A 72,089-nucleotide genomic window follows, 5' to 3' on the forward strand; every position below is an offset into this window, starting at 1 on the left:
GCTGGCACATACCCAGTAGGGAGTGTGCAGGAGGCAGCTGATCTGTTTCTCTCTCATCAATGTTTCTTACTCTCTATCCCTCTCCCTTCCTCTCTGTAAAAAATCAAAATATATTTTTAAAAAAGTTCAACTCAAAATCGATTAAGGACTTGAACATAAGACCTGAAACTGCAAAACACTAAAAGAAAACATGGGAATTGAAATGGGCCTAGACCAGGGGTGGGCAAACTTTTTGACTCGAGGGCCACAATGGGTTCTTAAACTGGACTGGAGGGCCGGAACAAAAGCATGGATGGAGTGTTTGTGTGAACTAATATAAATTCAAAGTAAACATCATTACATAAAAGGGTACAGTCTTTTTTTTTTTTTTTTTAGTTTTATTCATTTCAAACGGGCTGGATCCGGCCCGAGGGCCATAGTTTGCCCACGGCTGGCCTAGACAATGACTTTTTGGGTTGACACCAAAAGCAAAAACAAAGTGGGACTACATCAAACTAAAAAGCTTCTGCACAGCAAAGGAAACCTTAACAAAATATAAGGACATCTGAGAAAATGTGTGCAAACCATATATCCAATTAGAAGTTAATATCCAAAATACATAAGGAACTAATACAACTCAACAGTAAAAACAAAACAAAAACAAATAACCCGATTTAAATGCAGGCAAAGGACGTGAACAAACATTTTCCCAAAAGGGATGTATAAATGGGTATGTGAAAGATGTTCAACATCACTAGTCATCAGGGAAATGCAAATTGAAACCACAATGAATTTTCCCCTCACACCTATTAGGATGACTATTACTGAAAAGACAGAAGATAAACGCTAATGGCGTGGCTCCGTGGTTGTCAACCTATGAACCAGGAAGTCGAGGTTCCACTCCCAGTCAGGGCACAGGCCTGGGTTTTGGGCTCAATCCCCAGTGTGGGGCATGCAGGAGGCAGCCGATCAGTGATTCTCTCTCATCATTAATGTTTCTCTCTCCCTCTCCCTTCCTCTCTGAAATCAATAAAAATATATATATTTTTTAAAGATAAAAGCTCGTGAGTATGTGTAGAGAAGACTTTTGGTGGGAATGTAAACTGATATAGCCACTATGAAAAACAGTAAGGAGGTTTCTCAAGAAATTAAACATACTGTATAATTATCATATAAATCAGCAATGTCACTTCTGGATATATATCTAGAGAAATAAAGTCACTACTTCAAAGAGATATCTGTACTCCCATGTTCATTGCAACATTATTTGCAATAGCCAATGTATGAAAGCAACTTAAATGTCTGTTGATGTATGAATGAAGATGTGTGTGTGTGTGTGTGTGTGTGTGTGTGTGTTATTCAGACTTAAAAAGGCAATCCTGCCATTTGTGACATAGATGGACCTAAAGAGCATTATGCTAAGTGAAATAAACCAGACAGAAGAAAGACAATTACTGTATGCTATCACTTATGTGTGGGAAATAAAAATAAAGTCAAACTCATAGAAATAGAGAATTAAGGGCTGGGAACTGGGGGAAATAAGTAGAAGTTGGTAAGAGGTACACACTTTCATTTATAAAATGAATAAGTTCTAAGGATCTAAAGTATAGCATGGTGAGTATAGTTGATAATACTTTATTGTATAATTGAAATTTGATGTGAGTAGATCTTAAAAGTTCTCACACACAAAAAGGGTTAGTGTGTGAGATGATCATCATGTTAATTCATTTGATGGTGAGAATCCTTTCACAATGAATACAAATATCAAAGCACCATATTGTACAATTTAAATGTTACAATTTATTTCTTCAATTATACCTCAATAGAGCTGAAAAATAAAAATACATATTTGTTAATTCTTATTTCTTGCTAATAACTGGTTTATGGCCTTAGGAAGGAAAATTTGGGTCAACAATCTAGTGGCTAATTGGTATGAAAATCTGGTAACCTCCATGAAGAACCCTAGCATTCCACTTCAGGGGGAAAACAAATACCAGGTAAGACTCAGCATCCTGAGCAAGAGCCCCCAGCCTGCTGGCCAGAAATCTTCCTTTAAGCACGCATATGGGTCTAGTGCAAAGAACAAGCGATTGGAGTCCAGAATGGGTGAAATTTGTCAGGCCGAGCTGTCAGGAACAGGTATACTAGGGTGGTCAGATGGTCATATAACTTATTTAAACTATGACAGTTTTGAGTGAAAGGTGGCACTATTAATAATTATACTAGGAAGCAGATGTAAACTGGGACTGTCCTTAACAAACTGGGACACATGGTCACCCTAATTCTGTCACTAGATAGTCTGTAGAGATGCTTCCAGTGATAAAACAGTGATCCTATAATTTGTGAACTGGTTTACACTTTTTTCTCTAAAGGTGAGGGATGATGTAAGATTAAGTGACTTTTCTAAGTAATTAGGTAGATGAAGTTCTAAATAGAGTGAAGTTTTGAGAACACTAATTCCTTAAGGTTTTATTTTCTATCTTTCATGAGTCATTTAAGAAATTGCTTCCTCTTTCCCAACACTTCCATGACTGTAGTATCCTGAATGCTTTAGCTCTTTTCCTGTCAGGCACTACACATTCTTTTCATGTTCTATTTTCATGTTTGATTTTTAAAAAGCAATACTGTTGCTCACATTTCCCACCAGCCCTGTTTGGGGGAGAGAAGGAACAAGGAAAGGAGGGAGTGGGAAGTAGATGAGGGATGTGAATGAGAAATGAAGTCCAGGGCAGGCATTTCCTCCAAATCCTCTTTCTGGAGTGGACTTGAGACAAAGCCAATCTTGCTTCCAGAGTATTTCTTGTTCTGTCATCTTCACCTGCTGATTCTGTTCCTTAAGGATATGCGTCCTCTACACAACCTGGCCTCCCAGTGCAAGCCAGCTCCTCAGTGCCTGGGCCCGGTCTGGGCCTGTGGACTCTGGCTCCCTGACACCTACAGGCCACACTTCCCAAGCTCCTGGGGCCTCTGGCTTCCAGTCAGGTGCTGCCAACCGGAGTCAATGACAGAAGGAAGAGAAGCCAGAGTACTGCTCTGCCATCAGCTGCATCACCTCTAAGACCCTGCTCTTCTCTGCTACAGTTCGGCTTCCTTTGCGTGACCCTGGCCTTGAGCTTTGCCCCACTTCCTTCCTTTGTCCAATTAGCCCCAGGATAGCACTGGCTTCCTGCTGTTACTAATTTCTGAGTGACCTCAGTCTTTTGCCTGTCCTCTCAGCTCTTTTAACGCTGAGCAATCAATTGTTTTAAATTCCCTGTTTAAAATCCTTAAGTAGTTTTTCTTTTCTTGGTAGAACCCTGACTGCTACAATACTCAGTAAAAGAGTGAGCTATTCCAACTTAGAGGAAAACTCATTGGAGTGGCCTTATCACAAAATGGAATATGGATCTCCTCCAGGAAACCTTCCCAAGAATACATTATTCCAGAACTTCACCTTTTACGTTGGCTTTAGACTTTAACATGTGGAAGATGCAACTCACTGAGCATGTTTGGTCTCTCAAAACTGACCATGTTGTTCACAGGAAGATCTAACTTATCAGGTACCTGACATACATCTTAGACATCGAGGCATGAAAGAATGAGTGGAAATGTTTTAATAAAGGAAACTAGAAATCAAATACTGGCTTGTTCAAAGATGGATCTTGGCTTGTGTATTTTTACTGAGATTAGGAAATACTATAATAGAATATGCAAATGATTTTACACAAACAATGCATTAAAGTAAATCATGCATATTTTACATTAGGTTCTTCATAGTATAAATTTCCCAGATTACATAGTATATGAATAAGCAATTGTCTCCAAAAAATGGGAGTTTTGACCCCAAATTATAACAGAATTAGTAACATTCGCAGAAATTAAAATCAATTTCATGTTTAAATTTTAAATACTCCAGGGTCTGAAATATTTTTTTATTAAACAGATGGAGGAATAAAATTTCAGGTTTAGTAACAAACGAGGTTAAAATCTGCATTAAATTATCCACACCAAGGAGACTATATCTAAGACTGTTTCCTTAATTTATCATAAATATTTCATCTTTCCCTTACCTCTGGCCTTCTGGGTCTGGTACTGGAGCTTTTATATAAAATGATTTCTATACTATTCCTTTCTTGAGAGTGTTTGCACACAGGGTTGATTACTCAACGTAGACCCATCAGATAAAGTTTCAATGCTGCAACTTGGTCAGAATGATGCCCTCTCATTTTATGTAAACACTAGCGGCCTGGTACATGAATTCGTGCAGATGGGGTCCCTTGGCCTGGCCAGCGATGGGGGCCGACTGGGGCCAGTCAGCTGTGAGGGAGGGACTGTGGGAGGTTGGCTGGCTGCCCCGATTGGGAAGTTGGCCAGCCACAGGAGGTTGGCTGTGGGAGTGCACTGACCACCAGGAGGCAGCTCCTGCATTAAGTGTCTTCCCCCTGGTGGTCAGTGCACATCATAGCTACCGGCTGGTTGTCTGGTCACTTAGGCTTTTATATATACAGATACAAAACACAGTATGCTGAGATTAAGAATATACTATAAAATGTTAATATAGGAAATATCTCAGTACACAAACTATGAAACACTGTATTATAAATTTTGGTACAGATGCATGAGGCTAATACCATAAAAAGGAAATGTGGGTCTAACTATTGTAACTCTAAAAAGGTACCTCAGTTATCTAAATGGAAGTTTGGATACTTAACAAACATTACAGGAGAACTTCAAATTCTGTAAACTGAAATGCTCATATATGTCATGTCATTGTTAAAAAACCAGCACACAATATGTTAGCTATATAAGTTAAATCTGCAGATATCACAGATAATATTCATCTGTTATTTCTGTGACTTTTTCCTAAAATAGTATTTAGTGATAAAGAATATCTCAAAAGCAGAGAGAAATGAAGCAGGATTACAATTGGGAGTACTTAAAATAACATTTTATTTATTTGCTGGTATGATTATGAAAAAAAAAAACATTTCTAATTAATTCCTAGTTTGTCTTTAAATTGTGTTTCTTCAACCAGCACACAGAGAATTTGTGCTAGACCTGACCACAGTGCATTATGAAAAACCTTGGCTTCCACTGAAGTCATATTCCGCAACCCCAAATTGGGCTCTGCATGACTGATTGCAAAGGGAGCATTAACATTCTTCCTGAAACAAGCCTCACACCTTTGAGAATATCCACATTTAACCCATGAGCTCACATCTATAGCAACAATGAACTTTATTCATCAGCTTTCAGAGGGGAAATTGGTTTACTCTATAATTAAGTCAGGCTGATCGAAGCCAATATTTCAATTTTTTTAAAAAATCAAAATTTACTTAAAGAATAAAAATGAGTGCATTACATACATCTAAATAGCCTTTCTAAGCTCCAAAAAGCATTCATCTAAGAAATTCCAAGGCTGCCTTTTCTTTCAGTTTTGTTTTAGTAGAGATTCTAATGTTCAGTAACAGAAAGTCTTTGAGAAAACAGCGAACTTCCTTCAGTCAAGGGCATAATTCGAAGCATTATATAATAATGAGATTTAAATTATGTATGGGAAGAAAAGAAGACTGCAACGAGGTATTAGAATCTCTCTTTGTATCTTTAGATTCAGAAAACCATAAACATGAGCCAACACTGCTCAAAGAGGATGCGAGCGCCCCAGCATTCCCAGAGGCCTGCCAGGTGGCTGCTATGAGCCTAGGGCTGGATGCCGACGTTTCTGGGGAATCACAGAGTGCAAGTACTCCATCACAACTTTACCTCGAGAAGATGAACCCTTAACTACAGAGGTGCAGGAAGTCGTCCTCAGTTGCTGCTCACTCTAGGTACAGTAACCAAATACAAAATCAGTCAGATAAATAAAACATGAGAGGAAAAACAATAGGTGGGCAAGCAAACAGCAGTAATTCTTACTTCAGTTAAGCAATTTAATGGTGCTTCCTTCTACAGTTGTTCTTCGATAATAAAACAGCTGAGCAGCTGCCTACAAGAAGTCCTCCTCAAGATCTATCCAGCACGTTACAAAAGGCTTAATACTCCCGAATCCTGAGTGAGAACACGCGATCTGTAAGATGTGAGCATAGGCCACATGAAGAACCAAAAATTCTAAGTTCAACCTCTTCTCCTACTTAAATAAATTGAAATTTAAATGTTACTTCCAGTTTCAACTACTCACCCTCTAAACTGCTGAAGGTATTGGTGAACTGTCAAACAGCAAAAACAGAAAGCAGAGGTGGCTAGATAATAAACTTCAACCAAAATTAGTCTTTGAGTGATTGAAATGTTACTTCATTAAGTTCTTTTTAGGAGAAAATTCCTTAGAAGTCCGCACTCTTTACATGCCTTAACCTTGTGTCAAGCTAACAAAATCAGTATTACTTTTAGATTAACAAGAATTATTGGTGGTACCAAATAGGAAAGCAGTCATCTGTTTTTAAAATGTGATATCATACACAATCTTAAATTAATGAGTTCTCAGAACAGGCAGAAAAAGGTTAAACTCCACTATAGACTCATGGTAACACTAAAGCACTTTTAAGAACAGAGTGGATCCAGAGACATGGAAGCATGGAACAGATTGAGAAATCTCAGAGGGAAGGTGTGGGAAGGTGGGTGGGTGGGAGTGATCAACCAAAGAACTTGTACACATATATGCATAACCCATGGATACAGATAATAGGGTGGTGAAGGCCAGGGGATGGAGGGGGGGGGGGCATGGAGCAGGGCAAGCTAAAGGGGTCAATTGGGAAAAAGGGGACATATGTAGTATGTTCAACAATAAAGATTTTTTAAAAAGAATGTGAATAACACAAACTGAAGCTAAACATAGCAAAGGGAATTTTTTAAATATTGATAAGAAATTTTGCAGAGTAATGAACTTGAAAAGCCTGGATGAATCCTGAGACATACTTTCATTCCCAATGTCTACAATGACGAGAATCCAGGAACAGTTGCACAATATGGATATATAAGACCTAAGTATAGGAGTTAAAATTAGGAGTATTTTATAATTAACTTAAACTTGGTAGATTCATTTTAAATGTAATTTAATATGAATTTCTTGCCTTCCTTCTTTGGTATTTTATCCATTAAAAATTATTTTTTTTAAAACCTAGAATTATATAAAGAAGAGGCATCCAGTTCCATAGTAATGTGGCACATTTTTATGTGAAAAAAAAATCAGAAACCAACTGATAGATCTATAATACACACATATATATAAACACTTTATTTTCATAATACTCTTTTATCACTTCAATTTAAGTCATTCCATTATGAAAATGTCTTAATTGAAGAAAGAATATTTCTTCAAAACTCTAAATTAAGCAGAGCTTTATCAATTAAATTTACAGCAATACAGGCTTTAGAAATACATGATTCTTCATTTTACAATATTTCCCCTTTAAAAATTTGTCATGGTTTGTCACAGATTTAAAATACAAGGCACCTAATGCTATGAAAGGATAACACAGTATATGTAGTGTAAGTGAACCAGATCTTATCTCAAATATTCTTTCTGAAGTCTAACCAAATTTGTGTACATATACTTGTCACATAAATTAAACATTTTTTTGTTAATTTGCAATATTCTACAAAACTCAGAAATATAATCTGTACCTATTATAGGCAGCTTAATTTAGCATTTTACCTATACAAACATTGATCTACATACTAAACAATTTCTTTAAAACATTTTCATAACACAGTCCAGCATTTAACAAATAATAGGTGAAGATAAAATCTCCAGACATTAGGATTTTATCCCTTGATTAGTTCAGATTATTTCATCAGCTGAATTCCTTGAGATGTGTAAGGCAGGTGGTCCTTTAGACAGACTGTGGACTGAAACTTCCTATAACTGTAGTGACATGTACACAGCTATATAGCAAAGAACTTCATTATGAAAATGAAGAACACCAATATGAGGAAAATATATTTTAGAGTTCCAAAGAACTGAAAATGTTATTTTTCAGAGTAGGCACTGAAACATTTTTCTCCAAAACCTTGCCAGAGATTGTCTCTTCGCTATATAATGTTCCATTGTCAAGCTGAAAATAAAAGCAAACACAAAATCATTAGATAACAGCTATCATAGCTTTAATTTTCTATAGTTTATATTTTAAAAAGCAAATTATCTTAACATTGAAATATACATCAAACACAATCTATGTAGTATATATAATTGGATATATGAACTTGAGGTGAGTCCTGAGAACACATGTAATTGAGTTCTATAGCAGTGTCAAAGGCTGACACCCAACACTACTTAAAGATCATGAATAAGTTTAATCACGGTGTATTCCACCATTACCCGCACTGAGACCAACTCCTGCCCAACCTGTCCTACTTTATTGCTTTATTGTAGCCCATTTTCTTTTGTCGTCACCATTTCCCCTTATCCAGCTCTCACTTCCATAAATATTGAAACTTAAGTATGAGTACAGGGATAATGCACAGCATACTAGGGAGGGAAAATGTATGTCATAGCAATAAAAAGCTTTCAAGAATAACTACGTGTATTTTTTTAATTTAAAGTTGGCAAATAAACACATATTAGTTCCACTCTGTCCCTAAAAATCTCAGTAAAAAGACAATAAAGAGACTTTTTAAAAGGAATAAACCATGTGGACAAAGAGCAGAGCAGAGCAGAGACAAGAAAATAGTGGCTAACTCTTAGCTAGCAGTAGAGAAATTGACCAGTTATATCTCTCAAATGAAGACACGACTAAAAACAAGCAGACTGGTGCAAATTTTATAGAAAAAGCAGTTAGAAAACCAGATGCCCTCCTTTTATTTTTCACAGTTGGTGCCTCCCAAAAGAGGCTTATTCCTAAAAGAAAAAGTAGTAACAGAGGGTCTCTGGATTGGGGAAATGCCAAGCACAATCCTATATGGCTCAGATAAAAGCAACATTTGTATAGTCATAACAATGTAAAAGTTGACAATAGATCTACACAAAATTATGTAATCATGATACTGGGTTGATAAGAAGGAAGGAGTGATATTGAGTTGGCAAATAGGCAAGTGGGGTGAGAACAGAGGAGGGAGGCACTTGAAAGTAACCCATCCTCATTTACCACAGTGGGAAAATCAACTGAATATCCTAAAACCAAGAAAGCAAGAAACAGAAGTATAGGCATGGTACTTTAGAGCGCCAGGGAGGAAAATACCAAAGACTCCACTAAGAGTTTAAAGTGATTCCTGCGAATGGGAAAAGAGTGAACACAGGATAGATAGTGCAGAGCAGGGAGAACTCCTTCGTATAAGATGTCATGTGGAACTCGAACCCTTCTGAACTACGGGCATGTATAACCATCATAACAAAAGGAAAATGACCAATCACAGAAAAACACAAAACCAAGACAATTAGTTTGTATATGAATTTACCATGAGGAATTTACTTAAGTTTCAAGGTCCGTGTGATTACAAGGAATTGACAGGAGTTGCTCGATGTTCTATGTGAGGAGGGGAACCCCCAGTTGCAATTAGGACACATTTCAATCTCAGCTGCCTAAAGTTATCTCAGAAAAAAAAGAGCCTGCATGCCCAGAATTTCGGTAACTTATTATGATCTCTCATTCTAAATAAATAATCACTTTTGTACCTGACAAAGACATATGTCAGATCTATTTTAAACATGCATTCAGCAAAATATAAAATGTAATGTACTTTTTCATTCATATAAGAAATATAAAATATTTCTTAAAATTTTTAAAAACTGGGGAAATGTTCTTCAAACATCGTTAAATGAAAAAGCAGTCAGAGAATCAGGATATATACTGGGCCAGCTATAGTAACACATGCATAACGAAAAGACTGAATACATATCCAAGTATTGCATTTTTTTCTGAATGTTATGCTTAGAGAAAAAACATGTTTCTAAAGTATATCATAAGTAAAATGATGATGGTGGACACGAATAAAAGTAACAGTTAAAACTTGGAATCACTTAGTTGAGTCAGGCACTAATACTGTATGTACTTTAAACTGATGAAGTTTAAACTTATGGTTAATACTCCCTTAATAATGAGGGAATTTCTATTATAACTCCGTTTCCACGAATAAGAAAACTGAGGCAGAGAGGTTAGGAGCCCTGTTTTAAGGTCACAGAGCTAGTACGTGGTGAAGCTGGAAATGAAACCCAGGCAGTTTAGCTCCTTTAGCCTCCTGGCTGTATAGCCTCTCAAACAACTAATTACGGAAATCAATTTTGTGTACAAGCGATACAAGAGTCAGAATTAGTCAACACTAACGCCAGCTACATACAAACCTGGATGACTGCCAACAGCTAGCTAGCTCCGCCCTCCTGAGCAGCACTGTGCAGAGGAATAAGACTCTCACACTGCTCGCTGTCTTCTGAAACCCTTTAAAAACAGGCAACAGTTAAGGAAAGCGTTAGAGCTAAAAGGAACCCTTAAAAGTGACCCACACAGATGGCTGAAGCTGTGTGGTCAGAACCAAGACTAGGGCAAAATTTCTCAGCAACTTGTCTCAAGTTCTTTCTACAATAGAATATGAAAGCTTTCTCTCTGTTTAAAAAAATTGAAAAAAATTTTGAGGCAATGTTATCATATTTTATTATGAATTTTATTAAAACCAATAAGAGTTCTCTACATTTAAATGTGCTATAGCAAAACAGTAAGAACTTCAGTTTTACCTGTAAATCAAAACATTTTTTAAAAGTAGTTGTGAAGAAACTATCTTATAACCTAAGGATCTGAACAAATTATTTTAATTTTGCCTGGCATAGTACATATATAATTATCATCTTTCAATAATTCACAAAATCTCTAAAATTTACGCCAGCATGATATGATTCCCATTTTATTTAGCAAATATTATTTGTTTAAAAATTATATTGTAGCTAAATCTACCTCTGAATTCGATGTTTTCTGCATATAAAGGCAAAAATTCTTCTGATTCCCACCATCACAGGATCCCAATTATTATAATGGCATAGGAGAGTTACAATAAAAAATGAAAAAAATACAGGGATAGCGCCTGCAAAAAATAACCAAGAAAACTGCACCTAAAAATGAAAGGTAGAAAAAAAACACAATCATTATTATGAAGACGATTTTCCCCTTTAATGTAAGTTTCCCATTTATGAAAAGTTACAGGAATAAGTTAACAAGCCAAGAAAATACTAGTAATACTAAGTACTGACAATACATTCGTAAGTATATTATTATTAAAAAGGATTCAGGACTTCAACATCTTAACCACTTGCTTAAATTACCAACAAAAATATTTCTCACTTGGGAAACAGCCTAAAGGAAAGCCAGAAAGGCATGCTTTTCACTTATTAGGCACAGTATGGCTGAGAACAGAATTATGAAACTCTAAGCTTTTGTCTTACGGATCACGTTGCCCATTTCCCCTTCACTGATTACTATTTATCTCAAGTTGGTCCTGCCCTTTAGTTTCTGAAGTCATCTTAAAAACTCAAATTTTAAAAAAAGTATGTTATGGTCTAGTTGTGATATGTTGTGTTGTTACAGTTCTTAAGATAGTATTAAAAACAGATTAAACTCTTAACTTCAACTTCTATAAACCTTTTATTAACAATTGGCAACAAATTTTAATCCTACACTTAAAATGAGCTTGATTATCTAGTAACAAAAAAATTTCAAAAGTAAAATAAAGACTACAAATAGGAATGTGAGAAATGTGAGCCAGAGAAGACAAGCAGCGAGCTACGCCTCAGTGGTGCAGAGCCCTCAGCCATCAAGTCAGGCCCTCCAACCCATCATTTTATGAGGGTTGTCAAGAAATTTAAAAATAATGAGATGCCATAAAGTTACAAAAAAAAATCATTCTTCTCTTTCAGTTTACCTTTACCACCTAGATTCAACTAAGAACTCCCTCTGGTGGGAAACATATACTATTTCACTTCATACCACCATTAGAGCAAAGGGGTTTTGTGAGAATGATGTTTTTTATGAGGGACTCACAATGTATAACACATGAACAATAACTGACAATTTAACATGCACATCCTGAGTGCATGGCACAACCCACAGGCTGAGTCAGCCTAAGAATGCCAGGAAAGATCAGTCAGTAAGAGAAAATAAAAAGCCTTCATGCTGTTATCAAATTATTGGTATAACAAAATCTTAGAACATTTTCTCATCTAGAAAAGCCACAATGCACTTAAATGACTCAAGACCAGAAAAACTTATGAATACTGCTAAAATGTAGATCTAGTTGATAGAATGATTTCATGAATATTCAACTAAAAACCCTGTAACTGAATTAAAGCAAACTTTATAAAGGTAGATTGAAACCCTAGATGACTTTTAAAGGAAAGTTCACTTTTAACAATGCAGGTGCATGTTGCCACATACTATAAAACTTACTATTGGATTTCCAAGAAGCTAAGAAGATAATTTTTAAAAATGAAGACACCTATTAACAAAGAAAATTGCCTATATAAAAAATATATAATTCCTAAATATATCTGAAATCTAAGTATACTAGTAATCAGATATAGTTCCTATTATACAACATGTCAATTATAAATAAGTTCAAATAATATTTTTAAGCACAAATATTGTTAATAAATGCTAAAATTTCAGAAAGTATATATAAACATGATTGGCTAATAGAATCAAAAATTCCCATGCAAGTACATTTCTCCCATCATGCTTTTCTAGTATAGCTCTGGGGCCTACCCTGTGACTTTTTCCAGAAGGCATCTCCCAACCTTCAATTCCACCAAAGACTCAGCCTATTCATTTAAATGGTTGCCTAATAATATATGTGAAGACAATCCAGAAAAGACCACTTGGATATGTTTTTCTAATCAATGACATATCTGTATAATAAAAGCCTAAGTGACCATTAAAGCCAAACGACCAGAATCACCAGTTGCTATGATACACAATGACCACCAGGGGACAGACACTCAATGCGGGAGCTGTCCCCTGGTGGTCAGTGCACTCCCACAGGGGGAGCGCTGCTCAGCTAGAAGCTGGACTCACAGCTGGCGAGCGCAGAGGTTGTGGCGGGAGCCTCTCCCACCTCCGCTGCAGGGGTCGGTAAGGAGTGAGGGGTCCTGGACTGCGAGAGGGATGTCTGGCTGTCAGCTCAAATTTTAAAAAAGTATGTTATGGTCTAGTTGTGATATGTTATTACAGTTCTGTCGGGGGGGGAGGGGGTGTTGGACCTAAGCCGGCAGGTGAATATCTCCCGAGGAGTCTCAGACTGTGAGAGGGCGGCAGGCCGGGCTGAGGGACACCCCCCTCCCCAGTGCATGAATTTCATGCACCAGGCCTCTAGTACAGTGATTCTCAACCTTCCTAATACCGCGACCCTTTAATATAGTTCATGTTGTGGTGACCCCCAACCATAAAATTATTTTCGTTGCTACTTCATCACTGTAATTTTGCTACTGTTATGAATCGTAATATAAATATCTGATATGCAGGATGTATATAGGCGACCCCTGTGAAAGGGTCGTTTGACCCCCAAAGGGGTCGTGACCCACAGGTTGAGAAACGCTGCTCTAGTATATATATGTACACACACAGACACACACACACACACATACACACGCACACACACTTTCTCTTGTTTTACCTTCATCTTAAAGTATTTGGTTAAACAAATTATAAAATCATTTAATAAAATGAGATCCCCCGTGACATTTCCTTTTTTTACATTCCCTAAAATTAACCTTCAATTTTATTTTTCAAATGTACAAAAGCTAATGTTTTCAAAATATCGGAACATTAAAGTTCAATTGCATAGTGGTCTACCAAAATCCTTACTTCCCCAATTTCACTATAACAATTTTGGTTCATATTCAAGATTATGACCCTGAGATGTAAAGGACCTGGATATTATTTAAATCTATAAAGAGAATCTAATATGTGTAACTTTAGTATTATATATATTTTATAATTTTGACATTCTTTGAAAATGCATGCTATGTAAGGTAATTAATTCTCAATTAAGGAGATTTCCATTTTTAACCATGATAAATAAGAATTTACTAAACCACAAAACCATGTTAAATATCAGTATAGTTTTTTTTAAAAAAATAAAGAAGATAGATATCATTAAGAGTATTTTGACTTTATCCTAAAAAGTGCAAAAAGATCTAAAGAAAATTAGCTTTCAAAATCTGATTATAGGTTCTTCACATTATGCCTTTGGGCTTTCAAGTATTTCCTCTTCCAATTACATTAAACCAACACCCTCCCCTCCAACCCCCCCCCCCCCCCACCACACACACACACACACCCACGCACACACACCATTTTGTTACTTAAAAGCTTACAAATACTGAACTGAGTGGTCCACGCTACATTACATCTTTTAGCATTAGCCAATGGCACATCTCTTTTCTCCTTGTTAACCCTTAGGAGCACTAAAGAAACTCCTCCCTTCAGGCTGTTGGGAGAGACTCAGATTCTCTTGTCTGCAGTACTGCCAATATTTATCACAAGATTCCCGTATCCAGACCAGAGGACTTCATAGAAGAGGGAGGAGACCCCTGCTCTGCTCAGTTCAGAAAGAAATGAACATTTGCTGAGAAGCAACACTGCTCATATACCTCACAGATTTATAGTAGTATTAGCAGGGTTAAGGATTTTATCTTAGAAATCAAAACACTACTACTTAAATGATAAAATATATCCCTACTCTATACCACTGACTTAACAAAGAGCATATGGAATATATCTACTCTAAGATGGAAAACTACATATAAAGATACTACTCTTAAGATAAAATATTGAAAAGCTAAAAATTCAAGATATTATCCATTTCTTTCGGCATTTTTTTTTTTTAATTCTCACCTGAGGATATTTTTACATTGATTTTTTTTTTTTTTTAAAGAGAGTGGAAGAGAGAGGGAAAGACACTGAGAAACATCGATGTGAGAGAAAAACAGTGATTGGTTGCCTTCTACTGGAGCCCCAATCAGGGCCCCGGTGGGGAGGAGCCTGCAGCTGAAGTACATGCCCTTCACTGGAATCAAACCCAGGAGGTCAACTCTCTATCCTATCCACTGAGCCAAACCGGCTTGGCCTCTTTGGGTACTTTTTACATCTCTATGTAGTAAAGCACCTTGGGAGAGAAGGCATCAAGTATTTTTCATGGTTGTATCCCTTATAATTCAGTCACATCCCTAAACCTTCATTAGCTCTGTGTTTAATAATATACATAAAATATCTAATAAATAGCTTATCTTACCTTTTGCATACACATGTCAGCTATTATAGACAGAGGTATTGTAAGGCTTAGTGCAAGTGTGCCTATCAATGATGAGGTAAGAAAGCAGCCCCTAAAAAGGAAAAAACAAAACATACATTTCCATATTAAAAAAGTAAAAGGACCAAAGAAAAACAATGATCAATGTCTACCTACCCTAAAATATAGATGTGAGAAATCAAAAGCAAAAATGAAAGCTCAGGATGGACTGAGACATAATAAATAATAGAGTTATTAAGATAATTCCTAAGGTTTATCTTCAAATATTAAAAATCCAAATATGTAAGTATAAATATTTTGAGGTATTTTATGCTATTTTCAAGATCTGCTTACAGACATTGTTCAACTTTAAATGCATAACTTAAATTTCCTTAACATTTTTTACAAAACTGTCAAGAGTTGTGATAGCCCGACTGGTGTGGCTCAGTGGTTGAGCACTGACCTATGGTCACAGTTCAATTCCTGGTCAGGGCACATGCCTGGGTTGTGGGCTCAATCCCCAGTGGGGGATATGCAGGAGGCAGATAATCAATGATTCTCTTTTATCATTGATGTTTCTATCCCTCTCTCCCTCTCCCTTCCTCTCTGAAATCAATAAAAATACATTTTTTTAAAAAAGAGTTGTGATAATGATACTTAGCTAACAAAGCAGGCAGCTTTATTAAAACTGTAATACCTCACAACACAGACTTTAAGAAAGTGTTAAGCCAACATGTGCGTCTGTCATCAAACAAAAAATATCTCACCCTCATGAGAACTAAGTCTTTAGATGTATACTGCTCTTCTGGTTTGGTTCAGCATTAAAAAGAAAAAAAACTGAATATTTTTAAAGGATTATTTCCTTGTTGTTTCCCACTTGTCTAGCAATTGTCCTAACCAAAGCCTGTATTATTTTCACCTTGAACTATCAATTAGTTTATTTTTATCTTAAACTATCAATATTGGTATCAAATTTTAAAATATCAGTTTGCATATAATTTTGTTTAGTTGAAGAAAAAAAGAAACCATTATACCAAATAGGCGAGCCATTTATAACAACTAAAAATTTGGGTATATAAGAAGATAATGAATTATAGGCCAAGATAAAACCATAATGTATATCATTAGGACTATAGACCCACGGAAATTACAGGCAAGCAAGTTCTAGCTCAGGATAGGTTAGAATTTATAATGTTGTCTTGTTATAAAAGAGGCTATCTCTTGAAAGTGTCATTTGAAATATTCAACAGAGGCTGGACAATTCGTTCTTATTGCTGCAATAAAGAGAACTCAAGTACTAGTGGTTTCCACTACTCATAAGCTGCTCTATGAAATGAGGGTTCAGGGATTAAATGTATATATTTTTAATGTAGCATATGTTCTTAGAGATTTATAATGCTAAGTACAATCATAAAAAGTCTGATAGGCTTGTTATGGTTATTTTGAGTTACCAACACCTAGAATTTAGGGATATGTTTGTTTCATTACTTACTCACTTTACTGCTACTGAGTTTTTACTCTAAGTACTCATAAACACTTGAATATAGAGGTGTATCTGAAAAATAAACCTTGAGATCCTGAAAAATCCATCCTAGGTAAGGATAAATATAGCTTTAATCATAATATATGAATTTCAGTGTCCAGTTTAACTATTCAATAATAAACACTCACAAATACACAGTAGAGGATAGAAATTGTGTTCCCTCTATGAAGAATGATTTTGCAATTCTGTATCAAAATTTAAAGTCTATATGTTTGACTCAGTCTTTTCCATTTAGAGGCATTTATCCTATAGAATGCTAACATATATATGCAAAGATACATATAAGAATATTCAATGCTGTATTATTCACAAAGCAAAAGACTGCAAACTGAAAATGTCTCTCCATGAGGAACTGGTAAAACATGTTCTATCCATTACATAACAAAATGGATTGGAATAAAGTATTTTAAAATACAGCCTTTAAAAAAATGAACCTAAGTGCTATTATGTGAAGCTTGAAAGACAATTTGTGAAAAAAAAGTAAAGTATAGAACAATATCCACAGTATGCTCCTATTTGTGTGTTGAAAATAAAACAAATTGAGGGGAAAATTAAGAGAATGAAACATAATTTTGTATGTATAGAAAATATTATAGAAGGTTTAGATGTTAATAGTGGTTGCCTTTGAGAAAAAGGAATAGGTATTTGGGGTAGAAGGGACATTTCCTTTTGATTGTGAACCCATTTGTACACTCTTTTAATTTTTAAAAGTTAAATAAAAAAGAATATTGTAAAACATGCTATTTATTATTTCTTTAAATATAAAATTTTCCAAGGAGCAAACTATAAAATCTCACATAATGGAAAGATTACACATCACAACTCATATTTTATTGTCCCCAAAGCCTACATTAAATTCTGCTAAACATAATGAAAATCTTTTGCATATGTTTATTATTAAAAATAAAGTGTTCAATAATGAATGAGCATTTTAATATCGATAGGTGGCACAGTCCATGTTTACTATGAGTCTCAATGTAATAATCAAGTAATAAGGACCAAACTAAACCTTTATTTAGTCTAATATCCAAAGAAAAACTTAATTATTTCTTTCAGATATGTAAAAATGCTCTGCTTTGGAATTTCCCAATTTCAACTAAACTTACGAAACCAGAAAATATGAACTTGTATTAAAATACAATGAATACATAATTATTTAAAGCATATGGTTCATTGGGTTGAACCATATGAAACTGCAGTCAAAAATGGCTGAAGATCAACAATTCTTTATGATCCTACTAAGTTAAATCAAAACACAACCAGTAAATAATTTTATCTGCTCAGAACCAAGAGTGAAGAGAGACAAGAGAAATGATAGAACAAAAGAAGTGATAACAAGAGGGATATGATATATATTAATGTATAAGATAAAGTATGTAACTATTTTAGGTTAAAAAAAGCATATAAATGCATGTAAAAAAATGGAAAAATAAATGAGTAAATGGATTCTGAGATAAGAGTTTTAGATTAACAAAGGAATTTAAGATGGGTACATAAATTACTATAATACAAAGCAAATCTTTAAGTACTACAACAAAGAGAGTGAGTGGTGAGGATATCAAGAAAGTAAGAGCTATTCCCTTATTAGGGAAGAGGAAGAAGTATAGGCAGAGCATAAAGAAAGATTTCTTACTAAAGGCTATTTTTGCCGCAGCCTTTTGCAAGGGAAACTAGTCAGCAATCTTAAATGCCATACAATAAAAATTCATTTAGTAGTTTAAGTACAATTTGTGTTTCTTTTTCAGTTCTTATTAGGTGGAAGTAGGACTAAGTATCAAGCTCTATATTTGAAAGGTTTCTTAAACTCCATACATGATATTGTCTTCCAACTATTTTAGGATTATTATTAAATATCAACATATTTGATATTATAACATTTCAAAGTATGTTAACATGTCTAATCAGAGTTTAGGGCTTACATATGTGACTCACCCACATGATAATTCCTGAGAATAAACAAAACAAAAGAGACAAAGTCTCTAAAATAAGCAAAGGCTCTTAGACAAGCAAAATCCTCAGAGTCTCACTAAGAACTCATGTCATTAATATGTAGGAAATACATCTTGTAAGTTAGGATGAACATTAGATGCCACTTTTCATTTGTATAACACTACTTCAAAAAACACTACAAATTTAGGTGATTCATATTCATTCATTCAATATTTACTGAGCTCCTTTTATGTGCAAAACATTGCTCTATATGATGGATAATTAGAAATTTAAAAAATCACAAAGCTCCCGCTATAATGGAGTTACTGTATTAAATTGTTAAGTGTGAGGTGAGAAGGTGCACAGCAAGGGCCATCAGAAGACCAAAAAAACATAAATGCTTAAACTATCCAAAAGTCCATAAACTGATAACTAATAAATCAGAGGTAATAAACAGTACATACCACAACCACAGGAACTCTGAGAGAACTGTTCCAATAAGGCCATTAATGATAATGCACATTAATACTACTTTATTGGGAAATTCAAAGTCCTCAAATCCAGTATAATGAAGTAAAAAGAAACCTGGCCATAAGAGCAGCAGATTAAACAGTCCTACAAAACCTAAACATGTGTAAAGAGACAAATGTTAGTTTCTCTGATTTATTTAAATTTTCCAAACTTATAACTCTATACTTATAAAACCGATCTTATACAAAGGGCTCCAATAGATTTCCTTAACTGGAACTTGTTTCTTTGTTTTTAAGCCAGTCCTGTGGATAACTCAACACCAGGAAAAACTGTATCAAGCAACTGGTATCCACTGAGTCTTCAAGGTTCAAATGCCCACAGTGCCTGGACCAACTGCTACAGAATAAACCACTTAAAACAATTCAAAAAGAAGGGTTAACTTTAGCTACTAATAATTACAGGGTGAGGCAAACGTAGGTTTTCAGTCATGAGTATGCAAAACAGAGCTTATTCTTGTAGTACTACTTATTGGTTTCCATACAAGCAAATGTAAACCTACCTTTGCCCTACCCTGTATTATCTTGGAAGTTAAAAGAATAACTGGTGTGTGTTTGTATATTTACCCTAAATTAAGTATAAGGAAATGCATGGTTTGTTCTCTAATTCAACTCATAGTTCTATTTAAAGCTCCTGTACTATACTAGGAATAATGGAAGAAGGGTCCAAAAAAGGATAAAATTCTTGGTTCTGTCTTCCCAAAGCTCATTAGCTAGCTGGTGCGATAACACATATATGCAAATACCTATCCAATGTATGAGCACAGACTACTTATAAGGAAGGCTGCAATGCTCAATGGTTAGAGTATGAGCAGTCTGATTGCCCTGGGTTTTGATCCCAACTCTACTATTCACTAGTGGTGTAAACTTGAGGCAAGAGCAGAACCTCTTTTAAGCCTGTTTTCTAGTCTGTAAGTGTAAAGCAATATTTACTTAGGTTATTGGAAAGATTAGATAAAACATAAAATATAGCACAGTACCTAGCAAAGAGTAAACAGTTAATAAAGGCTAGCTATTATTATTATAAAAATTAAAGTTTACATATAACTATATACATGCAAATAGTATATAGTAATGACTACAAAGAAAAATTATTATAATTTTTATTGCACTTTCTATACAGTTTAGCATCAAGGATCCACTATGAAATCCATGAGGTAACAATAAGAGCTTTCATTTAAAAAGTTAAATTACAGTAGATACATATTTTATATTGACTGCTAAACAACAAACTAGAACTTAGGCTGCCCAGTTAAATAGAAACAAGACTGGAGCACCCGATGCTAAAATCTTACAGCCTTCTTTCTGTCTTCTCTACAGAACTGTCTTGGACATTAAACAAGTCTGCTTTTCCCAGGAAATTCCCATCCCTCCCTACACTACACCCTTTGCAGCCAATGACTGCACTCACCCACAAGGCCGACCCCTGTGGCTGAAATCCTAATGGCTCAAGGCCAGGACATTTCCAAGGAGTGCCTAGACATTACCCACTGCCTCCCACACCAGCTTCTCCATTCTGCTTCTCTCACTCCCTTGCCAGTTCTTCCTGCAGAGGACCCCCTCAATAAATAACCCACACTAAAGCCCTGTCTCCTACTTTGCATCTAAGAAACTCAATTTAAGACATCTAGTGATAAAAAGTAAAATAAAACGATACACATACAGAAGGGACTAGTGATCCAAGAGGCTTGCATAACATTAAAAAGTTGTCATTAAAATGCCAAAATTTGGTATTATCAAGAACCAAATCTATTTTCTGGTCCCTGAACTATCAAGTCTATGAAATCCCACATCAATTAACAATATCTGGACCTACAAATTATTTCCTCTATTCTCCAGACCCTCAAGAATTTGGCCTACATACCTTACCGTTCTACCTAAAGTGAAGGCTTCAGCACAATCACACAGATCTACTCACTGTTCCCTGCCATGCTCTCACTTCCCTATGCCTAAGGCACCCTCCACATTCCACCCATAACTTCTTTTATAAGCCCGTCTATTCTAAAACTCAGGTCAAATCAATATTTTCCGTATCACATCACATATGAAGAAGAGCAATCAAGTTAAATGTTTATGCGTATTCTATTAAATTAAGCAATGTTTCTTGAAAGGCTGCCAATCTTAAAAAAAAAAAAATAGCATTTTACGCCATTACAGATAGAATTTTCTATAGCTCTAAAATAAGATGACTAAAATGATCTTCATATTTAAGGTATATTTATTGAATTCTATACTTAAAAGGAACTTGAGTGATCACTCAGTTTGGTGGCTTTTCAAGCCTTTTATTTCTGTCAATCTTTAGGTAAAGATATTCAAACTGCTTTTAGCATCAACATCTGTTCTACAACTTAAATGATAATGCAATAAGCCTAACAAAGCAATGCTGTTCCAGCTGAAACAGACCCCACATACAAGTCCACGGCCTACCAACCTTCCCCAGATCCTTTGTAAATCAGCTTGGAAGCTACCCATCAGTCCAATTTCCTCATTTTTCAGATAAGCATGAGATAAATGAAGTTATAACAGCTATATATTCCAGGTCTCCTGATTCCCTGTAAGCTGTACTTTGAACCCTCATCACCAGGCTTCTTTATCTATTGGTTTTACGGTATCTTTTGAAAGATATCCACAGATAGTCTACAGGTAACACAAGTTTTTACTGAGCTGATTTTTGACAAAAGATAATTTATAAATCATATCAGGTATTTTATTTCCCAAAATTAAAAACAGATGCCAGAAACTATATTTGGGTAATTTGAAAAATATTTGTCATAAAAGAGTCCGACTCTTAAAGATAAAATGCAAATAGAAAAACCTTAAATGGCCCATAATTTTTAATGAAAATAAGTACACAGACCAGAACAGTATTATACATATCTTTTGGGGCCAGTTTCCCCAATCCTATGCTTCCAACAACTCAAAAATGACAAAATGTATAATACAGCAAGTATACTCTCACTTGCTTATAATAGCACTAGAGGCCCGGTGCATGAATTCATGAATGGGTGGGGCCAATCGGGGCCATCCTGCCCAATCCCTGAGGGAGGTAGGCTGGCCAGGGAGGGACCGTGGGAGGACTCCAGGGCGTCCGGCCCCATCTCGCCCAGTCCTGATTGGCCGGATCCTAGCAGCAAGCTAACCTACCAATTGGAGCATCTGCCCCCTGGTGGTCAGTGCTCATCATAGCAACCGGTCGAATGGTCGACACTTAGCATATTAGGCATATATATATATATATATATATATATATATATATATACTAATAAAAGAGAAAAATGGTAATTGGCGTACAGCGATACCGTTTTCATTGGCTAATCAGGGCTATATGCAAATTAACTGCCAACTAAGATTGGCAGTTAACTGCCAACAAGATGGCGGCTAATTTGCATATGTAGGCACAATGCAGTGAGGCGAAAGGGAAAGCAGGAAGAAGCCCTCTGCCACCGACAGTGATCAGAAACCCAGGGGGGAGCTAAGAGCTGGGAGGCAGGGCAAAGGCGGCCCTGGGGCCGCCTTTGCCCTGCCCCCCAGCCATGATCGGAGAATCAGGCGCCTTTTCCGCCCTGGCCAGTGATAGCAGGAAGTAGGGGTGGAGCCAGCGATGAGAGCTGGGCACGGTCGAAGGTGGCAGTCCCAGGAGCTAGGGGTCCCTTGCCTGGGCCTAAAGCGAAGGCCACGATCGTGGGGCCGCTACAGCTGCGGGTCCCCGCTGCCCTAGCCAGATGCCTCAGCCAGAGGCGTCCTGCAGGGGCAGGGGCGGAGCCCGCGCGATCGCGGCGCCCCCCCGCTGCTACTGCAGGTCCCCGCTGCCCGGGGCCGGATGCCTAGGCCAGAGGCGTTAGGCCTGGGCAGGGGCGGAGCCTGCAACCACGGGGAGCTGGGGGTCCCCTGCCCAGGCCTGACACCTCTGCCGGAGGCCTCAGGCCTGGTCAAGGGGCCGATCCGGTGATTGGTGATCGGAGGGTGATGAGGGTCAACTCCTCTGGCCGAGGCATCAGGCCTGGGTGGAGGGTGGAGCCGGGGTTTGGGGGGATATGATGTTCCCCTTGCCCAGGCCTGAAGCCTGGGTCAGAGGCGTCAGGCTTGGGCGGGGGCCAGAGCCAGTGATCGGGGGGAGATGGGGGGTCTCCTGCCCAAGCCTGACACCTCTGGAGGAGGCGTCAGGCCTGGGCAAGGGGCAGATCCTGCGATTGGAGGGTGATGGGGGTCAACGCCTGAGGGCTCCCAGTATGTGAGAGGGGGCAGGCTGGGCTGAGAGACACTCCCCCCCACCCACACACACACACACACCCAGTGCACGAATTTCGTGCACCAGGCCCCTAGTATATATATATATGATTCCGTCATATCAATGAGAAAACTATCTGATTCATAGGCTGAAGACATTAATGCAAAACCTGTCAGAGGGGGGTAATACTCTCATAGGGTTGTTCAGAGAATTAAAGAGCTAATATGCATAGGGGCTTAGAATAATGCTTGTTACTTGGTACACACTCAATGAATGTTTACTACGACTATTTTTTTAAAAGGCGTTAAAAAGAATTTTTTTCTTTACCTCACTTTGAGGAAAGGAGCAATCCCTCATAGGTACACAACTATGCAGGACAAGAGAAAAACATTGAGATTGGACTTCATAATCTTTAAAATCTGATGGACCTCCAGACCCCCCAGAATTTGGCCTACATACCTTCCTGTTCTTCCCTAAAGTGATAATTCAGAGTAAATTGCCTCACAAATTAAACATATTCTTACCAAAGAACATCGGAATATCCAACTTATCTTCTCTGTCTACTTTTCTCTTAATCATAACAATATAGACAGCATAGAGCATGGCTCCAGCAAGAGACCAAATGGAACCTGTAAAGATCCACATAATGATTTAAAGCATTTGTTCATTAACTCATTCAACACACACTTATTTAAAATCTAACAATGTGTTGGATCCTATTTCAAGAAATGAGTGTGCAAATGTGAAAAGATAAAGTACAGCCCACCCTATCTTTATCCTCCAGGAGTATAGGAAAGAGTTTAAAGTGTAAACAAATAAATGCAAAAACATTCATCTCAATGATCTAACCCAACACACATATTATAATACTGAAATTCATATAAGTAACACTTTGTTTTTAAATTTTGAAATGCACACTTTCTATTTCCCCTCCATAAACAATTTTGCCACCTGACACAGTCCAACTTTAACAATGCTTCTTCCCCTATCACTTGTCACTTTTATTTTTATTCTTTCTGTTAATCCTCACCAGAGGATATTTTACCTTTGCTTTTTAGAAGAGTGGAAGGGAGGGGGGAGTGACAGAGAGAAACATTGATGTGAGAGAGGCACATCGATCGGTTGCCTCCCGCACGCACCCCGACTAGAAGTGGGATTCGAGCCTGCAACCAAGATATGTGCCTTTGAATGGAATCGAATCCAGAACCCTTCAGTCCACAGGCCAATGCTCTATCCCGAGCCAAACCGGGTAGGGTACATGTGTCATTTTTAATATATATTCCACTACCATCTTTAAGGCCCTATTAAATTCCTATCTCTGCCACAAAGCATCCTCTCTCCTCTGCTGAATTTCCATCCTACCTGTCTTCTACTTAGGGCAATTTAATGCTTACTATAGTTAAATGTGATATAATTTTATTCTCTAGTGGCTTCACTTTGCAAATCTTAGCTACTGATTACAACCAAGAATTCCTTGAAAACTGTGAACACTTAATTTATACTTTTTACTGTCCCAAAATACCTACCATAATGCAGGGCTCACTGTATATACATAGTAAATATTGATCCACTTTAATGTAGTAACTCATTCTCAAAACATGTAAGTAAAACTTTAAAAATAGCTAAATAATATGCTATCTGCCAAGTGACCATATTCAATACTTTAATCAATTATCCAAAAGTCCAATGTTTTATTAAATCTGATTATTATCAACTTTTTTAAATAGCAATGGGAAAGCCTGTCAACAAAATCTCACATACACAACAAATACATATATTGTTTCTCCTACAAAACTATTTTGGGTGGGAAAAAGGTGCGATTCAAGACACAACTCACTGGATAGTATCCAGAAATAGTTTAGAAATATTACTCTATTCAATAAACTTCAAATATCTACAGTATCCAGAGGAAAACCATTAGGCTGGGTTCTGATTAACTTTGTTTTGTAAATCTAAATAATGGATCAAAAGCAAGGGAAAAAACTGGCAGAACCACCTTAAGATTAACATCATTAATCACATCAACAGCATGTGTCTTCGGATATATTATCCTGATCAGAACATAATACCGCTTCCATGGTATTCTTTCCAAAAAGGTACAACATAAATTTAACCATAAGGAAATATCAAACAAACGCAAATTGAGGGATATTCTACAAAACCAAAGGACAGTAACCTTCAAAAGTGTTAAGGTTACGAAAGGCAAAAAGGAGACTGAGGGGTAGATCCAGATTGAAGGAAACAAAAGAGACAGGACAAGTAAATGCAACAAGTGATCCTGGATCGGAAAAAGAACATTAGTGAAAAAATGGTGAAGCTGGAAAAGGACTATGCAGACTAGATAATGTAATTCTAATCAATGTTAACTCCTGATTTTTAGAACTATATTTTGTAGCTATCTATGTACGTAGTTAACAAAGAATCTGGATGAAGGATACATGAGAATTCTATGAAATATTTTTGAATGTTTTTAACATTATCTCTAAAAAAAAGTCTTTTTTACAAAGCCCCGGTTAGTGCCCATCCTCTGTGTGGGCATGATGATGATATGCACAAAATTTTCTCGTATACTCTAACAGAAACTTACCTATCGTATTTCTTCCAGCAGATTTTTCAGACCCCGACAGGTTTACCAGCACAACACCTCCAATGCTATGAGAATAACAGTTGTTACTGATGAGCAAAATGACAAATCCCTTAAAAGAACTAAGCATAAAGATGAAAATTATTTATAAATGATCAAGACTAATTTTGGGGTAAAACTGTCAAATAATTCGTGATTTAATTAATATCAAACAATTTTTTAAATTCTCACCCGAGATTTATTGATTTGAGAGAGAGAAACATTGATGTGAGAAAGAAACATAGATGGACTGCGTCCCAGGGACCAAACCTGCAACCTAGACATGTGCCCTGACCAGGAACTGAACTCACAACCTTTTGGTCTACAGGATAATGCTCCAACCAAATGAGCCAGCAGTCAGGGCAATATCTAGTATAAGAGCTATAGTATTAGCTAATTTAATCCACACAAAATGTACAATATTACCGTATAGGAAGGCATTATTGTTATTGCCATTCCATTTTACACATGAGAAAACTAAGCACAAAGAAAGGAAGTACTGACCAAAATCACATAGCTGAGATCTAGGAAGTTCTTCCAGAGTCTAAGGGAAGTGCCCAGGGACACAGAGCAGAGCTGGGATTCAAACCTAACTCTGATAGCTAATACCAATCTCTCCATTAAATCATTCTGCCACTTTCTCTGATTTTTCATTTTCTCTCACAAAAACAATAGCTTAATCAAATCAACACATCTTTTTTGAGTACTGTCGGTGAGCAAAGCCCTATCTAGGCCTTTGGTGGCACAAAGGTTTTAACCTTCAAGGGCTTAAAATCTCATAGAGAAGACAAGACAAACATACACAAAGTTAAACAAAAATAAAAGATTAGAACACAGTTATTGACAATATTGATGCTACCCAATAATATAAAAATGCCAAAATAAAAAAATAAATGAAAGGCTGAGGCAATCAGAGAAGACTGCATGTTAGATTTCTAGAAGGGGGAGAAATAAAGACCAAAACCCAAACAAAAAGGGGAACTTGTTTTAAGAAAATGGAAATTTGGAAGATTATAAATATTAATTTGTCACATTAACTTAAATGTGAACATCAGTACAATACTTAGTTTGCAGTCACATGAATGGTAACCAACATGCCTTAGGTAAGGGGTGGGCAACCCCTGGCACTCGTGCCAAACACGGCACGCGAGTAACTTTTGCTGGCACACGAAACCCTCTCTTATAATCTTTCATTTACAATTTTTTTCTTAACATCGACTTTTTTATTTTTCAGATAAATTCAGTGTAGGTGCATCTTAGATAAATAATTTTACATAACAAGTTATCTTAAAGACCATAGACATGGATTGACGAGAGAGGGGAAGAGCAATTTCTATGCCTCTGCCTTAACTCTCTCTGCCTTCCTAGATCTGACCAGTGTTTTGGTTTCATCCACATACGCTTGTGAATCTTTGTTCTCAGTGATGAATTTTGTTAAGTCTTATAATAGGAGTAGCCTGACGGATGAAAGTAGTAGCTCGTGCATCTCTCTGAAGGTCACGAAATATAAACCTGATGTAAAATCTCTGTCATCAGTGATGCAGCAGCAAAAGTCCCACTGATAATATCAAATGGAGTCATGAAGTTTTCTGTCGGACTATCAGTGTACATGTATACATTAAAAAATAAATGTATTTTTCATCATCATATACTGTGTTTTTGTCGCTCGAATGAATTTTATTATTTCTTCAAGGTTCTTCACATACATGCACCTTAAGAGATATCAAGTAGGCATAACATGTTCTCAAAAAATTAGGGTTGACACGCAGAAGAATTTTGAGTCAGAGATTTTGCTGGTTTTGGCACGCACTCACAAAAAGGTTGCCCACCCCTGCCTTAGGTCCTTCCCTCAGGTTACCCTCCCTAGGGAGGTTTAGAAAACTAGTCTAGGATAAGACACAGGGCTGAGTGGCAAAATGTCCCTTTAAAACTTTCTACTATCCTCATCTTTCCTCGCTTATACAGTACACTATAACATAAATTGTCCTCTCTCACAACCAGAAATATTTTATACATCATATTTTTAAACAGAATAAATAAGCTATTACACTACATGCTTACCTTAAAATTACAGCTAGTAATTTAGAAAGAGTAAATCTATCTCCACTGTTACTTGGAAATACTGCAGCAAGGATTAAGGTAAAAAGTCCTATGGAGAGAAAAAGATGAAAAAAGACACATTGGCTTAAATTCTGTCAAAATTATTTACTATCAATTTAATAATTTTTAAACTAATTTTTGTCATTTTTTAAATAACTAAGAATAAGCCTGGTCGACATGGCTCAGTGGTTGAGTCTTGACCTATGAACTAGGAGGTCACAGTTCAATTCCCAGTCAGGGCTCACTTCCCAGTGTGGAGCACGCAGGAGGCAGCCAATCAATGATTCTCTCTCATCATTGATGTTTCTATCTCTCTCTCCCTCTCCCTTCCTCTCTTCAAAAAAGAAAAAAAAAGAACTAAAAATAAGACTGCGGTTACCTACGCTGAAATGTTCATACACAAAAACAGCCTCTAGGCCTAGCCGGTTTGGCTCAGTGGATAGAGCATTGGCCTGCGGACTGAAGGGTTCCAGGTTCGATTCCGGTCAAGGGCATGTACCTCAGTTGCAGACTTGATCTCCAGTCCTAGTCGGGAAGCATGTGGGAGACAACCAATCAATGTTTCTCTCTGTCTGTCTCTCCTTCTCCCTTACACTCTCTCTAAAAAAATCAATGGAAAAATACCCTTGGGTGAGGATTGACTACAACCAAACTAATACTCAAAAAAACAGCCTCTAAACTAAGCCATGTGTACTTCAACAATACAGATCAAATATAGTCCTTTTTAAAAAAACTAACAAAAGAGTTAAACTGAGCATTCAGAATAATATTCTGACATCATCATAATCAAACTTGTATGTTAAAGTTATTTTTACAGCTTCAAAACACTTGTTATCTTCTAGATTTGGAAGGTGATTCAATTTTAAAAATAAAAACACCTTTCATAGGGCAAATTATAGTTCTAAGATAAGCAATTACATTTAGCCAAAGGATCCAGAAAAAGATCTTTGGAAAGAATATGTGAAAGATAGGGCAACTATAATACAAGAGCCAGCATATCGGTATACAAAATACTGTAAAGTATTTGTTAGAAATATAAATAGCACAAGGCTATGGTATAAAACTATAAAGATTAAGAAATAGTTACAATACACTAATGTAATGAGAACAAATGACATAATTTATAACAAGATAAAAATGTGTGTATAATACATATGTATTATATATTAGAAATATATCTTGATTCATAATGCAGATTTTAAAAATACATTTCTTACCAGAAGTTGAGGACAAAATGTTAACAATGGCAACTTGTGTGTCTGAAAGTGCTTCTTGATATGACAAATTTGCCAAAAACCACTAAAGAAATAGAAAACAAAGTGAAACCTAATGAATGGCGTGTTTATATTTGCCATTACAATATATGATTGCCCCCTTTTTTTTCTTCCCCTAAACATGAACATGAGAGGTTTTAAAATCTGGTTTGTATTGAAAAATCACAGGCCCGAAAAGAGGACAAGTATAATCAGACCTAAGATATGTTCCCTTCAAAAATTAAAAACAGTTGGTTAAAATTATTGTTCAGGTCTTTTTTTAAAATGAGGATAAAATTTAATATCAAATCAACTTTAAAACTTTCTTTATCCAAGCACTGCTAGCACTCTATTAAGTTTATATAAATCAAATTTAAGTTCGGGAAAATTCTCAAACATTAAAACGAGCATAGCATGCTGAGAAATGAACAAGATGATGCCTATGGAGATGGATGGAACTAGCTAGACAGATTGCTAGCTAAAATGCTATATTCACTTCAGAAATTTAAAAATGTCCAAGAAAATGGTGAATGTACTGGCTAATTGTGATTGTTTTTCTGATTCTCAGTTTGAAAACACAATACAGAGTTCTCACAACTTTAGATATAATAAAGGAAGTTTTGCAGCTCTGAGAATTTTTCTTCTCTTTTACTCATCTAGGCTAAGATATTCTTATATTCTCAACCCTGTGCTTACTTTGATTTAGAGAATAAGAAATGAAACCTCTTTTGATGAAGCCTGGTATGTGTGTGTATCCAAAGTTCATTTATTCTCACTGCCATCAGATATTCTGATGCATATTACCACAACTCATCCATTTTCCTGTTAATGGATACTTTTTGACTATTTCAAACAATGCTGCTATGAACATTCTAGTGTATGACTCCTGAGGCATATATACATGAGTGTCACTAACATATATACTAAGAAGCAGATTGTTTAGTCAAAGATAATTAACTACTTGTCTGTTTTTGGCATCACTGTTAAACACTGACTAGAGGGACATCTCCTAATGTGTCTCGGAACTTCTGTGAGCAGTATAATTATTAGCAGTTACACTTCATTTCTAGCATAGACACATGCTTCCAGAGCACTGCTAAAAGGTAGCAAGCAGATAGCTGACAGTCTAGTACTCTCCATTCAGTGTAAACTGTACCAAAAGGCTAAACCCAGGATAAAACTATTCTGATCCTGGCTAAAGCCAGGATAAAGTTATTCTGATTGCACCTGCAGTCCTCTGACCTGCCTAGATCAGCGACTTTAAACCAGTATGCCACAATAATTTTTAAAACACACAATACCTAACTAGATAATTTCACTTGACTATCTAAATAAAAAAATGAAGTAGCAATTGGTGAGATGGGCAATATCAAACTTATATGATAACAGAAGCCACAATTTACTTGTAGTTGAAGTGCTAGAAAAAAGGCAAAAGATTCTGCCCTTCATTATCTTTTGGAGATTTTCTGCAAGGATAATGCTCATTGGGTGATAATTAGCTTTCTTGACCCACTTTCCTTATCACTTTAATACTTTAAATATTGTGCTCATTTTCCAAACAATCTCACTAGTCTCTGGTAATGCAAGATGAAGAAATAAAAACAGAACACTTAGATGGCAGACATTCAAAGATCATCACAACTTATCATTAGCTATGAAGTCTTCCCAGAAAGACTTTCCCATTCTCCACCTCTCTCAAAACTCCAAGCCACAGAATACCATAAAAGGTATTCTTGGTAAAGTCTATATGACCTAAGTTTTATTTTACAGAAAAAGAATTAAAACACCGTAAGTCCTAATGAGACAAAAGATATTAAAGGAGAACTGGCAAATACAGTAATCTTTAACTCCTTTTGAGCTGCACTGTCCAATACATTAGCCCAGTGATTTTCAACTGGTGTCCTGTAGGAATTTTTAAAACATACAATACCTGACTATTTAGTCAGGCATACTGACCTCTTTTCCCTTATATTGTCAAATAAAAAAAATAATGACAACAGCCAACACAACAATAACTGCCTGGTGTGAATGAATCAAAATTATACCTACATTTTTGTTCAGATAGGCAAAAAATTATTTTTTGGTATGCCACAGAATTTTAGTAATTACTTTATGTGCAACATGAGATGAAAAAGGTAGGAAATCGCTGTATTAGCCAATAGCCACATTTGGCTACTGAGCAACTAAAATATGTCTAGTCTAAATTGGAATGTTTAGAAATTGAAATTGAGAGGAATGGCAGCATGAGAGATCCCCTTGGTCTTTTCCCTTGAAGTTTCAACAGTTTGAACAGCTATAACTCAACAAAGGACTCCCTCCTCCGTGTACAAACACACCTTAGGGATCTACACACTGAAAGATCTAAACGTGGGCAAGTGGGAGCGAACCCGGGAAGCAAGAAGGAAGAAAAGCTGAGACAAGCCAGGGACATAGCCCTACAGCCTGAGCTCATGATGGGGCTCAGCTTAGAGAGGGGAGGAATCAGGCTGTGGCTGGCAAGACCATCAGCTGGAAGAAGCAAAGAGATTTAGTGGGCATTCTTGCAGGAGAGGGCAGTACGAGCAGTGGCTGAGCCCAGAGACCTGGGCAATAACAGCATCTTGTGCAGGTTGCAGAGCACATTATCTACAAAGCCGAGAACTGGTACTACAGATTCACTTTTTTTCCCTGAGCAAAATGTACACTATGTGACCAGTCCTGGGGTCAGGGCACAGGGAGGACCCCATGGAGGTACAAGGATACTATTACCTGCAGGACAAAACAACAAAGAAGGCAGCCAGGTTACCCCAGCCCACCCTAACTCCCACACATCATTGCTACATTGACAGCAGCGTCTGACTGTGGGGGACAGCATTGGGATTTCACGGATTTGGAGCCCCATTGTATACCACATTCCCCTGTGGGATTGGTCCACTGGGACCTGGAAACACTATCACAGGGAAGGAAACCACATACTCAGGGATCAGAGAATAGCCAGAGAAGTGCAAGAGAGCTAAAAAGCTTCTGATTCATCACTGCCTACTGCCTACTGCAAAATAACATAAAGATCTCTTCATATTAACCATCTAGATAAATGCCACTCATACACTGACGCATAGACAGAGAAGGAATCCATCAAATACCATGAATAACCAAGGTAGCAAGGCAGCTCAGAAAGAAAATAAAAAATATCCAGAAAACAAACTTAAAAACATGGAAATATGTGATCTAAACAACAGACATTCAAGAACTCTAAATGGCAGTTCTGAGAAAACTCAACAGAGTTTAGCTCAGTGGATGGAGCATCAGACTGTGGACTGAAGGGTCCTGGGTTCAATTCAGGTTGCAGGCTCGATCCCCAGTGGGGGGTGTGCAGGAGGCGGCCGATCGGTGATTCTCTCTCATCATTGATGTCTCTATCTCTCTCCCCCTCTCCCTGCCTCTCTGAAATCAATAAAAATATTTTAAAAGTAATATAAATAAATAAGTAAATAAAGCAAGATTCAAGAAAATACAGACAGGCAATTTAATGAGCTCAGAAAACAAATCAACGAACAAAGCAGTACTTTACTAAAGAGATTGAAACTGTTGAAAAGAACCAAACAAATTCTGGAGGTAGAGAACTGGATAAAAGAGACTGAGGATGAACTAGCGAGCATAGGAAACAGCAGCTGGAGGAAAGGATTAGTGATATTGAAGATAGAAATCTAGAAATAATGCAGAGAGAAGAAGAGATTTGAGCATTAAAAAAATGAAAGAACTCTATTAGAACTCTCTGATTCCATCAGAAAGAACAATATGAGAACAGATATACCACAAGAAGAAGAGAGGGAGAAAAGAATAGAGAGGCTATTCTAACAAGTAGTTGATGAGAACTTCCCAAACGTACAAAAAGAACTAGATCCTCCAATCCAAGAAGCAAACCGAACACCTAATTACCTCAATCCAAAAAGGCTTTCTTTTCTCCAAGACACATCGTATTAAAATTGTCAAGAACTAATGACAATGAAAGAATTCTCAAGGCAGCCAGGGAAAGTAAGAAAGTAACCTATAAAAGAAAGCCCATTAGGTTATCACTGGACTTGTCAGCAGAAACTCTGTAAGCTAGAAGTGGAACCAAAATTCAAACTACTAAAAGAAAGAAATTACCAACCAAAAATAATATATCCAACAAAGTTATCCTTTAGCTATAAAGGAGAAATAAAGACTTCTTCAGACATACAGAAGTTAAGAAAATTTATCACCAGAAGACCTGCACTGCAGGAAATACTCAAGGGTCTTATTCTACCTGAAACAAAGAACAAAAAGTCACAAAACTATGAGTAAGATCACCAACAAACTTGCAGCATATACAGGGATATTCTGGGACAACAAAAACATAAAAGGGCAGCAGTGAAAGATCTGAATTTGCAAAGAAGGATGGAGATCAGATGCATTTAAGGAAAAAAGCTACTGTATATATGAAATTTTCCTTTTCATAAACCTAATGATAACCACACACACAACACACACAAAAACTGAGACCTATAGCTTAAAAAAAGAGGAAAGAAGTATGGAATACCACCAAACAAAAAGAATAGACAGAAGCACAAAGAAAAAGAACCAATGGGGGCACAGAGCTACCAGAAAACAAAAGATAAAATGGCTATAGGGGATCCTCATCCTATATAATAAAAGCCTAATATGCAAATTACCCCCTTGGGCAATGGTTCAACCAGGAGTTCGACTAGGTCCTAGTCACTAGGAGATGGGGAGTTTGACCACTCGCTATAAAGTGTGCTGACCACCAGGGGGAGGCACAGAACATGGCAGGTGTCAGCACTGGCAGCGGGCAGCAGTGGAGGTGCTGCTGGCCCCAACAGGCCCCAACAAGAGCGGGACTGCGGCGGGATGGTGGAATAGGTGAGCAGGTGGCACCAGGCCAAGGCAGGTATGAGCAGGGGCCTGATCGCCCTATCTATTGCGACCAGAAGCGGTGGGGGGGGACGGGGCCACTGCCCAGCTCCTGCTCCCAGGCACTGAGAGAGAAAGGGCAAATAGCAATATTAAAATACTCCTTCTAATTATTTCCCTTTCAATGTGCACAAATCCGTGCACCGGGCCACTAGTACATCAATAATTACCCTAAATTTAAATGGGCTGAATTCACCAAAAAGAGATACTGAGTAGCAGATTGGATCACAAAGTAAAACCCAACCACATGGTACCTTCAGGAGACATATCCAAGTTGCAAAGACAAAGTTAGACTCAAAGTAAAAAGGTGGAAAATGATTCTCCAAGCAAACAGCATCCACAGAAGAGCAGGTATAGCCACACTTATATCTGACAAAAACAGATTTCAAGATAAGAAAAGTAATAAGATACAAAGATGGACATTTTATATGATAAAGGAGATATACCTCAAGAGAACATAACACTTCTTACTACATATGAACCCAATCAGGGAGCACCAAAATATATAAAGCAACTACTAACAGAACTAAAGAGAAACAGACAAAAACATAATCATGGATGGGAACCTTAACATTCCATTGACAGCTCTAGGTAGAACATCCAAACAGAAAATCAAGAAAGACATATCAGACTTAAATGACACATTAGACCAAATGGACATAATTGACATTTACAGAACCTCTCATCCCAGGACATCAGATTATACATTTTTCTCCAGTGCACATAGAACATCCTCAAGGATAGACCATATGTTGGGTCACAAAACTAACCTCAACAAATTCAAGACAGATAACATACTAAGCATATTCTCTGACCACAATGCTTTGACATTAGAAATCAACTGCAGCCCTTTCTGGGGTGGCTCAGTTGGTTGAAGCATCGTCCAATACACCGAAGGGTTGCAGGTTTGATTCCCAGTCTGGGCACATAACTAAGTTGCGGGTTTGATCCCTGGTTGGGATGCGATAGATATTTTTCTCTCTCCCTTCCTTTCTCTCTAAAGTCAGTAAAAACATATCCTTAAGTGAAGATTAAAAAAAAAATCAACTGCAAAAAATGTAAAAACCCCCACAAATATGTGGAAATTAAACAACATACTACTAAAAGTGATTGGGTCATTTTAAAATAAAATGATTGGGTCACTATTAAAAATAAATAAAAGGTGAGATCAGAAGATATATAGAGACAAATGAGAATGACAATACAACATATCAAAACTTCTAGGATACAAAAGCAGTAATAAGAGGGAAGTTTATATCATAACATGCCTATCTCAAAAAAATAAGAAATCCCAAGTAAACAACCTAAATTATATCTTAAAGAACTAGAAAAAGAACAAAAACAACCCAAAGTCAGTAGAAGAAAAGAAATAAAAATTGGAGAATTGAATGAAATAGAGAACAAAAGACTATATGAAAAATTAATACAACAAAGAGCTGATTCTTTAAAAAAATATTATTAATATTAACAAGACCCTGACCCTGTTCACTAAGAAAAAAAGAGAACTCATATAAACAAATTCAGAAATGAAAAAGAAGTTACCACAGATATCACAAATATACAAAGGAACACACTAGAATACTATAAAAGACTATGTGCCACCAAATTCAGTAACTCGGAAGCAATGGATAAGTTCCTAGAAATATATAACTTTTCTAGACTGAATCAAGAAGAATTGGAAAATCTAAATAGACTGATCAACTGTGAGGAAATTGGAACAACCATCAAAAACCTCCTACAAAATCAAAGTGCAGGATTGAATGGCTTCACTAGTGAATTCTATCAGACATTCAAAGACCCTAGCCTTCTCAAACTCTTCCAAGAAATTGAAGAAAAGGCAATACTTCCTAACATATTTTATAAAGCCAACATAACCCTGAACCAAAACCTGGCACGGATAACAAAAAAAAGAACACTACAGACCAAAATCTCTGATGAATACTGAGGCAAAAATCCTAAACAAAACACTAACAAAAGGAATACAACAGTACATTAAAAAAATAATGTATTGCGATCAAATGGGGTTCATTCCACAGACACAAGGATGGTTCAACATACACAAATCAATCAATGTAATACTCCAACTTAACAAAACAAAGAATAAAAATCATATGATCGTATCAATAGATGCAGAAAAAGCATTTGATAAGATACAACATTCATTTATTCATTTGATAAGATACAACACTCAATAAAATGGGTATAGAAGGAAAGTAGCTCAACATAATAAAGGCCATGTATCACAAACCCTAAGCCAATATCATAATCAATGATGAAAAACTGAATGTTTTTCCTCTAAAATCAGAAAAAAAGACAAGGGTGTTCACTCACACCACTCTTATTCAACACTAGTGACCCCGTGTACAGATTTGGGCACATTGAAAGGAAATTGATAAGAAGGTGGCTGGCGGGGTGGGACTGGGCGAGATGGGCGGACACGCCCTGGAGCCAACCTCCTGCAGTCCCTCCCTGGCTGGCTGCACCTAGGGCGGTGCCATGGCTCGAAGGGCATCTGCGGAGTGAGCAGGGGTTCCTCCAGCAGGTGGGGTCCCTTAGCCTGGCCTGTGGGGATCGGGCTGAAACTGGCTCTCCAACATTCCCCCAAGGGGTCCCAGAGTGCAAGAGGGCACTCTGCAAAGTTGCTGTCGTTCGCAAACACAAGTCTGCAGTAAACCAGATGGGGTACCAACAGTACCCCAGGAACAACATAACCCACGGCTGAAGGTGGAATCGTGCAGGCCTATGAGGAATTGGGCTCCCTCCTCTCTGGTTTCTGAGTGTGTCACCCAAGAACCACCGCTGCCAAGTCACTGCAGCTCAACAACTCCTGCGTTGAGTGTCTGCCCCCTGGTAGTCAGTGCGCGTCATAGCTACCAGTCGGACAGACACTTAGCATATTAGCCTTTTATATATATATTTCTGAAAGACTTTGCCAGAGCAATCAGGCAAAAGAAATAAAAGGCATCCAAATTGGGAATGAAGAAGTTAAAGTGTCACTCTTTGTAGATGACACAATTCTGTATATTAAAAAGCCTAAATACTCCACCATAAAAACTATTAGAAACAATAAACAAATACAGTAAAGTTGTAGGATACAAAATCAATGAACAAAAATCTACTACTTTCCTATATACTAACAATGAAACTTCAGAAAAAGAAATGAAACAAAAATATTCCTTTTGCAATTGCAACAAAAAGAATAAAATATCTAGGAATAAATTTAACAAAGGATGTGAAGAACTTATATACTGAAAATATAAAACATTATTAAAAGAAATTGAAAACTACATAATGAAATGGAAAGAAATTCCATGTTCAAGGATTGGAAGAATAACATAGTTAAAATCGCCATATTACTCAAAGCAATATACAGATTTAATGCAATCCTCATCAAAATCCCAATGTCTTTTTTGTTGTTGTGAATCCTCACCCGAAGATATTTTCTTCATTGGTTTTTAGAGAGAGTGGGAGGGAGGGAGGAAAGGAGAGAGAGAAAGAGAGAAACATTGATGTGAGAGAGACACACTGATTGGTTGCCTCCTGCACACACCCCAACCAAGGATCAAATCTGCAACCCAGGTACATGTCCTTGACTGGGAATCGAACCCGCAACCCTTTGGTGAATGGGCTGACTCTCTAACCACTGTGCAACATGGGCCAGGGTGCCAGTGTCATTTTTAAAAAATATATTTTTATTGATTTCAGAGAGGAAGGGAGATGGAGAGAGAAATAGAAACATCAATGATGCGAGAGAATTACTGGTTGGCTGCCTCCTGTACACCCCCCATTGGGGATTGAGACCACAACCTGGGCACGTGCCCTGACCAGGAATTGAACTGTGACCTCCTGGTTCATAGGTCAACACTCAACCACCAAGCGACACCAGTTGGGCCCCAATATCATTTTTTAAAGAAATAGAACAAAAAATCATCAGACTTATATGGAACCACAAAAGACCTAATAGACAAAGCAATCCTGAGAACAAAGACTGAGGCCAGACCTATCATACTGACTTCACATTATACTACAGAGCTACAATAATCAAAACAACATGGTACTGGCAGAAAAACAACACACAGACCAGTAGAACAGAATTGAGAGCCCAGAAATAAAACCACATGTATATAGGCAAATAATTTTTGAAAAAGGAGCCAAATCACACAATGGAGAAAAGAAAGCCTCTTCAATAAATGGTGCTGGGAAAATTGGAAAGCCACATACAAAAACTGAAACTAGATTAGTTTGTCCCTATGTACAAAAATTAGTTCAAAATGAATCAAAGACCTAAATATAAGACTTGAAACAATAAATTGCATAGACGAAAACATAGGTACTAAACTTAAGGACCCAAATCTTAGAGAACATTTTATAAATCTGACCCCAAAGGCAAGGGAAGGGCAAAAGCTTCTGCACAGGAATAGGAACTTCCAACAAAACAAAATGCAACCAACCAAATGGGAGGTGATATTTGCAAACAGCAGCTCCGACAAGGGATTGATATCCAAAATACATATATAAAACACTCATACAACTCAACACCAAACAAACAATCCAATAAAAAAAATGAGCAGAAGACGTGAACAGACACCTCTCCCAAGAAGACATACAAAGTCCAGAAGATATATGAAAAGATGTTCAACTTCACTAGCTATTGGGGAAATGCAAACCAAAACTACAATAAGATACTACCTCACACCTTTTAGAATGGTTACTATCAACAAGACAGATAATAACAAGTATTGGTGACAGAACACAATTTGACTGTGGGTGGTGGGCACACAATGCAATATACAGGTCATGTATCATAGAAATGTACACTTGAAACCTCTATGATCATATTAACCAACTAGAGGCCCGGTGCACGAATTCATGCACAGGTGGGGTCCCTTGGCCTGGCCGGCGATTGGGGCTGATCAGGGTCATCTTGCCCAGTCCCTATAGGGGCGATCGGGGCCAGCCGGCTGGGAGGGAGGGATCGCAGGAGGTTGGTCCGCCACAGGAGGTTGGCTGTGGGAGCGCACTGACCACCAGAGAGCAGCTCCTGTGTTGAGCATCTGCCCCATGGTGGTCAGGGCATGTCATAGCAACTGGTTGACTGATGGTTCTGTCATTCAGTAGTAAGGGTCACTTAGGCTTTTATATATACAGATGTCATCCCAATAAATTTGACCATATTTACATGAATTTAATATAAACTTGTTAAACCCCTATTTGAAGAGATCAATGTATACAGTAAACTCTTAGCTGGATATTTACTAGTCCATATACATAGCATAGTGTAAATTAACTCTATTCATTATTCTGACCATGAGGCAATGGCAATTCTGAATATATGAGTAGTTGTAGTGTTAAAGTATTAAATTCTTTGAGGTGTGACAAGCATTTAAGTTCAATACTTTAATTCCCCAATGATGCTAGACAGCAGAGTTTAAAGCCATGATTAAGCAACCTAAAAATTTTACACTTCAATAGTATAGTTAGTGTGTATACTGTCTTAAAATTCAAGGTCCAAACATATATAATAAAAGTATAATAAAGAGAAGACATACCACAAAGCAAAAAAAAAAGCTAATTTTTGCTACTTGAGTTGCAGTAAGTTTCCCCACAGTTTTGAGTATGGATTCTTGTTCTTTCACAGTAGGATATGACATGCGAGACAACTTAGCTTCCAATGCATGGCTTGATGGAAGCTGTCGAATCTCCATGATATTACTGAACCTTACACGAGACTTTTTGGGAGCTTAAAAGAAAAAGTATAGTACAAATCATTAAACGTTTCTCCTCACATCCAACAAAAGTCACATTTTAATTTACTAATAAAAGCATATTATTTAATCCATCTATGACCAGACTTGAACAGTCAAAGAAAAACCATTTACATCATCACCTGAGGCAGCTTTGCTCATTCAAAAAAGTAAAAAGAAAAAAACATTTACATCTATAAAAATGTTTTAAAGGTTTAAGGTACGACCAATATTCAAACAAGATTTCTGCAACTGTATATATACACAACTGCCTAGTTCAGGATTATAGTATGATTAGAGGCCTGGTGCACAAAAATTTGTGCACTCACGGGGGGGGGGGGGGGAGGGGGAGGTCCCTCAGCCTGGCCTGTGCCCTCTCGCAGTCTGGGATCCCTCGGGGGATGACCACCTGCTAGCTTAGGCCCACTCCCCAGGGGAATGGGCCTAAGCTGACAGTCAGACATCCCTCTGGAAGCCCGGGAGCCCTCAAGGGATGTCCACTTGCCAGCGGGGAGCAGGCCTAAGCTGCAGTTGGACATCCTTAGTGCTGCTGAGGAGGCGGGAGAGGCTCCCACCACCACTGCTGTACTGGCAGCCATCAGCCTGGCTTGTGGCTGAGCAGAGCTCCCCCTGTGGGAGCGCACTGACCACCAGGGGGGCAGCTCCTGCACTGAGCCCCCTGGTGGTCAGTGTGTGTCATAGTGACCAGTCATTCCCAGTTGTTCTGCTGTTAGGGTCAATTTGCATATTACCCTTCTATTATATAGGATAGAGGCCTGGTGCATGGGTGGGGGCCGGCTGGTTTGCCCTGAAGGGTGTCCCGGATCAGGTGGGGGACCCCGCTGGAGCGTTTGGCCAGCCTGGGTGAGGGGCTGAGGGCCGTTTTCAGGCTGGCCACACCCCTTTCAGGGAGGGGCGTCCTGCTGGGGTGCCTGGCGAGCCTGGGTGAGTGGCTGATGGCTGTTTGCAGGCTGGCCACAGCCCCTTCAAGGTGGGGGTCTCCACTGGGGTGCCTGGCCAGCCTGGGTAGGTGCTGAGGGCCGTTTTCAGGCTGGCCACACCCACTTCAGGGTGGGGGGGGTCCTGCTGGGGTGCCTGGCCAGCCTGGGTGAGGGGCTGATGGCTGTTTGCAGTCTGGCCACACCCCCCAGCCATCCAAGCTCCCAGTGGAGGCTGGTTGGAAGCAGGTATCTGGGATTTATTTATCTTTTATAATTGAAACTTTGTTGCCTTGAATGGAGGCCACAGCCGGCCAGAGCAGACGGGAAGCATGGCTTCCTCCATATCCGGGGCAACGAAGCCTCCTGCCTGCTCTAGCTCTGTGGCTGCCGGCCGCCATCTTGGTTGGGTTAATTTGCATATAGTCGCTCTGATTGGCTGGTGGGCATGGCTTGGGCATAGCAGAGGTACAGTCAATTTGCATGTTTCTCTTTTATTAGATTAGATTATTATTTTAACATTTATAGTAAAACTTTGGATTTTCCCTCATAGATAATCAATTTATGAGAATTAGTTTCCATTCAAGAATTCTGAATATTCCTCTATAGGGCCATTCGTTGCAAAAGAACATTATGGATAAATACTGTGCCTTATGTTGAAGCTGGCATTCTTTACTAAATTCACAGAACCAGCAAAATTCCTATAACTGGCTATCAAGTTTTTTTGATGGCATGGTTGAAGAGAATATTGTTCATTAAGAAAAGAAGTATATATATAAAGCACAGAGATTTCTGGTATTTGGAAATTATTTCCAGTTGAATTAATAAAAACTCCAGTCATACTTCTGGAAGACTACAGGCGGCGAAGCCAATACCACCTGAACAGACAACTGTCAAGTGATCTCAAAAATCACTAAGTTTTGGGATGGCTTGAATGAAGCTAAGATTTCCACCCATATCTAAGATATGAAATTCTAAGTTTTGCTTACTTTTTTCAGTATCAATATTTGTGTTCTCAGGTTTTTCACTGGGAAGATCATGAAATTTCACAGGAACATACAGAGGTTCACTCTGGAACATACCAGAAACAGAAACAAACATAAACAAATATGTAATAGCTGATATAGTGGTAAAATTTAAGTGGATGGTTTGTAGGCACAGATACCACTCAAAACATGGCTGTTCACCACCATGTTTTTACAGCATAATTTACCCAAAATGCATTTTCAAGACTTAAAGGAGAAATTCAAACGATGCACATAGGTACAATGACAGAAAAGAACCAGTTTCAAGTTTGTAAGTGTAATAATACCGCATTGGTATCTTATAATACTTAACATTTACATGTCATAAAAGCAGACCCATCTCTCAATTAACAGATTACCTCCCATTCCTTTTCACTCATTATTTTAATAAATACATGTTGAGTCCCACTATGTCAGGTGCTGTCCTACTTCCTGAGAATATAAGAGTGAACGAAGTGTCCTCAGTGATCATATAGTCCAAAGGGGAAGGCAGACAGTGAACAGATAATCAACTATATAATATGTATATATATTTGCCAAGTTGTTTTCTCTTATTACTTAATATTCAAGTAAAACCAAAAATTCCTGAAAACTTTAGCATTAATAGATACGAAAAAAAAAAGCTACAACTTACCAGTTCTTGCTATGTACCAGGTACCAAGTCCAGAGCAGTTAAACATACATTTCTCATCAGCCCTTGAAACTACCTTATAAAATGGTATTTTAAATAACTTTTCTAGAAGCTGAGATATAATAACCCAGGGATAGACAACAGAATTAAGCCAGGTCTGTCTAACATGTTCTAAAGATCGATATTTTTAAGTCGTTTTAAATTCAACTGTTTTTGCAAAAATTGTTCAGATAATCCATATTTAAAAAACAATTCTCCAACCAAGCTGTTTCTTAAATTAACATAAAATTGTGTTTTATATCTTTGATTTTTCTTTTAACTCCTGGTATAGAACTCTACCAATAAAAATTATTCAGTAAATGAAGAGACTATAGAATCTGGAAATAGATGTAGTCTCTTGTTACATTGAACTTTTCATTACAGCATTTGGCCTAGAATGATTTGACATATCCATCTTAAAGATAATAGCAAAAATTAGGAGAAGAGCCCTAACCGGTTTGGCTCAGTGGATAGAGCGTCAGCCTGCAGACTGAAAGGTCCCAGGTTCGATTCCGGTCAAGGGCATGTACCTTGGTTGTGGGCACATCCCAGTAGAAGGTGTGCAGGAGGCACCTGATCAATGTTTCTCTCTCATCGATGTTTCTAACTCTCTATCCCTCTCCCTTCCTCTCTGTAAAAAAAAAATTCAATAAAATATATTTTTTAAAAAATTAGTAGAGAGTAGTTAGAAGAGTAGGCTGCCCATCTTAGCTCTGCTTTCTACACTGAAAGAGACAACTGATAATACTTTGTTGATGCTTATGATCCCAGAGAAATGAGATGACATTTTTCCTAAGCTTCAAAAACTTTTCACAGCACCTGTAACCTACCCTGAATACAAATGTAGTTCTAGAAGCCGGACAAACAAAAAACCAAGCTAATGCATATAAATTTGTATTAAATTTTAGAGCAACTTTAAAATTCTTCTCAGACAAAATGCCACATTTTGAACAATACATTAAAAAATGTTTTAGTGATGGTCTAAATAAATATTTTAATATATTATCTCTCCAATGAGATTATAAATGCCTAATATAAGTAAATGCATTACTTTATCTGCTTATTATCTGTCTCCTTCTCCATTCCAAACTTATGCTCTCACTACTAGAATGTAAACTATATTTCCAGAGTAAAAAACGAGTGCTTAATACAGATTAAGCACTCTTAAAAAATTTATGGGACTAATGAAAAATTTCCTTAAAAATTCTCAGTGTCAAGCAAATACATGTGTTTCTAAGTGATAATAATCCTATATAATTGATGCACACTGACCACCAGGGGGCAAACGCTCAACACAGGAGCTGCCCCCTGCTCCCCACGGGGAGCAGGCCTAAGCCATCAGTCGGACATCCCCCAAGGGCTCCCGGGCTGCCCCCCCTCCCGAGTGCACGAATTTCATGCACTGGGCCTCTAGTATAATAATAAACATGAAGTGGCAAAGCTTTTAAGAAACAAAGGGCTGCCCATTATTATTTTCACTTCTTAACTATTTCCCTCCCCCTCTCTCTCCTGTAGTAGTTGAATTGCTTATTTTTTGGCTCCGGGTGTCCCTAAAGAAAGAGGGTACCAAGCTAAAATAATCATGGAGGGCACCCAATATTTATATATATATTCTAATGTAGCTTTGGTGTTCAAAGCTATTCAGTCCTTCCCACTACGGCTCACCTCCCTCTGCTCCATTCCTGACAAAAAAAAGAAGCACTTACCAAAGAGCTATTCATAGTTGTATCTGTTGTGCAAGCAGCAAAATAACCTTCAGCATCTGCAAACTACAGATAACAGGACAAAAAATTCAATTAAAATCATGATAAAGTAGGACTAGTGTCAGTCACAGCTTAAAAGAATAGAAAAACCTGAGTAGATCTATAATAATATAACTATTATTAACAATAATAGCAGCTAATGGTCAGTATTCAACCATGCAAGGTTGGTATTATCTTCATTTTAAAGAAACTGAGACTGAGAGATTTTATCTAAGTAACAAGAGTTAGGATTAAACCCAAGTTAGTCTAACTCCAAAATGTATGCTCCTTTCACAATACTATTATAATATTTCAGATTAGCAGGAAAGGAAAGTGAGTGGTTAGTCAAAAAGATAAATAACATCTTCGTATTATCATGGTAACAGTATTAATCAAGAATTCCCTAAATGGATCTCAGCGGCTGGACCACGTTCTGAGAAGCACGGTGCTAGTGGTGTATAAGCAGGCTTTTATTCATACCCACAGCTACCCTATCATTATCCTTGCTTAGTCACTAGAGGTTAAATAACTTGCCCAAGGTCAAACAATCAGCAGTGACAGAACAAGATTCAAATACAAAGCCCATGCTATTAAAAATGCTTGTATATCAATAAGAAAAAGTCAATGTAGAAAAATGGACAAGATATATAGACAACTGATAAAAGAATTCCATTGTGCAACAAATATATGAAAGAGTAACCCATACCATGCATACTAAACAAGATGCCACTGATCACTTAATCAAGTTGGCAAATGTTAGGGTTTTGGTAAGGATTCAATCTCATATACTGCTAACAGAGATAGAAGTTAGGTATAACTATAAGACTAAACTTATTTCTGCTATAAATAATTTTAAGTATTATTACATAAATATATAGCTATAGAAAATATCAAATATTTATAGTGGCCTTAGAATGGTGAGATTGTGGATAAATTATTCTTGTTCTTCTTGTTACTATAATTTGTCTTCAACAATGAATATTTATCACTACTACATTCAAAAAATCTTTAATATTAAAGAATGTTCTAGTAATACTAAATTACATAGAAAGTTGTTCATAACAAGTTATAAAACAGGACATAACAGTAAATTTCACTTTTGTGAAAAATGAAACAAATGCACACATGAAAAAAAACTGCAGGATATATGCCAAAATACTGTCAATAAATGGTAGAATTCATCCCTTGAATGGTAGAATTATTCCTTGAATGGTAGAATTTATTATTTTTTGACTATATTTTCTAAATTTTTGATAATGTACATGTATTCATATACATATAACATCCCTACATGTAATACTATAATATATATATATGTTTCTATAATGTCTATATATTCCTCTTAAAAATAATACATATGCACACACTTTTTTTCATAAAAGTTAAATTTTTGTGCACATATAAGTGTATACTTCCAGGCTTTACCTCAAAAAGTTACTGAAAAGCCCCTGATAAAAATCAAATGACTGTACTTCTCAAGAATGCACTCATTAGATAAGACAAGATATAATAGTATTTTAACCTACACAAAAAAATAGCAGACAAAAGAATATGAGTGACAGAGACAAAAAGTAAAACAGTACTAACCAGGGAAGGAAAGGAGGAGGGACATGGGAGTTGTTTAATAGGCAGTGTTTCTGTTTGGAATGATGAAAAAGTTCTGGAGTGGATAGTGGTGATGTTTGCACAGCAAAATACTTACTGCCACTGAATTATATACTTTTTAAAATGTTTCAAATTGCCCTAGCTGGTTTGGCTCAGTGTATAGAGCGTCAGCCTGCAAACTGAAGGGTCTCAGGTTCAATTCCAGTAACGGACACATGCCCAGACTGCGGGCTGGATCACCAGTAAGGGGCATGCAGGAGGCAGCCAATCAATGATTCTTTCTCATCACTGATGTTTCTATGTCTCTCTCCCTCTCCCTTCCTCTCTGAAATCAATAAAAATATATTTTAAAAATAAAATAAAAATGTTCAAATAGGAACTTTTGTTTTATATATATATAATCTCCCACAAAAAAGGGAAAAAGAAAAAAATGGTTAAGCCCTAACCAGTTTGTCTCAGTGGATAGAGCGTCAGCCTGCAGACTCAAGGGTCCCAGGTTCGATTCCGGTCAAGGGCATGTACCTTGGTTGCCGGCACATCTCAAGTAGGGAGTGTGCAGGAGGCAGCTGATTGATGTTTCTCTCTCATCGATGTTTCTAACTCTCTATCCCTCTCCCTTCCTCTCTGTAAAAAAATCAATAAAATATATTTTTAAAAAAGGTTAAAATGATAAATTTGATGTTATGTATATTTTACCACAATTTTAAAAAGAAAAGGGGAGAGAATAAAAAAAATTGAGACAGTGTTATATTCTTCATTCTCAAAACTTCAGTTTCTATTTCTATGAATCAGCACTGAAAGAACATAATTTGATTAGCCAAACATCTGAAACATGCCCTGAAATATGCTATTTTCATTTTAACAAATAAACCTTGAATAATTTTGCTTTTACAATCAATGGTATAACCAATTATATGATAATCATCCAGTCTACAAAAGATTAGAGATCCAGATATTACTCTTCTTCCTTACTTTCATCATCATCTCCACATTAAATGATTTAGGCTAGTTCAAAAATGTTTAACAACTCAGAGGATGTCATGAGATAAAGAAAAGAGGGTGATTATATACCTTTGATTTCTCACAAGATATTCTGATATGAAGGTGATTAAAAGAATACATTTAAAGTTTCGGACAAAAGTAGGTTTTTCTTATAATATGCTATGTTCACTCACTTAACTGAACAACTGAAAATTGGACTGTCCTTCAAGAAACTAATACATCTTTAAACTTTGAAAAACTATATCTGTCTCCAACAAACATTTAAAATTGAAAACTTACAAAAGCAGCATGCTTTCCTCGAAATCCTCTTGTACACTGTTGTCTCCATGGCTTCCAAATAATAAAGCCCAAAAGGTACAGAACAAACATCGATGTTTTTGCAAAGGTGCTGAAGAATGGTTTATTGTACTGAGTAAAAACATACTAGAGAGAAAAAAGTTACATAAACTATGAGATGACTTTAAACCTAATTACTTATCTCCAATAAAACAAAGCCATTACATGATTTTTAACTCTAAAAGTTCATTTGGAAAAGAAAACTCTAGAGGGATTATAAAAATGTTTTAGATTCATTTCTGAATATTATACAGAATTTGCCTTGAAAAAAAAAAAAAGGATAATATACCCAAACAAAGCATGAACAACTTGGCAAAAACAAGTTCTGTTCAACATTCACTGAAAACCTACTATGCAATAGTGTTTATGCTAGAAGCTAAAGAAAAATAAGACAGGCTTTCCTGAAAGGAGAGCACACATCATAACGTGCTAAAAACCATGACAGAGGTATAGAGGGTACCATGGGAATAGCAAAGGAGACAGGCCATTTTAAAGGTTATGGAAGTTTCCTAAAAGAAACTATTCTTGCACTGCCTGAACAGTTATCCCAAAGTAACAGGCAATGAAATGGAATGGTGTATGAAGAAAATTGCATGAAATTTAAAGTTATTAGGAAATTATACAAAATATGTAATCTTTGTTTAAACTGGAAATATCAGTATGGACTCATGATGTTTCCTTTCCTAAAAAAAGTTTTAGTTATCTGCACTGAAAGAACCAGAAAAAATGGCAACCATGGAGCAATGGGCACTTCTAGAATCCAGATAGTGATCTGAACCATGCGTTATTGAAGAAATGACTACATCCATGTATAGGGCAGGAAATGTACCAGATGAGCCTAGGGTATCTTGTGCCAGAAAGCAGATAGGATGTTAAAGATTAAAGAGATCATGTTAAAAGGGTATTAGAGACAACATGAAGGGGCTCCTAGTGGTCAAAGATAGGAAACTTTAAGTGTCAAAAGAAATAACTACAACTGTTTGAAACTTCAAGTATACAAAAATCCATGAATGTATAAAGATACTCAAAAAACCCTCAATAGTTACCACTGGAAATTGCTAGGCAACATTATTTTAAAATGGATAAAGGAACAGAATCAAGATTATCCAACATTTTTTCTATAAACCATGTTTCAGGATAACCAAACAATAGCTGTGAAAAAGTCTTCCTTACAGAATTCCAGCTAATAAATACAGAAGGAATGACCCTTAGAAAAATTGCCACTTTACCACTTCTAATGAAATACCCTTTCTGGGCAATAATCATAAGGATATTCAACTATTACTTAGAGGTGGATAAGGAACTTTACAGTTCTCATACTGGCATTACCCATGGTAAGACTTGCAGCCATTATGTGCCTCATGTTGTGATATGCAAGGAAGTGCCCAGTACTACCAAGGTATTTTTTCCTAAATACTGAAACTGAATCAAATCAAGACTGTACACCTATCTACCATTTTATAGGAAACTAGAGGGCCAGTGCATGGATTCGTGCACCGGTGGGGTCCCTCAGCCTGGCCTGCAGGGATCAGGATGAAAGCAGCTCTCCGACATCCCTGAGGGGTCCCGGATTGCAAGAGGGCGTGGGCTAGGCCAAGGGACCACACCAGTGCATGATCGGGGCTGGAGAGGGACCGCAGGAGGGCTCCAGGACAAGTCCGGCCTGTCTTGCCCAGTCCCAATTGGCTGGACCCCAGCAGCAAGCTAACCTACGGGTCAGAGTGTCTGCCCCCTGGTGGACAGTGTTCGTCATAGCGACTGGTTGAACAGTCGAACAGTCAGACATTTAGCATATTAGGATTTTATTATATAGGATAAAAAAGAGGAGCATGTTAAATGACACCCCAAGGACGCAATCAGTCAAATCCAGAATGTGTTATGGACTAAATGCTTGGGTCCCCCCCAAAATTCATGTTAAAATCCTAACTAACCTCCAATATAGTGATATTAGGAGGTGGAGCCTGTGGGTAGAGCCCTGATAAATGAGATTAGTTCCACATAAAAAGAATCTAGAGAGCTCTGCCTTGTGAGGACACAGTGAGAAGACTGCCACCAAGAACGAGGAAGCAGCTCCACACCAGGCAGAATCTGCCTGCATCTTGACCATGGTCTTTTGAGCCTCCATAACTGTGAGAAATAAACGTTTGTTGCTTGAGCCACACAGCCTATGGTGGTTCTGCCAAAGCACCCCAAACAGACTGACAGTGTAATCCATCCTACAGGAAAATGATAGTTTCTCCAACAAATCAATGGCATGATAAAGGGAGGGGCGTAGGGGAATACAGCAAAAGAATAAAAATGACTTAAGAATTATAACAAATGAAATGTGTGATCTTTTGTTTAGATCTTAAACTAAAAAAATGTCCTTGACATAACCAAAGAAATTTAAATATGGACTGGATATCCATATTTAAGGAATTGTAGTTAATTTTGTTAGGTATGTTAATAGCATGGTGATTATATTTTTAAAAATTAAGTCATTTTCAGTTTGAGATGAATATAAAAGAATTTTTACATGCAATCAGAAGTTAATAAGATCGGCAAAATTTGACAATTGTTAAAAGTAAATGATGGGCACATGAAAATTCATTATACTTCTTTCTACTCTGTATATATTAGATGTTTTCCATAATAAAAAGGTTGATTTTCTTTTTAAAAAATATTTTTTTATTGATTTCAGAGAGGAAGGGAGGAGGAGAGTTAGAAACATCAACGATGAGAATCATTGATCAGCTGCTCCCTGCATGCCCCTCACTGGAGTTCGAGCCACAACCCAGGCATGTGGCCTGACCGGGAATAGAACCGTGACCTCCTGGTTCATAGGTCAACGCTCAACCACTGAACTGAGTCACACCAGCCTGGCTGATTTTTTTTATTTATATATATAATTTTTAATTTCACAAGTTTGATAAGCATATCTGTACTGACGAATTAGACACATTACATATGCTCTTGGATAATGAAATTATAAAATATCCTCTTAGTAACAGATTTTACTTTTTAAAAAATAGGGACACACACACACAAAAAAAATAGGGACAGTTTTTTGTGTTTGTTTTTTACTTTGCTTAGATATGGATTGCTAAATTATAATTTAATCAGGTGCTCTTTTGCTGTAAATTTTCTTGCCTGATAAATAAGAAACCAAACTACTTAAAACTAAAATAAAAGTTTAACACCCAGCTGGGTTAAGCGCCCCCCAGACTGTTTTGTCTTCTGGACAGAAAGCATAGTGTCAGTCAATGGTGACTGACTGGCGCTTAACGTGTTAAAGATAGGCTTGTTTCTCTGTCAACATTAAAGAGATTTTTTTTTGTATTTAAAACAGAATATTAATCTAAAAAGAAGGTTATAGAAGAGTGAGGGGTATAGAAGAGTTAAAAATAAATGGTCTGTTTTACTCCAGAGCCTAATTCCAAAACGACTAAAAATTTATTTATTCATTAGATACAATGTCAATGGCAACTATTTACTTAGCTATGATGTGAGATGACCAGTAGTATCAAATGGATTCTTCTGACATGTCAGGCCATTTTATAAATGCTAGTTTATTTTTGTATATTAGCCTTGTGATTGCAACATGCAAGTTTAAATACAGTAATTTCTGAAAATAAAATTGCTTGTCTTTTTATAGGGATCACTAACCAAATAGAATAAAGTAACTGCACAAGTAGAGAGAAAAACTAGCTTGTGAATTCAAAATACCATGATACTGCCAATAGGTCATCAATAAAAATAAAAAAAAAATACAGCCATAGCTGGTTTGCCTCCTGGATAGAGCATCCATCAGCCTATTGGACTGTAGGGTCCCGGGTTGGATTCCAGTCAAGGTCACATGCCCAGGTTGCAGGCTCCATCCCCAGTAGGGGGCATGCAGGAGGCCGCTAATCAATGATTCTCTCTCATCCGTGATGTTTCTATCTCTTCCTCTCCCTTCCTCTCTAAAATCAATAAAAATATATTTTAAAAAAATTTAACTAAAGGCAATCACTGTACTTTATAGTAACGTTTGAATCAGCAGATAAAGGTACATGCAACAATCATGCCTGTGCACAACAGTGAGCTGTACATTATAACTCTGATCACGTCCACTCATTTGTCCAAAAGCATTCTTACATTCTACTAAATGGTGACAAATGGTTTTGCATCCTAGATGGCTGTTCCCCTAAAAATAGCATTTACAGAGAAATAAACTGAACTTAGAAAAACACACACACACACACAGCTTCAAATATTAAGAAAATATGCATATACTCGCTTTCTAACAACCCCTAAAAGACACAAGAAACGTGTATGAAACAACGAAGAGTATCCTTTCAGCTTCACTCTAATTCAGTATCAAAGAAAACATAAATAATTCAACCATATTCAAAACGCTGCTTTCAGTGAGCGTGAGAAGAGAGTAATGACTAGAGATCCGACAGAGGAAGAGGGATGTCGTCATTACAATGGAGCATCGTTCCAAGGCCAGCGCCACGTACCGAAGTGAGTTCTGAGGATGCGACCCAGATCACATCCACCAGGAGGAGAATGACGATGCCCAGGGCCATTCGCCGGCGCTGCGTGAAGCCACTGCTCTGGGCGCTCATTCGGTTCATGATACACACACACACCATTTGCAGTCTGTTTAGAAAACAGAGAGGATTCTTTAAAAAAAAAAAAACGAGAAAATTCGTAGGGCAGACACATCGGACACGTGTTCCGGTCTGCAGTCTGGACGTCACACCGTCACTAAAGGGCTCGGTTTACCTTCTCTTCCAGGCCTTGCCGAGGTCCTCCAGAGCGGCGCCTGCAAACCTGGCAGACCTGAGTCTACACGGCGGCGAGGAACTCAACGCACCTGACGGGAGGCGAAGAGCTCAGAGTCAGAGTCAGCGCACCTTCTGTGCCCGTCCTCAAAATGAGCGCAAACGAAAGGAAATGCCCAAGTGCGGCCCACCTGCCTGACACTCCGCCCCAGACTTCAAACTGTCATCAGAGAATTACACGGCACAGAGCACAGAAAATAAATGGGAAAGCGACCTTCCGCACGGCGCACAGACCACAGCCGGGCGCTCCCGGGAAACGGCGTCGGGGAACCGCACCGACCGAGCCCGCCCCCTCTGCGGGGAGCCCGCCCCGGGACAGGGCTCCGCACGCGCGGCTTCTGCGCGGCTTCGCTGCCCCCCGACCTCGAGCGGGGTTCGGGCGAAAGGGAGTCGTTTGTGGTGAGTCCGGGGCGCGTTTCCAGGCGCTCACGTGGTAAAGGGGAAGGCTCCTCCGCCACCCCGTCACTCTATCTGGACATTTAAACCGAAATGGCAACGCACAGGAGCAGAGAGGAAACAGCTGTTGCGGGGAACCCGCCTCCTTTTTCGGAGGCACAAGTGTGGGGCAGTGACGCCTCCCGGGGAGCGTCCACGTCCCGAGGTGGCGGCGCTCGGGCAGCTGCCTCGGCGGCCGGAGTCGCGCCCGCCGCCCGCCTCCCCGTCGGGCCGCCCGGCCGACCGTTAACGGCGCTTCGGCCGCCGCCCAGGGCGCAGTCGTGGGGCCCTGCCCGCCTACCTGGCCTTCCTGCCCAGCGGAGGCGTCGTGGCGGCACCATGAGCGGACCGGCCCGGCCCTGCCGCCGCCCAGCGCCACGGCCACGGCCTCGGACTCACGGAGCGGTCGCGGCGCCCGGCATTGCGCCGGCCGGAGGCCCAGCCCCTGAAGCCGCGGTGCCCTCCGAGCGAGGCTGCCGACGCCGCCCAGCTCCACGGGGCCCGGGAGGGCGCGGAGCGGCGAAGCGAGGGGACCACGCAGGCAGCGATGGCCGCGGAGCCGGGAGCTGGACCCTGTGCCGACCCCACCCCCAGCCGGTCGGTCCCTCGCGGCCCCGCCCCCGCCCCCGCCCCACGGCGTGGGCGCGTGATTACGTCACGGCGAGGGGGTGGTGGACTAGGGGGTGTGTCCCACGTGATTCGCAGCGCTGAGCGGGGCGCTGCCGGCGCGGGGCCGCCCAGGAGGAGCGGAGTTAGGGAGACGGGGTGCGGGGCGCGGTGGAAGGAGAGAGAGGAGCGGGCGGGCGTGGCTGGGCGGAGCTTAGGGCCGGGGGAGTGGCCGAGCTGCCCCTTGACCCCAGACTAGGGCAAGAGCTGTCAATTGTTTTACAAAGTTCCGCCCGGAACTCTTGACATTCCTGAAAGCAAAGTGGCTTGGGAGGATCTTTGCTTTCTGGAACCTTTAGTGTGTAAACTGGGTCCCAGCTGTTGGAGTTAGAGGCTGTGCAGCTTCACCTCCCTGGCCCTCAGTTTCCTCATTTGAGAAGTGGGCATAATGATAGTGCCTGATATATATATATATATATATAATCCTGATAAATATATTAAAAAAAAAAAAATATATATATATATATATATATATATATATATATAGTGCCTGATGTATATGTAATCCTGATATATATATATATGTATGTATATATATATATATATATACACATATATATATATATCAGGATTACATGTGTACAAATGTGAAAGGCTTAGATAGTTCGTGGCCCATAGTAAGAACTCCACAAATGATGGTAATTAACTATAGATTTTTTTTTTAACCATCTTTTGACTATCCCACAAGAAATAAGGTTTGGCCAGCATACTAATTTATATTTAGAAAACAAAAACTAGACAAAAAGGTTCTGTAACTTAACTTTTGTAACATCTTTATCAGATGATGGGAAGAAATTAAATTTGCTTACATCTGTAGTCACCTTTTAAACCTTGGTTTTCTGAAATTGAATACATATTCAAATGACAAAACCATACCAATGGACTTTTTGTGTTCATCCAGTAAATTATCAGCATGAAGTATCTCTAATCGTTCAGAAATCTATCATGTAAAATAGAAAAATCTTAACCATCTACTTGAATTACTAGTTAGGGAAAATTTGGTTGTATGACATTATTTCAGCATCTGTTTTATTCTTTCTTTCATTAACTTTCTTTAAAGTGTCTGGCTCATACTATGTTTAAATTATTTTGTTACATTTATGATATGTAAACTGAAAAAATCTATATATATAAAAGCCTAAGTGAACAAACAACTGATCGACTGATTGCTATGACACGGACTGACCACCAGGGGACAGATGCTCAACACACAGGATCGGGCTCCCTCCTGTCTGGATCAGGCCTGCAGGGATCAGGCAAAAACCAGCTATCCAACATCCCCCGAGGGGGCCCGGATTGCGAGAGAGCGCAGGCCAGGCCAACAGACCCCACTGGTGCACGTATCTGTGCACCAGGCCTCTAGTAATAGCATAATGAATAACTCCCAGTATCTAACAGGAACACTAGGTTCTAATTTTTAATCTGACCACAATTTGTTAATGTAACCTTGAGGACTATTATTCTCTACTTTGCCTTAATTCCCCTTCTATAAATATGCTGATACTGTTATGTTTATAAATAATGCAAATGATAATAACTCTGAATGGAAGTCCTGCAGCTAGAGAAGTAAAGAAGAAAGCACGTGGAGACTAGTAGGAGGGGCAGAGGCATGGATGGGATGGCCTGACACCAATGTGTGGTGTTTTGTTTTGTTTTGTTTTGTTTTCAGGAGGGTTATGTGGCTCTGGGGGCCTCCTGTGAGGAGCAAAGGGACCCATCCCACACCAGACCCCCCAGCCCAGGGTTCCAGAGCTGGGAAGAGAAGTCCCTATAACTTTGGGCTATAAAAACCAGCAGAGATTGTGGCTGAGTGGCACAGAAGCTGCTGGAATCGCAGGGAGTTCCCCTAAAAGGGCCGGTGCATGGACTTACTCGGACTTGATCCCTCTGAACTCCAACTCTGGGGTGAAGGCTTGAAAGGAACCTGGGACATTAGGGGAGGAACTGATTGTCTGGCATTAGAGCAAGAACCCTCGGGGGTGGCTTCCTCCCAGATGGGTGCTTGCAGGTGTCATTGTTCCTATGCTGAGACCTCCCCTGTCCCAGAGCTGACTGGCAGCCATATCTGAGTTTCCATAAGTGTGGCTCACACTGTTCACTCGCCCTGGTGATTCCCTGAGGCCCCACCCCATCTAATTTGCAGCCCCACCAAAGCTGTTTGCAACAGCTTTTCTATATGAATGGCCTCTCCTGGTTCAGGCTTCAGACTTTCCTAAAATCTCTTAAACAAGCAGCAGCTGACTTCGGAGTGCCCCATACCTATCAATAAGAGGCCCAAAACCCGGTACTAGCACCAGCCTGCCTCACCAGGGCACTTCTAAGCCCAATACAAGTAGTAGCCATCTGCAGATCTCTCTGTAACTCCTACCAGGTGACACTAGGCAGTGAATTGGTAGAATCAACATCATTAAAATGTCCATACTACCCAAAGCAATCTATAGATTCAATGCAATCCTTATTAAATTACCAATGGCATATTTCACAGACCTAGAACAAATACTCCAAAAATTTATAAGGAAACAAAAAAAGACACTGAATAGCCACAGATATCTGGAGGAAGAAGAACAAAGTTGGAGGGATCACAATACCAGCTATCAAGTCATACTACAAAGCCACTGTAATCAAAATAGCCTGGTACTTGCACAAGAATAGGTATATAGATCAATGGAACAGAACAGAGACTCCAAAAATTGACCTAAGCCATTATGCTCAAGTAATATTTGACAAAGAAGGCAAGAGCATACAATGGAGTCAAGACAGTCTCTTCAATAAATGGTGCTGGAAAAATTGGACAGATACATGCAAAAAAAATGAAACTAGACCACCAACTTATACCATACACAAAAATAATATCAAAATGGAAAAAAGACTTAAATGTAAGGCATGAAAACATAAAAATCCTAGAAGAAACCATAGGCAGTAAAATATTAGACATCTCTCATAGCAATATGTTTGCTGATACATCTCCTAGGGCAAAGGATATTAAGGAGAAAATAACAAATGGGACTACATCAAAATAAAAAGCTTTTGCACAGCAAAAGAAACCATCAACAAAGGGAAAAGGGAGACCACTGAATGAGGGAACATATTTGGCAATGATACATCTGATAAAAGGTTAATAAAATACATAAGGAACTTATACAACTTCACAATCTAATTTAAAAATGGGCAAAGGACCTAAATAGACACTTCTCCAAAGGAGGCAATACAGATGGCCAAGAGACATATGAAAAAATGCTCGAAGTCACTGATCATAAAAGACATGCAAATTAAAATGACAATGAGGTACCATCTCATACCTGTCAGAATGGCTGTCATTCAACAAATCAACAAATGACAAGTGTTGTTGAGGATGTGGAGAAAAGGAACCCTAGTACACTGCTGGTGGGAATACAGACTGGTGCAGCCATTATGGAAAACAGTATGGTGTTTCCTCAAAAAATTAAATATGGAACTGCCATTTGACCCAGTGATCCCACTTCTAGGAATATATCCTAAGAAACCTGAAACATGAATCAGAAAGAATGTATGCTCCCTTATGTTCATAGCAGCATAATTTACAATGGTGAAGATCTGGAAACAGTCCAAGTGCCCATCAGTAGATGAGTGGATAAAAAAAGCTGTTATATAATTACACCATAAAATACTGTCCAGCATTAAAAAGAAGGATCTCTTACCCTTTGAGATAGCATGGAGGGACCTGGAGAATATTATGCTAAAGGAAATAAGCCAGTCAGAGAAAGACAAATATCACATGATCTCAACTCATGTGTGAAATCTAATGAACAAAATAAGCTGTTGAACATAATAGATCCAGAGACATGGAAGCATAGAAGAGACTATGTGATCTCAGAGGAAAGGCAGGAGTGGATGGGTGGTTTAGAAGAGATCAACCAAATAACTTATATGCATATATGCATAACCCATGGACACAGCTAATAGGGTGATGGAGGCCTAGGGCATCCTTTAGAAAGTGTTGCAATACAGGTTTGTAAAAATGTGTGTATATATATACACACATATATATATATATTACTATTCTATTAATCATATATGTATTACTATTCTATATATTTTACACCATAAGTTTATAACACTGTAATCCTAGTGGCTCTGAAGAACAAAATGTTATAGAACTATGACTCAAAACATATTATAAGTCTGCAAAGGCATTGATTCCTAGCATGGGCCCTTCTGTGTCAATTGATCAAAAAGTATTTATTGATGCTCTTTTGTATAACCAGAGCTAGACAATGTGGGGGAATTTATTGACTCTGCAAATATTTATTGAGTGTCTACTAAATTCCATATTCCCTTCAAGACACTGGACCATCTTTTTTGTTGTTGTTAATCCTAACCCAAGGATTTTTTTCCCATTGATTTTCAAAGAGCATGGAAGGGAGGGAGGCCGCAGGGGAGAGACAGAGAGAAACATGAATGTGAGGGAGACACATCAAATGGTTGCCTCCTGGACATGCCCTGACCAACCCTGGACCATCTTAGAATGACCTTAACTTCAAGTATAGAGATATAGCAATAAACAAAACAAAACCCTTATATTTTGGACCTTATTTTCTAGAGGGGGGAATAGACAATAAATAAGCAAATACATAAATGAGTAAACACAGATTGTGATAAATACTCTAAGAGAAATAAACATGGAGAGGCCGGTTTTCAATGGATCTGTTAGAGGAGGCCTCTCTAAGGAGGTGACTTTTGCTCTGAAGACTGAGATTGAGCCAGTAATGTAAACATCTGTGGGGAGAGTTGCCCAATGGAAGAAATAACTGGTGGGTTTAAAATAGAAGACCAGGTGTGGCTAAAGCCTTGGTGGGCAAGAAGTACTAGATAGGAGTGGAGAGGTAGGCACCAGACAACATGCAGAGTCCTGAGCATCTTGGCAAAAAGTTTGAATTTCCTTCTTGGTGCAATGGAAAGCTTTTGACCCATTTTAAACAAGGAAGTAACAATATTCTGGGTGATTTTTTTTTAATTACTTAAACTGCAATATGAAGAATGAATAGAAGGGTGGATAAGGAAGAAAAGGCGTAATTTAGAGGCTATTGTGGGAACCCTCAGAGAGAGAACAATGTCTTGGATTTGATAAAGAGTCATAAAAATGCAAAGAAATGTACAGATCTGAGATAGATTTTGAGACTAGAACTTGCTGATAAATTGGATGTGGTATTGACAGGGAGAGTATTAAATATCATCCCTAAAGCAAAGACCATCTGCATATCTTTCATGCCTAAAAGAGCACTCAGAACATGTACATATATGTTGGGTGAATAAAACTGGTTGAGCATTTAGAAATGTGGGAACCAAACAAGAAATACAGCCCTAGCCAGTTGGCTCCATGGATTGAGCATCAGCCTGCAGACTAAAGGGCCCTAGGTTCAAGTGTGGTCAAGAGCATGTACCTCCATTGCAGGCTTGATTCCCAGCCCTGATTGGGGCAAGTGTGGAAGGCAACCAATCGATGTGTCTTTCCCCCTCTCTTTCCCTCTAAAAATCAATGGAAAAATATCCTCAGGTGAGGATCAAAAAAAAAAAAAAAAATCAACTACTGATAGGGTTTAGCAACCCAAAACTGCCTTGGAGTAAGTAGAGGAATATAAATCCTTTTAAAAACATTCTTGATTTGCCTCCTAAAAATGTATATATTTCAGCAGTGAGCTAATGCGTATGTGGATATTGTTAGGGTAGATTTTAAAACGCAGTGCCTTGAAAAATTAAAAATACCTAAAGTGCTGCTTCATCTTCCAAAGTCCCCTATATTGTGCTCGCAATAGATTTGAACTGCAGTTCAATTAAGATACAAATCAGGGACCTTCAAAATCAGAAATTTGGTGAGAAGACCACGCAGCCAAAGCTCTCTGGAAGTCCGCGTCTTAGAATGACCTCGACTTCAGCTTCGCCCCCGCCAGGGAGTTTGCCTCATTAATGTTTCCTTGGAGCAGCTGTTATCACTGAACCACGACGAGTTTTGAGGTCATTAAGTATGAAAAGGACACCCGAAATAGGAAATTTTGAAAATATGGTTAGAGTCCACTACGATTAGCATTAGCGTTTTAGCAAAAGTTAAAATAGTATTTTTTTTTTCAACAGCAGTTCTAGGTTCGTAGCAAAATTGAGAGGGAAGTACAGAGTTCCCATATATTCCCTGTTCCCCACCCATCGCCTCCCCCTCTACCAACATCCCACACCAGAAGATAGCATTTTAAATGTGATTTTACACACACACACTTTTTCCATGCCTCCCTTGCCTAACAAAATTAAAGCAATTAAAAGATGGTTTTTCCCAATGTGCATTCATTGTAGTGAAGACGGGGTCTCTCGTAGTTCAGCATGACTGACCCTTCAATGTTCCTCACAGACCAAGTTGATCATACCCCAGCCCCTCCCCATGTTCCAGAAAGCCTTTTCTATTCAGTGAGATGTGTCAGTTGCCTTCATCCCACCACCTTCCCTGCCAGACTTAAACTGTCAACGATCCTTTTCCTTAAATAAATGAAAAAATAATTTTTATGAAAACTAATTGCATACCGTGCTGGAGTAATCTGTCTGCATTTTATCATGGGTAGGGCCTTGACCTTTGATTGAAATGTTGTTTCATCATAAAGATTACGTGGAGCCAACACAACCCTTTCTTGTTCCATTCCTGGGACTATCTGTGAGGCGATTCAATATGAACATAATAGGGACACACAGCACATGAGCAGAAATCTAGGGCTTTGATTCATCAGCTTGCTTTTTATCACAGACCTGCTCTGTGCCACGTATGCTGCTTGCCACACAGTAATAGATAAATCAGAAATGGGCCCTATCTCTGAGGAGCTCACTGCTGCGGTGGTTCTCAATGACCTGATTTTAACTGCTCCCCACCCCCTCCCCCAAAAGGACATTTGGCAACATCTGGAGACTTTTTTTTGTTGTAACAAGGGTGGGGGTGCTACTGGTATCTAGCGAGTAGAAGCAAGGGATGCTGCTAAACACCTTTAATACCCAGGACAGCCCCCTAACAAAGAATGTCAATAGTGTCAACAGCAGTACCAGCCCAAATGTCAATAGTCCCGAGGTTGCAATAACACAGTCTAATGAATGGAAATATGTTTCCTAGATTTGCTGAATAGTAAACTGAATCCTCCTTGGAGGATTTCACCTTCTGGGAACCCTAACTTAGAATGAAGTATTTTAGGTCAATTTAGACAGCTCAAAGTTGCAAACAGTAATAGGTCCAGCCAGCTGGTTTTGCTTATTGTGATGATTTCAGATTCTAGTACAATGATTATCAACCTAGAGATCACTGTAGAATCACATGGGGAGTATTTTTTGTATTTTTAATTGTCACCAGAAGATATGCTTTTATTGATTTTAGAGAAAGGACAGGAGAGAGAAACACTGATATGAGAGAGAAACATTGATTGGCTACCTCCCGTATGCATCCTGAATGTACTCTGACAGGGGATCAAACCCGCACCTGGGTATGTACCCTGACCCAGAATCAAATCCGAAACCATTTTGGTGCATGGACGATGCTCCAACCAATGGATCACCAACAGGGCAATGACATGGGGAATTTTTAAAACTTTTGGTGACCAGGTTACACTCCTACTTTGTAGGCAGTAGAGAAACAGGCCCAACACAGAGAGTTGTAGGCTAACCCTGACCCTACAGTATGCTCATTAGTGCTCCCTCTTCCTTTCCTCCCTCCTTCACTCTCTCCTCTGTTTCTCCTTTTCTTTTGTCCTTCCTTCCTTCTTTCCTTCCTTCCTTCCTTCCTTCCTTCCTTCCTTCCTTCCTTCCTTCTCCCTCTCTTCCTGCCTCCCTCCCTCTCTTCCTGCCTCCCTCCCTCTCTTCCTGCCTCCTTCTCTACCTTTCTTATGGTCTAATCATTTCACAAATGGAAATGTTGTCATCCCAAGAGATGACTCAGTAGGATATTTTATCTCTACTTTTTTTAAATCTTCTCCTGACCAAATATAATGCTAACCATTTAACAGGTGCTAAATAATTGGTATTTAGTGGCTTAAGAAAAGGTCAAGACTCACATCCTATCTAATAAAAGAGAAACATGGTAATTAGCCGTACGTCCACTACCCTTCCCACTGGCTAATCAGGGTGATATGCAAATTAACTTCAGGCCAAGATGGCGGTCAGCAGCCAGGCAGCTTGAAGCTAACATGAGGCTTGCTTGCTTCAGTGACGGAGGACTCCAACGTTCCCCACCTGCCGTTGCTGGCCTCTGAGCTTGCAGTTTGAAACATTGATACAAATATAGAAGCTAAACAAAACCCCAGAAACCTGCTTTCAGTCAGCTGGGATCTCAGAGCTGGAGTTGAAACAGTGTTTTGATTATAGAACCCAAACAAACCAGAAACCTGCTTTCAGCAGTGGAGGCCTAAGAGCTGGAGCCAAGCCTCAGAGCTAAAGCTGGCCCAGAATAAAAAAAGAAAAAAAGGAGCAGTTGGGAACTTCAGTCACCTGCCAGCCTGAAAACAGCCCTCAGCCCCTCACCCAGACTGGCCAGGCACCCCAGTGAGGACCCCCACCCTGAAGGGTGTGTGGCCAGCTGCAAACAGCCATCATCCCCTTGTCCAGGCTGGCCAGGCACCCCAGTGGGGGTCCCCACTCTGATCCAGGACATCCTTCAGGGCAAACCAGCCGGCCCCCACCCGTGCACCAGGCCTCTATCCTATATAGTAAAAGGGTAATATGCCTCCCAGCACCGGGATCAGCAGAGCCACGAGGCCTCCCGGCACCAGGATCAGCGTGACAGGGGGCATCGCTGAAACCCCCTGATAGCCCTGCAGCTCTGTGTGTGACAGGGGGCGGGGCCACAACCTCCCTATCCTCCCTGCTCTGTTTCGTGACAAGGGAAGGTGCCCCAACCCCCTGATTGGCCCTGCTCTGTGTGTGACAGGGTGCGGCACCCCAACCCCCCCTCGGGCCCTGCTCTGTGTGCGACGGGGTAGAGCCATAACCTCCCCATCAGCCCTGCCCTGAGTGTGACAGTGGTGGTGCCCCAACCCCCTGATCAGCCCTGCTCTGTGGGTGATAGAGGGCAACGCCCCAACTGCCCCCCACAGGCCCTGCCCTGAGTGTGACAGCGTGCGGCGCCCCAACCCCCTGATCCGCCCTGCTCTGTGTGTGACAGGGGGTGGTGCCCCAACTCCCCTATCAGCCCTACTCTGTGAATGACGGGGGGGAAGCTCCTCAACCCCCTGATCAGCCCTGCTCTGTGCGTGACAGGGGGAAGCTCCCCAACCCCTGATGGGCCCTGCTCTGTGCGTGACAGGGGGGAGCTCCCTAACCCCCTTATCGACCCTGCTCTGTGCGTGACAGGGTACGGAGCCCCAACCCCCTGATGGGCCCTGCTCTGTGAGTGAAAGGGGGGAGCGCCCCAACCCCCTGATTGGCCCTGCTCTGTGGGTGACAAGGGGCAGTGCCCCAACCTCCGCATTGACCCTGCCTTGAGTGGGAGAGGGGGCGGTGCCCCAACCCCCAATCGGCCCTACCCTGAGCGTGAGTGAGGGTGGCATTGCAACCTCCTGATCAGCCCTGCTCTGAGCCCGACCAGGGGCTGCACCTAGGGATTGGGCCTGCCCTCTGCCACCTGGGAGCAGGCCTAAGCCAGCAGGTCATTATCTCCCGAGGGGTCCCAGACTGCGAGAGGGCACAGGCCGGGCTGAGGGACAGCCCCCCCTACCCCCCCGCCCCCCGCCAGTGCACAAAATTTTGTGCACCGGGCCTCTAGTCTTAATATAAAAGCTCTGACTGTAGAGATAGGAAGAGAGGGGAGCACCAAATACGTTTTAAGATGGCAACTAAACACAACACAATGGTTCAGAAGGGAAAACACTATATAGACTATTATTGGAACAACTGGTGCAATTTGACTATACAGTGGGGCCTTGACTTATGAGTGTCCCAACTAACGAGTTTTTCGAGATATGAGCCGTCTCTGGGCTGATTTTTTGCTTTGAGTTGCGAGCTAAAATTCGGGTTACGAGCCAGCTTCAGATACCCCACCGCTAGTTGGTGCAGCGAACGTCACAGTGAACGCCACAACATCAGCCCAGCATCACGTGTCTCACTTGTTCACTTTAGTGATTTGACATACGAGTAATTTGAGTTACGAGCTCCATCATGGAATGAATTAAACTTGTACGTCAAGGCCCCACTGTAGATGGTACATTAAATGTACTACCTTATTTTCTTGCCATTCACTTAAGCCTCTGCATTTTTTTACCACTTCAATTTCTGATAGTTCTTTTCCTAATTAAATTGTATGTCTGGATTTTTTCCAGAAACAAAATGCTAGCAACTGGTTAATAGCAATAACCCTGGCAGCTGAGGTGAAGGGCACAGGTGCATTTCTGAAATCTAAGCTCTTCAGCCAAACATTCAAACCTGCCAAGGGACTGATTCTGGCCCCTGTGCCCCAAATGTATCTGCTCAACACCCAAGCCTGAGCCCTCCATGCAGGTGGCTACCCTCTCCACTGTCCTTTGTGCCATTTTACTCTCACCTTTGTCACTGCTCCACCCGCTTCCTTCTCAGCCCCTGGAACTAACCCTCATTGTTCAGGGTTTGGATGCAGAAACAACTCCTCCATAAATCCATCAGGCTAAACTAATCTCTCTTTCCTCTGAAATCCTGTAGCAACAAGTATTAGTACCACTTGTTTGAACACATAATTACATATTATTCTGGGTCATAATCTAGTTTTTCCTGCATTAACCTTGCCTTTCCAGCTTGACTGTATAATCAGGGAATATATTTTATTTTTCTCATGTATTTCTTCTATATTTCCCATAGCACCCAGCTGGTTGCTTTTACACAATGCTAGTGCTCGATTAGTACTTGTTGAATCAAACTGAGTGATGAATTAAATATGTTTGACTATAGGAGAGATGTAGCAGCTGTCTTTAAGGCTTGGCTACGGCCACAGGTGATTCCAACAGTTCTTGATAGAAGATGTCATGTTGCTTCGGGTTCCAGACTGAAAAGGGGATGAAGCTGACATGGCACATGGTGGTGATCTTCCTCCCTTATTCTCTCTGAAGTCAGCCCTCCCTCACTGTGGCTTGCCTTTTCTTCAGAAATACAGTGAAAACTATCACAACACCATATTAAGCAATTTGAAATTTTAAATCATATTTCATACATAAGTTTTCTTCTTAACAAAATTAGTCTTTCAACAACTAAAAATAAACCGCAGATATGTTAAAAATCACGTTGGCCCTTCCATCCCTAGATCTGCATGTATATATGTGATAAAATTAAGTGTTGAATGCCCAGTTTCAGGTCGGGAGCATCCTGTCACACCAGAGGAAAGGAAGCTATCAGAGACCACTTGTTCATGTCAAAGGATTCAGAAGCAACTTCACAGAGCTCCTATAGCAAAAGATGGGACAGATTGAGCAAAATCAGAATAGTAATTGCAATAAATTTTGAAATACCAAATATGTTTGCACTCCATAAATTAATTTTAAAAATCTCTTAAAATTTCTAAATGCTAAGAATCTAATATTTTGAAAGACTAGCACATTTCTCTTCATAGAAGTACACTGACTAATTAATAAAGAATCATAATGAAATACCACTCTGATAGATGGTGTCATTGACCCAGCTCTTTGCTCCTTTTAGTAACCACACACTTTTCTATGTAATGTGCAATGCCCTCCTGCTGAGTTGCCAGGTGTCAAGGAGGTCAAATTGAAAGGAACACTTAAGCCTTATTCACTTAAGGCAACAACGTGGCAAAAGGCAAAAGAGAAGGCGGCCAGCTCTGCAGTGTTCCATTTTCCCCCATGGAACAACGCTGGGCGAGGGTGAGGTAGATGCATTGCAGACAGGATAATCATCTCCCTTCAGAGGAACTCTGAGCAAAAGGCTCAATGGAAAGGCTCAGAGTGCAAAAATACCGAGTTCAAGTGGAGAAAAATGCCTCAACCAAGGCCCCCAATAAGGAGAACTCAGAGGATATGCCTGGAAAGTACCCCAACTGAGGTCCCCGATAAAGAGAACTGTTGATAGAGGCACCTAGGCTAGGAATGAGGACGTGTGGAAGAGCATGGCTGGTCCGAGCAGGGAGGGTATGAGTCCTCAACCGTAGCTCCAGAGACTGTATTGCACCCGGTACTAAGTCTGGCATGGGAAGGACAGCTCCTCCCCATGAGGCCTGCCAGGCAAAGCCTTACATTGCCTGTGAGCAGTCCTTCAGGGCTTTAACCTGGAGCCTAATTCTTTGCCTGCCTGCTGCTAGAGGCAGAACTACTTTGGCACCTCTTGATTTTAAGGTGAGGTGCAAGTGATGGTGAAGCATAGCAACCTCCATCTTGTATAAAAACTGCTGTTTGAAAATTCTCTGCTATTGTTAGATAGTCCCTTGTTCTGTAAACTCTGTCATTTTTAGATAGTCTCTTATTCTGTAGAATAGCTGTTTTGGTTTGAATAATAGAAAAAGATAAAAACTTAACTGTCTGACCTTGCAATCTCGCCATCTAAAGTAATGGACTAATACTGATAATAATTCCCATATTCTTATGCCAAATGTTTGTTCTTTATGTATCCAAGATTACAAACTGTCTGTAACAATCACGCACACAGAGCCCTTTGTAAAACCTGCAGACAAAGAAGCTCAAAAGGTATAAATACCAGAAACTTCCTGTGTGACTTTGCTCAGAGATTTGGAAGAAACACCTCCCTCTGGGCAGCGCAATAAATGACTCCTAATTAATTGGCTCATTAAAGAGTCTTGTATCTCACTCACTGGTTTATGACACAACAATGGTAAATAAGCTAAATAAACACTTATTATATGCTGCTGAGATTTTTTGATCCTTATATAGTAATAGCTAACTGATACAATCTCCATTTTGCAACTCCAAATTAGTTAAATGGATCCAGGCAATGATTGTCAATGGCTGCCAACATCACAAAACAAGAGACAAACTGAAGTGATCTATCTCCCGAGAGAAGTGTACACCACCACCTATAATACAGCTTTGCCGCAAATCAAACCTGACACTGATCGAGCCTCTACAGATTTGCAGAAATCCCAGGTGACAGCTGAACATATTAAACAATACTAAAATCCAGATTGTAGGATATTCTGAGAACAAATAATCCAGTTTTCTAAACAAATAATTTGGGGAAAAACAAAAACCAAAGAGGAAACCAAAGATTGACAGATTTTTAGAGATACAAAAATCAGTTGCTATGTATGGGCCTTACACAGATCCAGATCAAAGCAAAATGTTAAAGAGATTATGAGACAATAAAGATTATTTGTAATTTAAACACTGGCTCTCTGATATTTTAGGGAATTATTGCTAATTATTTTTAGAGTGATGATGGTTTTGTGATCGTTTCACTTTTTTTTCCCTATTGCAGCATAGTAAATAACCCCAGGTTAGTGGCTTAACATGGCAAACTTAAAACCTTGTGGGTCAGGATTTTGAGCAAGGCTCAGTTGTATGATTCTTCTGTTCTGTGTGGCACCATCTAAGATAACTCAGTGGTATTCAGTTGGCAGATGGGCAAATCTGGAGGGTCAAGATGCCTCCTGCTTTGGAGAGAAGCAAGAAAGACTGGGCTCAGTTGAGACTTTTGACCAAAGCCCTTACATGTGTTCTCTTCAGTGTGGCTGTGTTAGGATTGTCAGACTTTACTTGGCAGCTCAGGGCTCTCAGAGAATGTGTCTCAAGAGATCCAGATGGAAGCTTCTAGGCTTCTTAGGACCTAACCTTGGAAATGCCAGAACGATACTTCTGCCACATTCTCTTGGTCAAACAAGTTACTCTGGCTGAGTTCAAGGTGAAGGGAATTAGGCTGCACCTATTAATGGAAGGAGGGGTAAAAAGGTGGGGTTGATTATATGTAATCTACCACAGTGGTTATGTTTTTGAAAGGATATGCTTTACCTTGCAGAGACACATACAAACGTATTTACAGATAAGTGGTATGATGTCTAGGATTTACTTCAAAATAATTGGGGTGAGGAAGGGATAAACAGGATAAGCCATAAATTTATCATTGCTAGATCTAGATGACGGGTACCTAAGAGCTCATTGTGTTATTATATTTTCACAGGTGTTTGAAATTATCCAAAATGAGAAACATAAAAATAAAGATTAAGCTCCTCCCTCCCCCCAAAAAACCCTTGTGTAATATGGAAGAAAAGACCACCAGCAGTACCTCTGGTACTATGTAATTGGTGTATCTTTACGGGTATTAGACATAGAGAGAGTGTACACAAATTACTATTGTGGTAGGAAGTCAGGTATTTGATGTTTGAAAGAGAAATTTGAATTTCTTTAAATTACTGATGTGCAATTTTATGTACAGTGTGAATTTACAGATATCTTATATTTGAAATATTGCCATTCATTTTAGTGTTCTGAAAGTGCTTTCAATACCTAGTACAATACAACTTCAATTGGGTGCTTGACTATATGATTACTTTTAAATAGTTATAATGATATAATGACCTCAGGAAAACAGTCAACTATTTTTTATTTTAAAATTAACATTCTATAATAACCCACTTTTCTTAAGGCACAATACTATGACTAATTTTTTCCATTCTTTTAGACCTCTCACAAAGTCTTTTTTTAAAAATATATTTTATTGATTTTTTACAGAGAGGAAGGGAGAAGAATAGAGAGTTAGAAACATCGATGAGAAACATCGATCAGCTGCCTCCTGCACACCCGCTACGGGGGACCAAGGTACATGCCCTTGACCAGAATTGAACCTGGGACCCTTCAGTCCACAGGCTGATGCTCTATCCACTGAGCCAAACCAGCCAGGGCACACAAAGTCTTTAATAAAAGCACAACTCAAATGAATAACTAAATGAAGGAAGGAATTGCATGACATCAGAAATGTAAAATGCACGTAGTATTTTCAGTTTCTCTAAAATAAACTCTGTAATCACTTACTCTTATATTCACTATGTCTATTATTGATTAGACAATCTGCAGTCTAAACAATTGGATCTTGTTTATCTCTCTTTATGTATAAAAATACAGAGGCCAGGCCACTCACCTTTGCATTACTAACTATATAGTCAAATGTGCATAACTACCACATGAATATTGTGCCTTATGGAGGATCCAAAATCCACACAGTACCTGTACAACAGGATTTGATGCCAAGATTTATGTTACACTACAGTGAATGGGGGTCCCAAATAGTAGGTCCCAGCCTTATTTGACAAATGTGCAGTGGTTAAGAGGAAGAACAGCTTGAGGAGAAGCTAAATGACTTTGACATTGGTGCCATGTTTGCACGCACCAACTCCGAACACTATCAAGGCCCTTCGTGGAAGATTCTCCTTCCCACAAGGCTCCCATACGATGCCAAAGTAAGAAAACTAGAAAATAAATTAGAACTCATAGCCATATGACCTTGGGGAAGACACTTGGTCTTTCCATGCCTTGGTTTCATGATCTTTGTAATAAAGACTACAATCTCTCTCTAACTCGTAGGACTCTCAGGGCCATCAATTTATATCATGTTCTCTAACACCGTTGTGTATATTACTAGAAGTAGTATTCTGCATACATAAAAAATTTTTCTTGCCAGATTGGTGTGGCTCAGTGGTTGAGTGTCAATCTATGAACTAGGTACGGCGGTTCTCAACCTGTGGGTCGCGACCTCTTTGGCGGTCGAACGATCCTTTCACAGGGGTCGCCTAAGACCATCCTGCATATCAGATATTTACATTACGATTCATAACAGTAGCAACATTACAGTTATGAAGTAGCAATGAAAATAATTTTATGGTTGGGTGACAACATGAGGAACTGTATTTAAAGGGCCAGAAGGTTGAGAACCACTGAACTAGGAGGTCAGGATTTGATTCCTGGCAGGTTGCAGGCTTGATCCCCAGGTGGTGGCGGTGGTGGTGGTGGTGCGGGGGCTGGTTAGTGGTGCAAGAGGCAGTTGATCAATGATTCTTTCTCATCATTGATGTTTTTTTCTCTCTCTCAATGTCTCTCTCTCTCTCTTCCTTCCTTTTTGAAATCAATAAAAATGTCTAAAAAAATTTTTCTTAACAAAAAATAGAGCTTTTTTTTTTTTTAATCAGAACAGCATCTTATTCATTCCCAATCTCTTTAATATTCTCCATTATTTTTCTTTAGAAAATCAGGTTCCATCATTTTTTAAAATAGAAAAAAAAATAATTAAATGGTCATGGAAGCGACTATCCAATATACATTCTCTCCTTTCATTCTAATAGAACCAATATTTTATTCACAGTGACAATGTACCTGCTAGAAGGCTGTATTTCCTGCCCCCCATTATAGGTAGTTATGATCTCATAACTGTGTGCATGATTATAACAGATTATTTAGATTTGTAGGTAAACACCAAGACAATCAGCTAAAGTAGAAATCACCACATTTTCCTCTCATATCTTTTTTCACTGTGTGTCTCTCTGCCAGGCTTATTTTTCTGTGAAGATACCAATTTTTTTCCCAAAATGTTCTCATTTAGTTAGCTGTCAAACATGGAAAAATTTGAAGGGTTTATTCATATTAAAGTGTTAAAGGATAATAGTAAGCTAATATTCAAAACTCTTTATGGATGGTTGAATTTAATATAATTCCCCAATCAAAAGAAGAGCTAAGAGAACTCAATCCCCATATACCATAATAAAAATCGGGTGATGTCTAAAATCAATAAATGAAGAAACAGTATTATGATCTGTAACAAACAAAATAAACAGCTAAGAGATTACAAGCACAGAATGAAGAGCAGTGAGGTGGGAATAGAGTCCTATTGTTTTCCTTAAGGGGTAGATCATTTCTATGCTGTTCTAAACCTTTAAGCCTTTTGCTACTTCTGCTACCTTTCAAAAGAGTCCATTGCTTTTAAAATGATTTTGGGTAGTTATTGTTACACAATAATATTTTCAGTGTTTCTATTGTATCTTATCCATATCTAGTCCCTATTTTGTATTAATAATCTTCACAAATACCATTAAAATGTATTTATTAATTCAACACCTTTATTTTGTGCAAGGATGTACCTGTCTCTATTTTGCTGTCTTGAACTTGCCCTCAAGGAGAGAAGTTGGAGGCCCTGTTGTCACAGAGTCTGAGTAGTCATACCTGTCAGGGTCCTGGTTTCTTCTGAGCAGACTGACCCATGAGAGTCCTTGAATATATATCTTGACTTGCTTAGTCATTTGGCCACAGCTGAAATAAAGCAAAAATTGGTTTGTTGACCAAAGGCAACCAGTTTATATAGGTTGAGGCAGCCCTGCCCCTAAATCAATCCACCTGGGGCAATCTATTTTGGAGGGCAACTCATGGACCCAAGTAGATTCTCTCTTAGGAAGAAGATATGAATGCAAAAGGAAGAGCAGTCGGAAGAAGTGAAGAGCAAACAGTGGGTATGGAGGCCTAGTAGAGGGAGACACATACAGAGAGAAAATCTAAATTGCAATTATGTTGGAGTCACAAGAGTAGAAGCCATGTGTCTGCTTCTGAGATGGCCACAAGCCTACTGGGCAACACAATTATTGTTGATTCTGTATGATGTTACGTTTCACATGTGGTCAGTACATCAACTGCCTAGCGGTCTCCTTTGTCTCCTGGATTGCCTATTTTTATAAACCTTTAATAAACATCTCCTATCTGTTCGTTCCAATATGAAAAACACCGGTGGATGTGGTTACGTGCTGCAAGATCCACCTTTCCCTTCCCCCAGCACTATCTTCTCAGGAGTACAACCTTTGATTCTCTAGCTACTGGGAGTAGTGAAGCTTCCCAGCTGAAACACCAAGGTCACTGTCCTGGAGGCAGCCCTCATCTGAAGATGGGCTGGGAGGAGGATGGGAATGAAGTTGCCCTTGTCTCAGTTGGGACAATATATAGGACCAGTGCTCCCTAAGTGAAGAGTGTGTTCTTTGTTGTGACTGGATAGCAGTTTATTTTTCCCTTGTGCTTATCTCTGTTTCCCTCACTCACCCATAGGTGGTACACTAACAACAGCCCCACCGCACCCTCACCATAAACTTCCTATGTGCAAATCTCAGATTCCCAATGTTTTCTCTGGGAACGCAACCCGAAACAAAGAACACATTGGTTCTTAAGTCAAATAAGACAATCCAGCCACCTGTTTCTGTCACCCTTCCATCCACATTTCTGAAAGTTCTTGCCAGACTTAAATTTTCTTGCCAGCCATCACGTTTCTCTTCCCAAATCTAAGTCATTCATGAGCACTAGTGAATCCAGGCAGCTCAACTTCAATAAACGTCACCAGTAAAAATATGGAAAATATTTGCTAGAACCTGCAATGACCCATAAAACAGCAACTACCTGCTCAGTTGCCTTCACCATCGTACATGTGAGCCTCTGCTATCACTGGCCAGCTTGAGACAATGAAGGTGTAACTGCAGCACGGCACAGCAACCAATGCTCTGTCATGGACCCAAGAATACCCTTCTAGACTGGGTGTGGCCATTAAGCAAGTCATCTTGGCAAGGATGGCTTTATGTAAGCCAGAGTTCTGCATTTAAAAAAAAAGTATTGATTGATTGATTTTAGAGAGAGAGAGAGAAAAAGGAAGAGAAGAAACAAAGATTTGTTGTTCCATTTATTTATGCGTTCATTGGTTGATCTTTTTTTAAAATATGTTTTATTGATTTTAGAGAGGAAGGGAGAGAGAGATGGAAACATTGATGAGAGAGAAACATCAACATCGACCAGCTGCCTCTTGCACACCCCCTACTGGGCATTGAACCTTCAACCCAGGCATGTGCCCTGATGGGAAATTGAACCCGTGACCTCTTGGTGCATGGG

General features: G+C 39.0%; 1 protein-coding gene across 3 annotated transcripts; it reads right to left on the minus strand.

Moving 5' to 3' along the window:
- Positions 1-7,109: 7,109 nt before the first annotated feature.
- On the minus strand, positions 7,110-53,215 carry SLC35F5 (solute carrier family 35 member F5). 3 transcript variants are annotated; one of them, XM_081095334.1, is made up of 16 exons: positions 52,901-53,215; positions 52,106-52,196; positions 51,838-51,979; positions 47,300-47,443; positions 44,378-44,440; positions 41,966-42,047; positions 39,844-40,034; positions 29,327-29,408; positions 28,071-28,158; positions 25,974-26,038; positions 23,911-24,015; positions 19,096-19,255; positions 15,163-15,253; positions 10,836-10,990; positions 10,232-10,325; positions 7,110-8,009 (listed from the first exon to the last, which is right to left on the minus strand). In XM_081095334.1, the coding sequence occupies exons 1-15, from the start codon at positions 52,938-52,940 to the stop codon at positions 10,250-10,252; spliced, it is 1,575 nt and encodes a 524-aa protein (XP_080951460.1). In that variant the 5' UTR covers positions 52,941-53,215; the 3' UTR covers positions 7,110-8,009; positions 10,232-10,249. The 3 variants fall into 3 exon arrangements, 2 of the variants coding, with proteins under 2 accessions (XP_080951460.1, XP_080951461.1); XM_081095335.1 differs by lacking the exon at positions 23,911-24,015; XR_013996214.1 differs by lacking the exons at positions 10,232-10,325; positions 15,163-15,253; positions 19,096-19,255; positions 23,911-24,015 and having other exon boundaries at positions 7,543-8,009.
- Positions 53,216-72,089: the final 18,874 nt, after the last annotated feature.

This window comes from Myotis nattereri (genome assembly GCF_964212035.1).
Source record: "Myotis nattereri genome assembly, chromosome: 7".
NCBI lineage: Eukaryota > Metazoa > Chordata > Mammalia > Chiroptera > Vespertilionidae > Myotis > Myotis nattereri.

Bases quoted from the DNA above. Each gene is read 5' to 3' on its own strand.
- SLC35F5 (XM_081095334.1), bottom strand. From the start codon at position 52,940: ATGGTGCCGCCACGACGCCTCCGCTGGGCAGGAAGGCCAG. The intron at 19,256-23,910 runs GTAAGAATATGT...ACACATGTTTAG, and splicing joins GGATATTCCGATGTTCTTTG to GTTTTGTAGGACTGTTTAAT. The intron at 10,326-10,835 runs GTAGATTTAGCT...CTGTTTTTAAAG, and splicing joins AGAAAACATCGAATTCAGAG to GGTTTCAGAAGACAGCGAGC.